The sequence below is a fragment of the Mesitornis unicolor genome, unplaced genomic scaffold, assembly GCF_000695765.1.
Source record: "Mesitornis unicolor isolate BGI_N332 unplaced genomic scaffold, ASM69576v1 scaffold34289, whole genome shotgun sequence".
NCBI lineage: Eukaryota > Metazoa > Chordata > Aves > Mesitornithiformes > Mesitornithidae > Mesitornis > Mesitornis unicolor.
Window position 1 is genome coordinate 1 of NW_010208494.1, and position 54,979 is coordinate 54,979.

At 37.9% G+C, this 54,979-nt stretch overlaps 1 protein-coding gene across 1 annotated transcript; it reads left to right on the plus strand.

Annotated features, from left to right (window-relative positions):
• Nucleotides 1-3,096: 3,096 nt before the first annotated feature.
• On the plus strand, nt 3,097-38,420 carry OPA1 (optic atrophy 1 (autosomal dominant); the record flags this gene model as incomplete). Its single annotated transcript, XM_010192538.1, has 27 exons — nt 3,097-3,415; nt 3,732-3,828; nt 4,994-5,101; nt 6,344-6,397; nt 7,049-7,116; nt 17,557-17,610; nt 19,748-19,852; nt 20,828-20,914; nt 21,771-21,884; nt 22,185-22,265; nt 22,675-22,749; nt 23,057-23,128; nt 23,282-23,381; nt 23,862-23,992; nt 24,530-24,602; nt 24,694-24,766; nt 25,529-25,644; nt 26,227-26,291; nt 26,876-26,952; nt 29,742-29,907; nt 30,419-30,571; nt 31,192-31,300; nt 31,925-32,004; nt 33,551-33,691; nt 34,789-34,905; nt 36,223-36,316; nt 38,269-38,420. Coding segments are annotated over 27 exons (2,881 nt in total), but the record flags the coding sequence as incomplete, so codon positions are not given.
• Nucleotides 38,421-54,979: the final 16,559 nt, after the last annotated feature.

A 54,979-nucleotide genomic window follows, 5' to 3' on the forward strand; every position in this document is an offset into this window, starting at 1 on the left:
GAGCCGCGACCCTCTCCCGCCTCCGCCGACCTCGGGGCCTGTGCCTCAGGCGCGGTGTCGATTGTAACACCCACCCCGGCCGAGCAGGCCTTGGGCACTTCTGGGAACGGGGCTGCCCGCGGTGGAGGCCGGAGCCTAGGGGTGCGCGGTGTGTGTGAATGGCGCAGGGATGAGCCTGAGGCCTCTGAGGTGGGGCTGCTCCTCCCAGGCGGGAAAATTCCCCACCCTCCAGCACCTCCGGACCTGGGGGTGCAATGTGGAAGGGAGCTGCATCTCCCACATTCCCTCCCTAGGGAGTTCCGGCTGCCTGCGCCCAGACGGTGGCTCTCCCCAGCAGCCACCCTGTGTTCCTCTTCTTTTTCATTCTCCCACTACACGATTCCAGACAGAAGTGCAATTGAATGGCCAGGCGTCTCACAATGTTCCTTGGCAGTTTTGGGAGTAGCAGTAGGAAAATAAGTGTTGTCCAGTGCTGAATGAGAAAGAAACCACCACAGTGCTTTTTGTTGGGTTGCACTTGAAAGACTGCTTTGCAGTTATAGCTGTTAAAAGTGTATATAACCTGTTTTTACAGAAGATTTGTCCTAGCTGAGCTCGGGATTTTTTGAACATTTAACTGGAGCAGTATGCATAAAGTGTTAGATACAGTTTCCAAGTGGAATGCTTGGCTATTAACAGTAACAGGCCACTTTTTCTTGTTTTGAAGGTATCAGTAATCTCAGTGCAATACAGGAGTAGTCAGGTTGCAGGCCTGTAATCAGGCACTTTCTAATAACAGAGCTTTCTAATAACAGGCTAATTTTTGTTGTTGTTGTTGAAAACAACTTTCCAGAGGCTTTAAATTTGGAACTCATGAAATAATGCATGTAGCAGCATTGTTTTGGCACCCTTTTCAGCCTAACTGCACTTCTCAGTGACGATCTTACGTTGATATTTTTGTCATTCATTTGTACTTTTTAGCAGTGGGAGGAGAGAAGGAAGGAGAAAATTGAAGTTTTGATGTAGTGGTGGAACAGATTGGGGTTTTAATGAAATACAAGATTTTATATGTACAGTGAAAGCAAGTAGGGTTTGAAATATGCAGTAACACTTGAAAGGCAGTTGTTGAGCACGTGTTTGGCATAAACTCAATGGAACTCAATTTTTCTTAAGTCTAATCATACAGAATGAATGCTATAAAAACCAGTGTATTTTAAAAGAACAATCATAGAGAAGAAAATGATGTACTGTTTTAAAATGCCTATAACCTAGGTAAAGAATAATAATTTGAAGTGCCAGCCATGTTATGTTCTGCCACCACTTGGTCTCTGCTGAAAAAGATGAAATATCTGTGTAATGGTATTGAACACAAAACAATGCAGGTAATGGCCCAGTCGTCAGCTTGCTTCCTACAGGCCTACCACACCCTGATTAAAAAACTGTTCTCAGAAGCAACAATTGAAACATTTCTAGTGTGGAGGCACTTCCATTTTTTTTTAATTGTTATGTAGCTGCTTTTGTGTTGGTACCATCTGTAGTTAATTTCTGAGCCTCTTGTAATTCCGTGTCAAAGAGAAGAAACTTACACTGCTTTAGGGGTTATTCTGCCTGCTTGTTATGCTCTTCCTAGATGCTAAGTTTGTTATTGCAAAGGCACGGCCTTCTACATAGTGTGAAGAAGTATAGGAGCAAGTGGATACCCTTCAACATCATGGTGACTTTTATAAACAAGGACTCTCATAACAGTCAGTGGAGTTCCCTTTCTTTTAGGGCTTTCTGTTATCCAAAAGGAAATTTCTACGCATAGATTGTTAGTAGAATTGGTCTTTTAAGAGAGAAAAATGTCTCAATTCACATAATCCTGATTTATAATTTCTCTTCCAAAAGCTCTATTTCTGGGTCACAAGTACTCATATAACAAAGTCTTCCACTTCTTTGGACGTTAAGAATAGGGAACATGTTATTAGAAAATGCTGTCATATTTTCCATTTTATAATATTCACTTATTCTCTTTAAGATCTGTTAATTTTAAATAATTTGGGGTTACAGGGTGAAGAATTTGCCTTCTCAATAGTGTGAAACACTTTTTTCTTTTGTATTCATCCCCAGTACACTTGATAAAATTAAGACCCTGAAAAAAGCATCAAGGAACAAGCATTTATTTCAAGAACTGTAACTTCACTCATGTTTTGCATCTAGTAAATGATTTAATATGAACCATTCTGATATGATGGCGAGACTAAAATATTACAGAAGAAATTGCTTTTTCCAGAGCTGTTGTCTTTTCCCTAAATTAGCAAAGCTACCTCAAAATGTTGAAGTATGCAGACAGTGTAATGGAAGGTATGCAAGGAGCTTTTCTCCAACCTATGCATGTGCTTTAATATAGAGAAGATTTATAAGGTCCTGTGTTTTAACATGTGCTTTTCATGGTTGAGCTCTGTTTTCAGAGTCAAATCTTTCAGACTTAAATTTTCCCTCTTGCTTAAATCTGGATTACTGTATTGAAGCCTTCGACAAACATGGTGCAGCCATGTCTGGAAGTAATCTTGTCTGTGCAGGACCTAGGACAGAACAGTAATTCTGTAAGCCTAGAGCTGCAGAATATTCACAGAATCACAGACTGGTTTGGGTTGGACAGGACCTTAAGGATCATCAGGTTCCAGCCCCCCTGCCATGAAGAGACGTAATCTTCTCTAAAAGTTTGTTGTGAATAACAAGATAGGCCAAACTTTTAAGTTTTCTTTTTATATTGCAAGTTGATCGTGGTCTTCTGTGGACTTTTAGTTCCTGTTTGCCCAAACTGTGTTTTACCACAGGCATGTTACTTGCCTTAATCCAGCGTGGAAGTTAAATTTAATTTGTAACAGACTTTATAAATGGTATTTAAGGTTTTATTTCTATAATCACTAGAAATGCTGTACCCATTAACACTGTTTACAGCTTTTTATTTTCTTGGTAGCGTAGCAATGATAGCTGGAAATTGTACATTCAGACTGATGCTCTGATTTATCTGTAACTAGGTATAATGTAATGTGGACTGCTTCTGCAGAGGTTATTGAGTTAATGGTGTGTTGAGGAAATCTGTTACTTAGAGTTTTTATTTCTTTCTTTCAGTGTCATCTGCCGGAGCCTAGCAAGTAGCAGCTATGGAATAAAAAGAAAATCACCACTTCAAAACTTGCATCTTGTTTCCCGGAGTATACATCATCCTTACTACCTGAGTTCAAAATTTCAAAGACCTCCACTAAGGACATCCATTCAGCTATTCTCTTCTCTTAATCATCTTCCCCTACGTAAAACAAAACTTTTAGGTGTAAAATATGGATACCAGTCCCGCAGGAACTTTTGGCTAGCTAGGCTAGCATCAAGGCTTCTCAAACTTCGCTATCTTATATTAGGATCTGCTGTAGGTGGTGGTTATACAGCTAAGAAGGTATTTATCTGTGGAAGTTATTTTATGCATTTTGTCTTTGTTGTTGTTACATATTTCAGAACAATATTTACTTGAATATCCACAAAAATAACAAGATGCCATTAGAGGATGACAATAAAGATGGGTGAAAATGGAAAGCAGATTGTTTAGAGAACTAGTATAGATTTTAAAAGATAGAAGTAGCAGTATTCGTGTTAAAAGGTGGTGGGTTATTATGTATTATATATAGGTATTACTTTTCAATAGATTGCTCATATACTTCTCTCCATACATCTCTTTTTCTATTTCTACTGTATTTTTTTCCTTTTTGTATTAGACATATGATCAGTGGAAGGACATGATGCCAGATCTCGATGAATATAAGTGGATTGTTCCTGACTTCATTTGGGAGCTTGATGAGCATATTGACTTCGGTATCACAAAAGCTTAAATGCTACTCTGTCTAAAGACTAGAATATGTGCAACTTAAACATAAAGGTGTAGGTCCTCAGTGCCTCTCCACAGTGCAGTAGTATCTTTACGGCTGTAACTTGAGTGAACTTGTATTGTTAGAGTTTTGAGTGTATAACCAAGATATTTCTATCAGTGTGTTTGTAGAAAAAAATTAAGCCTCATTTAGCATTGCTGTTGCATAATTCATCCTTTCCTTTGAGAATGCTTGGTCCTTTCATATGGCTATGTAATCCCATTGTTGAAAGGAGACTTGCAACACGGTCAAGGGGACTTACAAAGGTTTTCATAATATTATGCACAAAGGTCTTTATATGACTGCCACTTAGAAGTAAGAAATATAAATAGATAAGTAAAAGATTATATGATTAAAAGACCAGTTGAAAATGCAGAATGGTGAACCTCCCTAGCTACAAAATTATCTTGAAGATACAGAAAGAAGAAAGTGAAAAATAGAGACTTCTGGTTACAGTAGGCATATTTTCAGATGAAATCTAGAAATTTAAAAATAAAACCAAGCAGTGAGTTACTTCTTATATATGCAGGGTAGTAAGGTGGTGGGGTTTTTAAAAGAATATGAAGATTTTACTACATGTATGAATGTTGCATAGATGAATGCAGAGATTGAATAACTGAGACGAAGATTTTCTTGGTTTTACTAGTGGACACTACATTTCTATAGTACTTTAAAGCTAGTAAGTTTGGTTTTTTTAAAGAATTGCAAAATAGGCTTATGAAATTGAAAAATAATCTTTCATAATGTACAAGAGGTGGGCATAGTTAGTGTTGTGTAGTTTTAAAACATCCTCTGCAAAGTACGTGAGAGAATAGTGTTTGAGATGTGGTGACCTGCAGCAATAAGTTGTAGAGTATTTTGAAGTACCTGAGGTAACCAACTTATCAGGAAGTTCAAAGTCTAAAGTGCAATTGGTTTTTCAGATCTGATCATCTTTCCCAGCACTAACGGGGGGAGGTGCATGTGAAGAGAAACTTTTTAATTCTTTGTTAAAAAAAAATTAAAAAGCCATGTTCTGAAACAGTTGCTGTGTTTTACAGCCTAAGCCGTTTTTGTTCATGAAAAGAATAGGCAAGGAAAAATACTCATTAGCTCTTGTACTGTTTTCCTAGAAAAACTTATCAAAGCCCTTCCTGATGCAGATGAACTTGCCAAACTTCTGCCTGACTTTGACAAGATTGGAGAGAGCTTCACTTCGCTGAAAGGATTTTTTTCTCCTGGTGAGAACAATTTTTCAGCTTAGTTTTAATTTTGAAAACATAGGCTATTACAAAATGAGGTTACAGATAATGTCCTTAGACATTAGAAGAAAGCGGATCCTGCAAATGCATGGCTTTTCATTAAATATCTCATCTGAAAGAGTTATGGACACAGGTAAGTGTAATGTGTTTTTTGAAGCAAGAATTCTGTTAGCAAGTAGTGAGAACCAAAATGTGAAATTGAGTAGAAAACTAGAATTCTTGTACAAATCTAAACAAACAGATTGAAAGCAGATTCCTTCAGTGAGTCATAAAAGCTGGATGTATCCAGCTGGAATTTGGAGAAAGTGGGAGTGACACTGGACAGTAACAGTACCACAGCTGTTACAAGAGAAAAAGAGCTGAATTATTAAGAATTGATGATTCTTAACGTTGCACGCATGTGAGAGAAGGGATTTGTGTCTGCTGTATTCTTTTGTGTAGAGTGATGTTTTCCATCTGGACGTAGTTCCAGAAGGACTTGCTTGAAGCATCAGTTTAGGGAGAGGCTGCGTTTCAAAAGAGTAGGTGGGAGTTCTAAATGCTTCACAGGAAACAGGGGGATGGTTTCTCGATTCAGTATGCTTAGACAGTAGTAGGCTTTGTAATTTTCAGGTTTTGGGAGATTTAAATAAGTCATTTGTGGTTGGTGGCCTTTTTAAAGCTAAAAGATGTTTGACTTGATCATCATATCTGACTTGCTCTTCAGCACAGCTCAAAACTTCACCCAGTCATTCTTGTAATGGAGTGAAAAATTCTTCTGATTGTATACCTCAATAGTTATCAAACTGCATGCATTTGTATTTATGAAAGATTATATCTATGAGGTGTCATAATTATTGCTCCAAGTGTGTTTGAAAATATTTCCATGTCGGTGTGCAGAAGCAGCATATTTTCATTTTCTTAAAATACTTGTAACGGTGGAATGAGTTTATTCATTGTATAAACTGAGCAAGCAACTAAGTAGGGATGAAGTTCAACAGAGTGACAAGTAGATGACAACTTCCTGTATATTTTGATTAAGATTTTTGGTTGTTTAAAATTGTGGTGCTATTGACTGGTGGTGTGAGTTGTCACCTATTATTTGTTATTGTGCTCACATGAACATAGGTGACATTTATGGCTGTGTGGTCCTCCAAACGAGACAAAGATCCCTCATCTTTGTTTTGCATTTTGTTTTGTGTTTATAATTTTTATTTCCCCTCTTCTGCTGATTTTTCACAGGTTACAATTTGGTTAGTGAAGTCATAGGAGCTTCTGATCTACTTCTGTTGTTAGGTGTGTAAAAGCCCTTTTTACTGCCCTTAACCTGCCTTTTTAAAGCAAACTCTTAAAACACTACTAAACTAAGAGGAGTGCATATCAGTATAAACACAATTATTTACAGCAACTTAATATTGAATTACAAATACCTTCCAATTCTTTTAAAAATACTTAGATCCTCTGCAGTGCAAATGAATAGATGAATAGTTGGTATTTCTCTGCCAGAGTCCTGAGCAGATGCCTTTTGTTTCGGGCATTTTCCAGAAGCTTGAAAATCTGTGTCATTACAATAGGAAAGAGTATAATTCTTTTTCTTATTACAATAATACCAATAGAATTTGCATTACCCTTTCATGTCTATCAGAAATAATTAATCTTTAAAAAAATTCCAGGTCTTTAATAGTGTAATTGAAGCTACTTATTCCCTTACAATATAACTAATTTGAGTCACAAACTAGATATAAAATTTCCAGATGACTTTTAAACTGAGTTCCTTTTTCAGTTTTCTGTGGTGAACCTTTTTTTGATTGCTAGCAGCTTCAGAGATTATTGAATTAATTTTTCATAGGCATTGAAACTTTAATGTTATTTAATTTCAGGTGCAGTTTGAGATTTTTTTCAATTGGTTTTTACATGTTATAATGAGTTTCTGTAATTATGTCTTAGGTTCTCCAGGTGAAACAGCATTCAGAGCTACTGACCAGGGATATGACAATGACAAACAGTACAAGAAGGTAATTACTCTCTTGCAAAGCTAACAATGTCTTGACAACAGGTGATTTTGTTTGAAGTGTTTCATAGCTAGTTGTAGAAGTTTATTTGAAGCAGCTTGTAAATGACTTGAGTATGCACCGTTGTTAATACATACGCAGTGCAATGATAATAAACATTTTGGTGTGAGGAAAATACAAGGCACTTATAAAAATCTTTAGGAATTGCATTCTTAAGAAACTTGGTCTATAATAAGAATGGAATTTTAGTTATTTTTGTGCATTTGCCATTTTTCTGGGCATGTTGTCAGTGGCACGAGCTTATAGCTTATTACTGAAGTTGGTTTAGGCTTTTATAGTTATTTTCAACTATTTCCACTTGCAGCCTTCTTTCTGTTACATTTTCACAGTCGTGATAATTACTTAAGGATCTCTGCCTTAATAAAGCAATTCCATTTCTAAAACCAGTCTTTTTACTCTATTTAGAAAACGTACATCACATTTCTATTACTATCTTCTGGGACAAAAGAGTTACTGTGTTTTGATAACTAAAAGTTCTAGCACTTTTCCTTGAAGTAAAGAAGATGAAGTTTAATTTTTTGCTTTCATGAATAGTAGATCTGATTTCTATTAAATTCCGAAATTGTGATGTTGCTCATTCTTTAAAAGCTTTTCATTTTTCCTGTGTATATTTTAAAAATTTCTTTAAAAAACGAGAGGAAAACAATAAGCATCGAGAGTGTGTAAATTTGAAAATATTTCTTTTTGCAACTGAAAATTTCTTAGTGTCTCAGCTATAACTGGGTCTTTTACACAAGACATTTCTGTATATGCAGGCATGTATACATTTATTCCAGAGTTCTGCATGGCAATTCATAGTGAAACCTGTAAAAAGCTCACTTTTTAGAAATAGTTTCTTCCTTTTGCAACAGTGATGGATTTTTACATGAGAAAAAAATTTACCTCTTTGTTTTCCCTTTGTCAGTAAACTGTCTATTTGATATTGTTTTACTCTCTCGAGTGATTGCTTAGCACAGGTTTCACTGTTTCAAAACATAAAAACCACTTTACTCTTGGTTTGTGGGGAAATGGCCGTCTTAATTTATTGTCTTTGATAACTGAATTTACTGGAATTTTTACCGAGTGCCAGTAATATCACTGATACTTATTCTGCTGTTTCAGATGCAGTGATGACTGCATTTTAATGTTACCAACAAAACTTTGGCTGTGGTACAGAAAATATCAGCCCATGTTAAACAAGTATGATTTATAAAATTTAGTCTGGTGTGCTGATTTTTGTTACTCCAGTTATATCTGATATGTTACACTTAGAAACCTTTGTTTTGCTAATTTATATGATCAATTTTGGTCATAGTATTTCAAACACGGCACGTATGAATAGCTAACAGAATAATCACTTGGTTTATTGGCAAAGCAGAATCATTGTTTTCTAGACAACAAGTTAGATGGCCTTTTTTCATTCAAGGCTTTCCACTGCTAATCAAAACTAGATTAAGAATTGTGATTGTATGGAGGCATAAAGTGCTGTAGCATGGTATTAAATGTGTCTGATGGCTGATGAGCTGGCTTGCTTTGTTTCACTGGGAAAAGATGAGTAACTGGTAAAGATCCAGGGATTCCTCATTTGGAGGAAAGTTCTGTAGAAGCCACGTTGGGCATGGTCTTCAGATGGGTCTCTCAAAACCTCTGTAGAATGAGTGAGAAATGAGTTAGTTTACAAGATAACTTTGCTAGAGTGAATTTTGTCCCAAACACCAAATCAGGCTGTACTGCTTCTTGCCAGCTAATGTGGTGTTCATCTCATCATCTCTCATTTAATACAAAAGGTGCGGCTTTTGAAAAAGAAAACAAAATTACTCGAATGTTCAGATAAGTAGTTTAAATAAATTAAGTTTAAAACTGTTTCTTCTTGTATTAAATGAGACATTTTGTTCTTGGAGAAAGAGAAGACAGTTATAAAAGCTCTAGTGTAGTAACATACTTAATTGTATTGTGTATGTGGGACAAGTTCAGGCTTGTTCTTCAAATGACAGTGTTACCATGTTAGAAAATTATATTGCACTATTGTCTCTCTCCAAAAAAAATTCCTAAGGAGTTTCAGCTTCCTATTAAAGCAAGCAAATTCCAAAGCTCAGGCCAATTCCTAAAGAAAATTTATAGTAGTTGCAGCTGTGATGAAGTAGGTGTGGAAAATGTGGCTGAAGTATTGAGTTGGGTCTCAGCAGGCACGGGGTCGCCTTCTGCTGATGGTTGCTGTAGGAAGCAGCATAGCTCTTCACTACGGCTACTGCTGGAGAGTGAGAAAGAAAGGAGCCTTTAGTAAGGAGTATTGCTTGACTCTGTTTTGGGTTTGGGTTTTTTTTAACATTCTTGTTGGTTTCGTTCTTTCTTGCAAGTTATGCAGTAAAGGTTCCATAATCACAGAATCCCAGAACGTTAGGGATTGGAAGGGACCTCAAAAGCTCATCCAGTCCAATCCCCCTGCCGGAGCAGGAACATCCAGATGAGGTTGCACAGGAAGGCATCCAGGCGGGTTTTGAATGTCTCCAGAGAAGGAGACTCCACAACCTCTCTGGACAGCCTGGTCCAGGGCTCTGTCACCCTCACTGAGAAGAAGTTTCTTCTCCAATTTCAGTGGAACCTCCTGTGTTCCAGTTTGTGTCCATTACCTCTTGTCCTATCATTGTTTGTCACCGAGAAGAGCCTGGCTCCATCCTCGTGACACTCACCCTTTAAATATTGATAAACATGAATGAGGTCTCCCCTCAGTCTCCTCTTCTGCAAACTAAAGAATCCCAGCTTCCTCAGCCGCTCCTCAGAAGGGAGATGCTCCACTCCCTTGATCATCTTTGTAGCCCTACGCTGGACTCTCTCCAGCAGTTCCTGTCCTTCTTGAACTGAGGGGCCCAGAACTGGACGCAATATTCCAGATGCGGTCTCACCAGGGCAGAGTAGAGGGGGAGGAGAACCTCTCTCGACCTAAATAATTTTCCCTTTTTGTTCATGACACTATTGTCTTCTCAACTTAGTTCCCAGTTTCGTCTTATAGGTACTCTGGATAAAACACTGCCATTTATGAAAATTCTTAGAAATTGATCTCTCTACCTTTTTCGTCATTTTCACCCCTTTACGTCCTTCAGCATTTAATTGTTTCTCCTGCAAGGTCTTACTGTAGATCAGCTTTTCTCATGAACAGTCCCACTGAATCAGTGGGAAATAGTGAAAGGAGTCGAGACATGCGAGAAAACAGGGCTTCGGTTGCTCACAAAAATGGGGCACAAATACTTGAGTCATGAAGAACTTTTCAATTAAATGAGGTCATCATACACAACTGAAGTACATTGTATTAGCTTTTAATATAAAATAATGTATTTCTTTAAAGTATGTGCAGTGACAATGTCAGCACTTCTTTTGCCTTATTTTATTTATTGTGCACCCAGGTGCTCATGATGACTTTGCAGGGCTTTTGCCACTGTTTGTCAACTACTGTTATTCCCCTTTCTGTTTTTTCTTTGATAATGAAATATAATATAATATATATCACATAATGATTGTAAACAGTTTGGGTTTTGAAATCCCATCAAAGTTGATTGTTTTTTTTTATAAAGTTCTTTAAAATAAATTCAGTTTTATACTTGAATGATAGGTTTATTTATTTTTTTGGCGGGGGGTGGGTAATAGTGATATCGTTCAGTGACAGAGAGATGTAGACGTTTTTGTTTATGTCCTGGTTTGTACCAGCCTGGGTGTTGTCTGTATAGCTCTGTGCTGTTTAAGGTTCTTGATTGTCTCTATTTATTAAATCCTATAAAGTAAGAAATAGGAAATAAAGGAAATAAGATTATTGACTGATGTATACAAAGAAGAAAGTGTTCTTGAGAAGCTTTTTAAATCATGGTATTTTTTTACCTGAATATTTTATTAAATGGGGTAAGAGTAGTTGAAAAGGGCTTTTCATACTTTCCTGTGGAGTTAAGAGTCACATGGACCAGATGCTTTAGAAAGTAATTGTGTATTAAATAGTTAGGTTGGGTGACTTCAAACTTCTGTTCCAGTGGCTGTTTAAATGCTAGTGGTTCATGGCAGGTTTTGTTCAGTGTTTTTTCTTGTATCTTCTTGATCCATAGCGTAGTTTTCAAAGGGACTGTGTCAGGTGGTATTGAGAGTTTCCTTGTTTGTGAAATGGGAAAACATTGTTATTGTTCCTCTCATACTAAGTGTAACCATGAGGGTATCTCTCCTTGCTGCTGTATAAAAATCATATGAAATAATTGGTTTTGCTTCACTTCTTGGCACAGTTCTAACGCATTTTCTAGTCTGGCAACATGGAAATGTATGAAAACTTAACACAGTTCAGTAAAATACAAATGTGAAGATTTTTCTATTCTTGAAATGTTATACAAATCACTATTTAACAAATGTTTATATTGGGTCATTTGATTGTCTCTCCTTTTATCCATTCTCTCCTGTGTTGCTTATCCTTATGTGTACATGCCTGTGTGTGTATTTCATGCCACAAATGTGTAACTTGATGGTAGATGTCTTAAGTTCTTACACCAAAGTTGTATTTCAGGATTTGTTTTAATACGTGGAGTGTGTTTTTGAAACCTTTATTTCAGTGAATGTTACTTAAATAGTTTGTTAATAATTGTGTCTACGTTCTCTGAAATAAATTGTACTTAAAGTGCCAGTAGGCACTAGCATAGTATCTCTCAACTGAGTTTGAAAGACAGCTTAGCATTGCAAGAATATTTGGTGTGGAGAGAGAAGAAAGTTAAGCTTCATGGAAATGCTGAATAAATAAAGGAATAAGCATCAAGGTGCAGGGATTTTTCAAGTGATCAGGAAGGATAAAGACAAGGTGAACTTAAACTGCAGTGTGTTACAGAAGTGGAGAGGAGGCTTTTTCTTTCTTTATGCTCTCGAAATTCATTTGCTTTTCCTAGTTTGAAAGTTAAGTAGCAGGCAAAATCATCTTTCTGTAAACTGTTTGCACTGTTGAGAATGAGAACAAAATGAGAATTTTCATGTTACTGACAAAGTTGAGCCTATTGGCTGCTTTGCACAACTTTGTGTGGAATATCCAAGACACCCTTTAAATACACTCTCTTTAACTGCATGCATGATTAAGTTGTGAAAAATTGCTGGTACTTAAAAACTTCTGGGATGAATCATTGAAATGAAATCCTGAAACTTTTGAGAACATTTCAAAGTCAGGGTAGTTGATTTTTTTTAATTTTTTTTAAATATTTAGATGCTTAAAGTTGAAAATAATTATAAAATGTAGCTAAATGTTTATTGTTTTGTTCTACCTGGATTTGCAAAATGCATGGTTTTGCTGGCTATATCCACTCCCAGCTAGCTAGCAAGAGATCTTGCTAATGAAATTTCACTTTTGTTTGAACTGACCCATTCATACCTGTTTTTCATCTGTCTTTGTCACGTCCTTTGGTTTAACTTTGTTCTCCTTACACCCCAAATTTTTCCTCTCCTTTTTATTATAAACTCATGGCAGGGCCTGCTTGGCGAACTCATTCTGTTACAACAACAAATCCAGCAACACGAAGAGGAAGCACGCAGAGCTGCTGGCCAATATAACATGGGCTCTTCCCAGCAGAAGCGAAAGGTGATGGCTTAAGGGACAATATGTATTGTATTCACACTAATCAAATACTTCAGCCTTCTGTATTAGAGCTAGAAAAATCTAACTAATTAAGTAATGAGCCCAAATAATTATTACAGACAACTTTGCTACAGGTGTATAGTCTTGTTTCAGTTTAACCAATTTGCATTTAAAGCATGGTGTTAAAAGCAAAGCAAGTACTTTGTGTCACTTTGAAATTGTATGTTCTCTGCCTCTATAAATACTGTTATTTAAAGTTCATACATTAAAAATGCATTTAAGGCAAGTATGTGAATAAATGTCAAGTCTTTTTTCTCTACTGTTGCTTGCTCACTGTAGCTTTATCTCATAAGAGTTTAGCTATTTACAGGCAATGAATCTCTGGGAACACTTTTTTCCTGCTTTATACTGTTCCCAATCTGAGAATGAGAGCAGCTCTTAAGAAACAGTTTTACACAGGCAATTAAATACTGCTGTTAACAGCAGTCTCTGCTGTATATGTGTCAAAGGTATTCCTTTGTCTGTTTCCCCTCTTAAATCACAGTTTATACTGATATGCTCTGGTTCCTGAACATCTGCACATCACGTTACTTACTTAATTTAAGCTCTGATTATTTTATTCATCGTTATATGGCTGAGATGAATTGGAAATGCTTCCTAAATTGGGATATTTTAGTTGTCTGATCTGTTAAAACACATTAATTCTTAGCCACATTACATTGTTGGCTGCTTCTGTGTCCTCAAAAAAAAAAATCTGATTACTCATATTTTTCAGCAGCTTTGGGATTGAGCACTGGATACAGAACTTAATCTGTACATCTGAAGATAACTCCCACAGAAAGAGGAACGCAGTAAATGTGAATTAAACTTTTAGATGTAGTTGCATAGCTGCAATTGTCATGCTTTTTAGTCCCTCAACAGAGTAAATAACTTTGTTCTCTGAAGCTAAAATAGTATTTTAAATTTAAATATTTAACTTTCTTGCTATGTTATTTATTATGGTTTAGAGTTACAACCCCTGGCCACTCTAAACTGTTAAAATTCCTTTAATATAAAAAAAAAGTGAAATGCAGTTTTTCCTTATACTTGATTTTTCAAATTTATTTAGTTAATATTCTCTCTGGATTTAAAATAATACTGATACATCCTGTCCTCAGTTAGGAATCTAGGTATTGTATAACAAAATATAATGGTAATGCAGTTATTTGGGATCATTTTACCTAAAAGGTGTCTTACAAGTGTCCTTGCATTCATTTCCTTCCAGATGTGTATTTTAGTAAGAGAGTTAAGAGCTCTTCAGTGGTCTGGACACTGAACGCTCTCTGTTCAGTGACTCTCTTTTTTAAAAAGAGAATTCCTTCAGCCTCTGTCGTGTGGTATACAGTTTATCAAGAGAGCTGAAGTACTGAATAGTAGCTTCAAGTTTATAACCAAGAATATGAAGATGTAATAATTACGGAAAGGCAATAAATAACTGATACATGAAAATGTATCATCCTAATAAACACAACTGGGGGGAAAAAAGAGCTTGATATTACTTTTGTTTCTGATTGAAATTCTACCTTGTCAGTACTTTCTTGCAACTAATGGTACAATTCCCAAGCTGTGAAACAGCTGTAAGGACTCTCTTTGTAAATGTTACCCTGACCTCCAAGGCAGATACTCTGTGTCTTTCGAGTGCTGAAGGTCTAACTGCCCTCGACTTCTTACAGAGTTTTAATTTAGCATTCAAGTGTCCTGTTTAGTGTACGTGCCTAAGGACAAGGAATGTGGCTTGTTTGTCACACTGATCTTTTTGCTTGAAACGAATTGGAAAGGATGGTAAATGATTTTCTTTAATATATTGAAATGAGAGGGCAACTTAAAGATTCCAGTAATTGATCCAAGTTCTTTGGAAGAAGAAATTGTTACTGTCGTTGAAATAAGTGATTGCGTGCCCTTTTGACAGGGCACAGACTAACCTTGTTTGGTTTTTAACTCAGTCGGCTCGCTTGCCTGTGCTACAGAATGCAATCGTTTCATTTCCATTCTTGGAGGCTCTGTTGCCCAATTTAATTGCACATTTCCCATTTTAATGTAATTTCTCAATACTAAATCTACTTCAGTTGTAAAATGAATAATAGTGAAACTCTCTCGCAGTCGGAAGAAGGTATTAAAAGCAAAAATGTAATTGTTTCCTGATGATTTTTTTTTTTTTGGTCAGACTTTTGATAAATATTTAACATTATAATTGATTAGTCATGTATAGCTGCACTGTGCATCCTGCTTCTTATATGCATTTTGTCTGGGCCTTGATATTTTCATTGATACTACTGGAAATCATTGTGTTTCTTCTGTAGATGATCAATATAGAGTTATTTGTAGCCTGTTTAGAGAATGCACAAAACCAATAACTGTGATTTCAAAGATACAGAATTTTCAGATGCACATACTTCATAAATGTTGCTGGAAAGCAACCACTGCACTAAATAAGTAACTATAAGGAGCTTCTGGTAGTCTTAGGAAGCAGATATCTGCATCTTTGTGTGCAGGAACCCTCAGTTAAAAATGGCCCTACAGTTTTCTTTTCTCATAACGTTTTTTGGTGGCAGTGGGGAGAGAAGGAGACATCTTCACAGAATCACAGAACGTTAGGGATTGGAAGGGACCTCCAAAGCTCATGCAGTCCAATCCCCCTGCCGGAGCAGGAACACCCAGATGAGGTTGCACAGGAAGGCGTCCAGGCGGGTTTTGAATGTCTGCAGAGAAGGAGACTCCACAACCTCTCTGGGCAGCCTGGGCCAGTGCTCTGTTAAATCTTGTACAAACCATGCTGAACTGGATTAAACAAATGCCTATATAGAGATGTTTTAATAGTTGATTTTTTTTTATTTAATGTAGAAATCATAGATCACAGATTAGTCATATGTGACTTAGTATTTCAGATTGTTACGACAGTTTTAGCTTTTATTGGCGACTTAAAAATTTTTAGCAATATGATGAATTACATGTTCAAAACACCATATGTGCTAACTGGAGCTGAATGTTCAGAGTGCACCTGAACCAAATGGTAGAGCTCCTACATCGTTCTAGAGCTGTTTATTTTTGACATAGCTTACCTAATTGTCCTTTTTAGAATTGATCATCTAGTGCTAGATATTCTTAGCCACGTTTTGCAAGATCAGAAGCAATGTGCGATATTTTTGCTTGCTGTGTTTAACATAAGTATACTGTACATAAAAGGCGGTGCTCACATGGTTAGAGGCAATCTGTGTGTAAGTCCGTCCTTCAAAGATGCACCAAGGCCCCAGAAGTACTTGCAGGAACTGCTTGCTTAAGAGCAGAGAGTGGGAAAGTGTTAACGGCTTTGAAAATCTGCACCGCATGGAAATGCTCAGCTTTCCTTTTCTTGACTTTTTCCTGCTGCTTCTGACTCTCCATACCATTCTCTTTGCCCTTCCTTTCTTTACTTTCCCCTTCTGTCTCTTAGGTGTTTAAAGTGCGTGTATATGTAAATGTTTTACATACATCAACCAGTGGTTGCATGCATCAAGTTGTCTGTGTGCTAAACTAGCCCTGTTTGTGATGCACTTTCGCTATCACTGAACTAACAGAAATGAAAAGGAATTCAATTTGTAGCACTTCCTCTTTGCTGTTTACGAATAAGAAAATAATTGGATATAATTGGATACTGATGGAAGTGTGAGCTTGGATTGCTTTTTGTAAAGTACAGACATGATCCTGCATATTACAGGTTTAATAGCTGAGTTATATCAGTCACTGTGAATAATTGTGGATTTCTTTTCTTGTTTAAGCTGTAACAACTGGTTTGAAATGCTAACTAATTTGATTTGTGTCTGAATGACAGCTGTCCTCTGTGTGTTGCATAATATACTCTTCCTGATATGAAGCTAACTTCAGTTCTAAATGTCACTTTATTATATGAGCTTTTTTAAATATTGAAACTTGAACTGTATCATTCTTTCAGTAATTGTTTCGATTATATTTTCCCTAAATTTTTCATCAGTTAACAATTAGATTTTGTTGTTTGTAAATATTTACATCATACGAATCTGTATTGCACTATTTATGCTTTTGTCTTGCTTTTGTGTTATTAAAAGGGGATTGTTTTGAGCAACTGTTTATTACATCTTGATGAACCTGTTTTAAGAATATATCACTAAGAATGGCTTTGATTGCCTGATCTTACTACATTTGTCTTGAACTTCAAAATGTTTTGTATTATAATAACCTAATTTTTCCAATTTTTCATGTAATTGAAATGATTTTAAAATAACCCTTCAAGACTGTCCTGCTTAACTACAATTTACAAAGTTGTGCATTCATGTTTAGGAGTATAATTCTGAAACAAACATGAAATAAGAATCTCCTTGAATTTTCAGAAATAGAGAATACTCAGCTGAACAGTTTCTGTAGCAAGCAGGGGTTTCAGTGATTGTATCCCATTAAGATCATGCTAGTTCAAGAAATGAACATTGAAAGTCATGAGAGTTCGACCACTAAAATTGCATTTAGGGCAGTGGCACCATATAGAGCTTTGCTTTTTCCTAAGCCCACTTTCCTAGTGTTAATTCTTGAAGGGTTATTTTTTGCATTTGCATGTACTGGAATTTAGACTTCTTTTTATGTGAGCCTCCTGTTGCAGATGGATCTTTCCATCAACATTAAATCTCAAACGCTAATTGAAGAATTTTACTTGCTTTAAAATGCATGTGAAGTCAGTCTTCTTGTGTGGAATGAAGCTTTCAGTTTGTGATTTTGTTATGTGCAGTGGATAAACTAAACAATGTGGTAGTAGCCATGATTATTTTTCTTCATAGGTTTCTGACAAAGAGAAGATTGATCAACTTCAAGAAGAACTTCTGCACACTCAGGTAGCTTTTTTGAATTACTGATGTCTTAAGTGGAGATTTAAGTGCAGCAGACTCAAATTTACCAGACAAAAGCATAGCTGAAGTACAAGATATTTGGGAAAATTGCAGTGCTTATTCAGTCGTGGAGTTTATCAATACAGAGTTGACTCTGCTGGCACAGACCAAAGGTCAGTCTAGTCTGCTCTTTCACTGCCAGTAACTGACAGAATGCAAAGGGGAGAGTAAGAACAGGGCAAATGTGTAATCATAGTTTCCCAAAATACCTTCCTTGCCTTCAGTGCTGTATATTCCTGAAATGTAAAGCTAGCTGGAGAGCGTTATTTAAATACAATGGTTATATTCCAGTTTTTAACTTGTTGTGCGTGCTAACGTTACTCCCAACATTCTGCAATTCTCTTTTATAACTTCAGTGCTACTAAATATATCTGTGTGATCTTGTGTGTTTACGTGGCTCATTTATTGCAGAAAGGAAATTAGTTTAATTAAGAAGTTACATTTTAATCTGTTAATCTAGGAAATATAATTTCTAGTAAAGAAGCTTTTAAGTGCATTTGCTGACCAAATATCAGGGGTCCAAGAGAAAAAAGACATTCAGATTATAGTGCAGTGGCATTCAGGAGAACTGAAATATCTTTTGTGGTTTCTTCCATCAAGAAAAATAATTGCAGTTACAATGCTAGAGATGTGTACAAGTCTACAACACAAAGCAGTGTTTATCAAAATCAAAGCAGTTCTTGCAATTAAAGTGTTCCTATGATGGAACTGTTTAGTATAAAAATGGCTATGGGCAGATTAAAAGCTTTTTCTCTGCCTTCTTTTTGGGATTTAAAAGAATATTTAATCCCTTTAAGAAACTGAAGAGCATGGTGCTGTTCAGAGTGATGTCCTTAAGGAAAAAACAATAAAACCAGTGAGAATTTGAACAATAATGGCAGCTGTTGGTAGGATTTCATTAGATATATTTCTGAAAAATACTGCCTCACACAACCTAAGCCACTTTCAATTTCTTCTGGATCTCTTCCATCTAGTTTAATTGTTGTAATTTAATATGGCCTAAGAGAAGATGTGCTTTGGCAAGTAACATCCTGTGTTCAGTATTTCCTCTGTTATTTCCATTAAAGAGAAGCTTGCTTTATTACCTGGCAGAAAAGATCTGCAGAAATCAGTTTTGGGATCACTGCTTTTCAAACTGGCCTCTTAACAAGTGCATGGCCTAACTTCAGAGGATCTAGGAGTTCAATAATAGACATTTGCAAAGCCCATTTTTTAATATTAATTTCTGTGTATAGTGAATGCATGCATGTTACTTTGTTCCCCTTATGTAAAGCTTGTGTTTACAATCTGACAAGGTTACAATAGTAACAAATCTATCAAGGATGCAGGTATATAGGAGCATTCATTATTTAAGAACAAAAATAAAACCATTTTCACCTTCTCTGAAATCTGGTGTTGCAGTCAGTACCTGATTTAGGAATTCCCTACATCTGCTCAACCAAGGAGCATTTCCAGCCCTTTGAGCGGAGGGGGCAGTTTTCATAATATTGGCCAATTCAGTGTGCAAGTGCAGATCTGGTTTACAAAGAAATATTTCATCCCTTAGGCAGTCCTTACAGAGCAGGAGCCATGATCCTCAGCTATGTACCTTCCAGTTCTTGCTTAGACAGCAGCACTTATTCCTCCAAGGTGTGTTGCCTTACGGCAAACTTAACGGTTTTGTGTGTGATACCTTCACAGGGCTTTTCAGTGCAGATGTGGGATCCCTTCCTGTCCCATTAATTGACTTGAACTTCACCAAATCTCATTCCAACAAAGTTTTAATCTCCTTAATTAGCAAAGCGGAACTAGTTTGTTTTGAGCTAGACTTTTTTGCAGCGTTGATGTGTATTAGTCATTACTTTGGTTTGCTTGCTTAGTTGTCTTCAGTTAATGTACAGTAAATCTTTTGTTCTACCTCTAGGTTTCTAAATTGATTGGCTCTTTAGCTCTTGTATTTTAATAAACTAGTGATTACAAAGGTTTCTGTATTTTTTTTCAATACTTGCCTCAAGGATAATATATTTTTCATGGGTAAAACTTTGCTCATGTGAGTGTGCTATTTCCATAATTTCACGAGTATATTTGTACCACTGTTTTGTAGCTCAAATACCAAAGAATGCTTGAGCGATTAGAGAAAGAGAACAAAGAACTAAGAAAATTGGTACTGCAAAGAGATGACAAAGGAATTCATCAGAGGAAGTTAAAGGTACTGACGTGTTCCAGATCATCATAGAAATATAATTATACCGTATTTTCTGTAATGCTATTCTAAATTGCATTTGTTAATTCATATATGAACTTTTAACATTTGTTATAGCTATGCTAATTTTTGACATGTTAAGGCTTTTATACATCTTTTGGGTTTTTAACTGTATAACTTCTGGAAATGGCTTCAGTTAAAGAGCACAGAGGGGTTACCAGGTCTAACTGAATAACTTACCTAAGTAAGGAGGAAACGTGGATTGGGTTTTTTGATGTGGCTTCACTCTATTTGCTAATAAATATGGTTCCAGCTCTTACACAGACAGTGCTTTGCCATGGGTCTTACGGAGTTCAGTAGGAAAATAGTTACGGGGTCAGCAAACATCCTTTAATGACCCTATATAAATCCCAGAGATTGAACTAAGTGTGGTTTTGCTTTTGTCTGCCAACATTCTGAACATTCTCAAATCAGACTTCTTGTGCCTGTCTGTGCTGGATCTTTCTCTTTCCTGTGGGAACTGGAAGATAAGGAGTTCTTATTTTTACAGAATGAGGTTGATAATTCTCAACCCTTCTTAATGCTTACTGTTCATCAAGCTGATAATGTAAGTCTAGATGTTTAGTGGAAGAAACTTAATTCAGCTTCGTAACTTGGAAACAGTTACGTCTGAGTACTGTTCTCTTGCACTGTATGTAAGAGCCCTCATTTTGCTCTTTCAGCAAGGTGCATCTGCAGCTGTAGTATTGTCATCCACAGAAGGCAAGGAATTACTTTACTCTTTGCTTGGTATTGTACTTCATAAAACAGATCTGTGCTGTTAGGGTTTCAAACCATCAGGTGGGAATAAACACATTTTTACAGATGAGTTTGCAGAATATACAGATGAAGTAGTCTGAAACCCAGTCTTTGTTCTGTTAATAGGCTGTTTTCTCTCTGTACTTGTTTTTTTGTTTGTTTGGTTGGTTTGGGTTTTTCTAGAAATCCTTGATTGATATGTATTCTGAAGTACTTGATATCCTGTCGGATTATGATGCCAGTTATAACACTCAAGATCACCTACCTCGAGTAAGTAAATAAAGAATTCAAGGCTTTTCACTGAATCACGGGTCTTATAATTGAATAGAACATGTAATTATATTGCAGAATAATCCAAAGCTAGTGCTAGGCTGTTTTCCTGTAACTGCAGGGGTTTTGCTTAAGACAAGTTCTCCATTTTAGATGCAACAAGAGAATTTTGAGAATAACCAATGCTAAGTCTGCCTTGGCTCATAGATAAAACCTTATCTGGATCTTATTGCTGCTCTGCTCAGCCTTTTATTTTAAATGGTTTCAGTGAGAGCACTCCAGCCTTCTCAGCAGTGTAAAATAACTTGTTACCCAGTGTGCACCAGTGGAACTGAGAAGGGTAAAGTGTCTCAGCTAACTCTCTGCAGTAGTGCTGCTGTTGGAAGGGGGAGTGTGAGAAGGGGTATGGGTGGCCCAACTACTGGCATAGGGGAGAGTCAGGAGTGCTTCCTGCCTACACAATCACTTGTGGCCTCTGTAGGAAGCCAGTAAGATGGGGGAAATGACAGTAACTACATCAGAGTTCAGCCTTCTCCAGGCAGAAGCAGCATCTACCACATTAGTCTTCAGTGTTTCACCTTGCTGAAAGGATTTTGCACAAGCAGAAAACTGCCTGCCATGAGAGTAGCAAGCCCTGTCTCTTCATTACATGGCCTGGCTGGTTAGGCCCATAGGATGCTTTGTGGGCTGTGCTTTCTTGAGCACAAGTCAGTTTTTTTGCATGACTAAAAGTTAGCATTTCTTCAAGGATTCCATATTTAAACAATGCAAATTGTCAAATCTTTTTAGTAGGCTTTTGTCTAAGTTTCTAAAATGCTCTGCTAAAAGCCAATGGATGTTTAAACTTTCACTTAAGGTTGTGGTGGTTGGAGATCAAAGCGCAGGAAAAACGAGTGTGCTAGAAATGATCGCCCAAGCCCGCATATTCCCTCGAGGGTCTGGGGAGATGATGACACGTTCCCCTGTTAAGGTAGGAAACATTATAATCTCTGAATCAGCATTTGCCATATTGTTCTACCTCTGATTATGCCATTAATGGAAGTATTTGTGAACATTTGTTTATAAAATGGTCTCTAAGCAAGTCATTTGTTGCAGTTAATGACGAAACATATGATTCATATATACTGTTAGAGTAGTAGTTGTTCTTACCATAAGTAGTCTTGTGCATATAGTTGTATATCTGTAATGAGAAGTATATGTATGCTATGTACTTCTCATGTTTCTCTGTTAGATTTACCATGCTTTCTCATATAAGGCTTTTACCATTTAGGTAACCCTTAGTGAAGGTCCCCACCATGTGGCTTTATTCAAGGACAGCTCTCGGGAGTTTGATCTGACCAAGGAAGAGGATGTAAGTATAAAGAATTGGCTGGAAGTCAACGTGACTTTTATTAATTCTCTGAAAAATTTTGCATCTCTGTGGGCTGTTAGCCCCTGTTGAAGTACAATGAAATATTTTTAGTGGCGCAAGGCATTATATCAGTTATTTAAATTACTCTTAGTATGGCTTTTGGCTGGCACTGAGCTGGGTAAAGTGTGGGATATCTTATGCCAAGATACTTTTTTGAGTAGCAGGGGTCTGCAGGTAATCTAATTTTTACAGTATTTACCATACTTGGTTATTCAACATGCACTTGCAACATTATTTATAAACAGAGATCTTAATCCCTCAGTAAACTTTTTAAACTGATGCTGGTGATTTTTCTTCTGTTGTAATTATAAGCAGTTTTATATTTGATCCTTTGTTTTTCTCAAAACAGCTTGCAGCTTTGAGAAATGAAATAGAAATCAGAATGAGAAATAGTGTGAAGGAAGGGTGCACTGTTAGCACTGAGGTAAGACTTGTTAAGCATTTAGTGGCAAATATTTGTACATCTATATCTTTTGTAATTATTCTTCAAATGGGAGACTGTGGTGAATGCAGTTAGTGTATACTTAATATTTTGCACTATACAAAGTGTATTCGGACTGTTAAAAATCGTATCACAATTACATGCACGTCAGATTGTACTTGCTGTTTAAAATTATAGGCTCTTGCTGGTTTAAAGCAATATGTATAATTTTATATATGCGTGTTTGTGTATGTAATTACATATAGACTATATGTATGCATAAACCTTTCATTTCAATTTTACTTCACAGACCATCTCCTTAAGTGTGAAAGGTCCTGGTTTGCAGAGAATGGTATTGGTTGATTTACCTGGAGTCATTAGTGTAAGTATGCTGTATGTAAAAGAAATCCTTAAGACATGTAAGGGAGGTGGTGTTATTGATGAGAACATTAGCTGTTGTTCTTCTTTTTCACATTTCTCTGTTTTCTTTTCTTTTTTTTCCCTTTAAACATATATCTCCATATACGTATTAAAGACTGTGACATCAGGTATGGCTCCAGATACAAAGGAAACTATCTTTAGCATCAGCAAGGCCTACATGCAGAATCCTAATGCCATCATCCTTTGTATTCAAGGTAATCAGAGTCTAGATGGTTATCTTACTGGGAGGACTTTTTAAATTTTAATTCTGATTCTTATGTTACTCTGGGGACTCTCCCGATTTATATATATTTTTTTTTTCATTTGTGGTAATTTGTATAGTGTGCAAAACAGCGTGCTGTGAATTGTCGGTGTATAAATTAAGACAGCTGTGGTATCCATGGCAAAAAGCAACTTTTTTATAAGAGCTTTTTATTATTAAAGAAAAATTTGAGATTTCTTTTGAAGTGTTTTTGGAGGCAACAGACAATAGTAGAGGTTAATATTTTGAGCAAGCTGGTACTTGTTCTAAACAACTACAACAAACTGATTTTGTATGATACTGGGAACTATAGGTGTAATTTTACTGTTTTTAAGTTGTAACGTGAAACTTATTTGTTGCCTACTATATCTTCAGTACTGCGTGTTTAGATTACACAATTCCTGAAATATAACTGTGGTTTTGTGTACTTCAGATGGATCAGTGGATGCAGAACGCAGTATTGTCACAGACTTAGTCAGCCAGATGGATCCCCAAGGAAAAAGGACAATTTTTGTGTTGACTAAAGTGGATCTTGCTGAGAAGAATGTGGCTAGCCCAAGCAGGGTGAGTTGAAACTATTTTTCTCATATTGGGATGGCTAAAGTCACACGTGGAAAAATACTTGAGATGCTGTCAGAAATACTGGACCTCATCTACCTATTCTAAATGTTTTGAGTGCTTATTTCTGTACTTGGTATGATTTTTTGGGGTGGTTGTTTTTTTTAATCTCTCTCAGGCTTTGCTTTTAGTTATCAGCTGCTTGACTTCCACCACAGCTTGGCTACAGCTTACTGTAACACTGGTTCCACTCATGCAGATGACCTGAGCAAGTTCTCTTTCCTGAGATGGCTTTAGGATATTCTGGGATAGGTTTTTTTTTCACTTTGTTTTGTGTTTTGCTGTGTTATGCCTTATTTGGTTTATGTCTTTATATATATTTTTTTCTTTTAAATATCAGTAGAACTGATAATCCTGTGACAAACTGCTTTTTTATGGTGGTCTATGCGTAGATACAGCTAGATCTGGCTTTAAAACCGCGCTGAAGGAAAGAATATATCTATGCAAAGTTAACCACTTCTTTGAAATCCTTTCTTTTCCTAGATCCAGCAAATAATTGAAGGCAAACTCTTCCCAATGAAGGCTTTGGGTTATTTTGCAGTTGTTACTGGAAAAGGTAAAGAGAGCTCTGGCTCTGCTTATTTTCTCATTGATAGCAGAGAAGAGTGTCTAAATTGAACTGTTGCAGCACTCTTTTCTTTCTCCAGGAAACAGCAGTGAAAGCATTGAATCTATTAAAGAATACGAAGAGGAATTTTTTCAAAATTCAAAGCTCTTAAAGTATGTTGCTCTTTATTCCTTTTACTAAAATGAGCCTGTGTTTGTAAATGCTAGCATCAGTTTTTCTTGTTATCTTGAAAAAATTACTGCTGTTATAAACACTATTGGAGATGTAATCTGCCTGAATCAAGTATCTTGTTGGGGTGACCAGGTTAGCCTGATTTCCTAATCCTTACTGTAATTCAATGGAGGGAGATGGACATCTTCAGGCAGCAGTTGATTCCACTGCAGTTCTGAGCCTCTCTTCAGAGGTTTCCATATCTCTCCATTGACTCTAGAACGAAGTCCCCAGCCTGTGTCTAGGTGCTTGATAAAGACAGACAGGGAGAGTGTATGCAGCCCAGATGACAGCTGTAGTGCCTTTAGTTGTAGTGTCAGTCATCTTAGTGTGACAAGTGTTGTATTCAAAGGGTTAGCATGTGTGTTCTGCTGGAAGTTCGTTGATCAGAATTTTGATTTCACAGGTTTGTATTTCCCAGGAAAGCAATCTGTAGTCTCTGGGACTGCAGTACTTGTACTGCAACCTCTAGAATAAAAAATTATTTGTGGTGAACAACTTTTGTTGTTCTCTGCTCACCCCCCCTGCTTCCATTGGTGATTATCCGTATTGAATATTTTGGAGGGAGAGATTGGAGTTTGGATTAGGTGCACATTGACATGTTATTCTCTGCTATAAAAAGCAAAGCTTTATTCTTATGAGGAGAAAATGGAAGCCTGAAGGCACAACATAGAAGCATTTCCTCTAGCTTTCTTCCTTTACAGGACAAGTATGCTGAAGGCACACCAGGTAACAACAAAGAACTTAAGTCTTGCTGTGTCAGATTGCTTCTGGAAAATGGTGAGAGAGTCTGTGGAGCAGCAAGCAGATGCTTTTAAAGGTAAATATCTTTTTAAAAAACCAAGCAAAATAGCAACTTGCTGTTAAACAGTTAGTTATTCCACATTCATATAACGCTGTTTTGCCAGCATGTTTGGGCAATTGTGTTTTGTATGATGACAATTTCTCGTGATTTGATAATCTTTCCAGTTAATCTTTACAAATACACATTTTTAAAAACTCATGGTATGAAGGACTCACTTGCTCTAAAAGCCAAAGGAGTAAATAAATATGAAGACAAAAAATAGGGTTTTTTTCTAGGCAAAAAAACTTGGTGCTTCCACTGAATTTGGTTGCTACTTGAATTGGTTTCCTATATAATTAAGCCATCTGATCAGCCAGGGCAGGGCCGACTTGTACAGAGCTGGAAGCTGAACATCTCTCTTTCCACTACTTTTTTTTCAATGCATGAAGCATAGAGAGCAAAAAAACTTTGCTCATTTGCAGAGGCACTTGAAGTTCTTGGAGGGTTTTTCATAAGCAAGATTTGTGACAATTTTAAGAGCTGCTGAACTTTTAAGACAGTAATGAAATGCGTATAGACAATTATAAAAACCTAAGGCCTTGTTTCTGATTTTTGCAGCCACACGTTTCAATCTTGAGACTGAATGGAAGAACAATTACCCCCGGTTGCGAGAGCTTGACAGGGTAAATTACACCACCGCTTCAATTTGTGTGCTACCAACTGTTAAAGATTATGGATTAAAATTTATGCCGTTTAATCTCATCTGTAAAGGTTTCTTAAAGTTAAAGTACTGACATTTTAAAATATGAGGACAGTATAATGTTTCCTAGGGGAAGGAAATACATCATAATTGTGATCCTTCGATGCTTAGCAAGCCCTTCACTGTTCTGGTGTACAGTTAACTGTCCTAACTTGCCTACAGGAATAGGTCAGTGTTTCTATGTGACAGAAATGGCAAAGAGAAGTTATATTCCCTGGTCTTTCAGACAGACAGAGTAACAAAACAAAACATTCTCTTAATTCCTTGATAGAGAGCCTGAATACTGAAATGCTATGCCTGGCCAGAGGCATGCAAGATATGGGTGGGAGGATGTGTGGTAAACCAGGGTAGGTTACGACAAGTACATACATTGTCCAGAACGTGACCAGGAGGTACCATTTGAGGCTGAAAAGCCATAAGACAAAGGTTTTGGTTATTTACTCTTTATAGGAAATATGATCAAGCTATACTGACATCATACTATTTCATATTTTTCCTTTTGCATAGAATGAACTGTTTGAAAAAGCGAAGAATGAGATTCTTGATGAAGTCATAAGTTTGACTCAGGTCACACCAAAGCACTGGTACGGTACTTTTTTTAATTAACTAGCAAAAGTTTGCCTTTAAAATAGAAATGCTTTAGTAAGCAAAATTCTCAAATATAAATAAGGAACTGCTTTTCTTAGGACAAGGTATTATTATGTCCTTTATCCCTGCGGAAGAAATCTGTTTATTATTCTGAATCAGCAGATACTTGTATAATCCCCCAAGAAACTGTGATGTCACTTTGTGTTTTGTTCTGGTTTTATACAGTATAATGAACAACAGATACTATTCAAAAATGAAGAGGGACAGTAATAATAAATAAGTTTTCAGATGTTCATTTGAAGTATGAATCAGTAATTCCTCTTGATGTTTGGGGATTATCGTTGTGCATATCAAATTTATGACCTTGGAAATATATATGAATAAAACATATGACCAAAATATACCAAAAACATGTGACCAAAATATATGACCTTGGAAAAAAGAAGTTTTGTGTCTCTGTCAATCAGAGATTTGGAAGTTGAAAGATGATGGAATTTCTGGCTGTAAAAACAAATTATCTGGATGTTTGAGAACTTCATCCTACACGTGGATCTCCTTGGTAGCCTCATTCAAGTAGCACCATACTGCGCTGCCCTGCTTCTTTGTAAGGCAGACATAGGTATAAGACATAGTCCATAGTACATAGGTGTACTTAGAGCTCAGCCTAAGTATTTTCAAAGTGTGGCCACTGTAAATGCAGGCTGAGAGAACAGCCAATGTAACAGATTACTTTGACAGCAGCCTGTACCACGACTGAGAAGCACAGAAACGGATTTCTTTACTGCCTTTGCCTTCAGCAAGCTGAATTGAACCGTTCCTTGGTCATAGATTAACAACTGAGATAAAATGTCTGACTCTTAGTGGCATCAGAATCATTTTGGGCATGTGGATGCTTTCAGAGAAGGTGTTGTAGGCAGTGTATTAGTGTGGAGTGTTGTTCTAGTCCAAATGCAATGCAGGTTGGCCAGTTTGGTGTTTGCTGTGTAATAGATGCTGAAGTACCCTGCCCTGTGCCTAGTCTGCTTCATTTTATGTTGTAGATCAGATGGGTGCTTAACGTGCATGTTTCTGTGTATTTCTCTTAAAAGTTAGTGTGTAGTGATTCTAGTTTGTAGGACTTGATGAGCTCTAAAGTAGAACTGGAAACCTAAGTAATGGAAAAATGCTGCTGTTGGTCATTATACGCAGCCTGAAAACAGCAGAGCATTTGATGAATGCAAATGTTTCGATCCTGTTAATGGTTTCATTCCTTCCCATTACATTTGATCGGATGAAGCAAAGCAAAAGCATATTTTTATTGACATGTCAGTAAAGGAGGAATGAAATTGCATTTGTTCTAAATCAGAGGGCTGCCCTTCTATGGTGCCTTTGTAAGTGGTAAAATCCGTAAGTTTCCAGCACATCCTGTAAGTGAAATTAATTTGTAGCATCCCCAGTTCCTCTGATGGTCATCAAGCATGATCAGTAATTGGTCTTTGAACACTATCCAAATCATCCTATTTTCAACAAAGCGTTTTAAGGAAAACATTTTTTTTTACTGATGGCAATATTAATTTTTATTTATAGTGAATTCTTTCAACATTTAAATGCCTGAGTTCCTTTTAATTTTGTATAAATACTTTCACTGCCTTAAATATGCCAAAGATAGGTTCCATCAGTAGTAAAACTAATGGCTTTGATTCCTGTTTGTACTGGGTTGTCAGAAGGACATCTTACAAAATTTTGAAATCTCAGAAGGATGCTTTAAAGAGCAATTTTTAATTATGCCGTTGTTGAAATGTTGGAAGGAGGGATGTTTGTGAGAAGTTCTTCAGTCTTTATCTGCAGATGGCCTAGTAAAGGCATTATCAGGGATGAGGTTGGTGTCCTGAACTTCAACCCATTTGGAAGAAAAGAGCTTGAGTGAATCTTGTACCACCAAAAAAAGGCAATTTTTATCCTTAGCTTTCAGCATTCCTAGCTCTCACCATTCTACCAACTCTGGCATTCACATGAACTGATTTAGCATGCTGAGCTAGCATACAGTCAACCTGTAAGAAACCCTCAACCTGTACTGGAGACTGAGACAGGAGCAGGAGGAGCATGACTGCCTCTGTGAGTCATGGCTGCATGTTACACAGGCTCAGCTGAGTTTGCAGCTACAAAGCTTCCTAAGTAAGTTTACTGTCATTTAAAAAGCTTAAAGCTATATTGTTTTGATTGTTACTTCTTGAAACGTATCATAAATAGGAAAGTGGTGCTTAGTTTTATAGTGACCCAAGGCACGTCTATAAATTAATGTCAATATATGCTTTGGTAAAAGGTTGGACTTTTCAACTTGCTTCATTGTTTATCAGATCTGGGAATAATCAATGAAAATCCCAGATGGAAAACTCCAGAAACAAAACCCACATAACTTTTTGGGAGTGTGGAGAAATCCTTTCAATACTTTCCAGTCTGCCCCCTTGTGGTTTCCCCACCTGCCTTGCATATGCGGGCACAGCTCTGTATGGCTACATTGATACAATTAAAGGCTGCAAGGAACTGTTGTGCAGTGCAGTGGCAGTCATAAGGGTCGGAGAGGCCAACTTCTGAAGCTGTCTTTGCTGCTGAAAATCTTGTGTATTTGTGTCTTTAGTTCCAAGTAAATTTTGGTTGAGATTGTGCCCTGATGTTAGGGAGTATTACCTATACTCTGAAGTCTTGTTTTCTCAGTGTTTCTAACGAATTCAGTGGAATTGAATGCATGCCTGTTAGACACTTTTGTCTTGGAAGCCATCATATGTGTTGCAACTTTCCATTTTAGGGAGGAGATTCTTCAGAAAACTTTATGGGAGAGGGTATCTACTCATGTGATTGAGAATATCTACCTTCCAGCAGCACAGACTACGAACTCAGGGACTTTTAACACTACTGTGGATATCAAACTGAAGCAGTGGACTGACAAGCAGCTGCCTAATAAAGCAGTAGAGGTAAGAGTGTAGTTACTAAAAAAATCCTGTGCGCACTGTTGAAATGAAAGCATAGTTCCAGAGAAGTAAATTGATGGTTTGAAGGGCTGGCTGCAGTTCTTCTAACCAGTTCACATGTCGTAAAAGGCTGGCAAGATCTTGATGTTGAGAAGCATATACAGCAGGAACGTTGTGTTTTGCTCTTCTGCTGAATTTATCCTATTAAAGATAGGAAAAAACCCTCATTTTCAAAGGTTAAACAAACCCTTCAGGTGAAGTATATTCGTATTTAATAGATTTATACAAGTTTAACAGGACTCCACTTGCTACAACATAGCAAAGCAAAGTTTAGTGTTGACTTTATTAGTCATGGATAGGGCAGCAAAGTCAGTTACTCGCTCTTACGCTTCTATGTTGTTTTCAGAACGTAGGTAAGTTGTCATATGTGCGAGAATTGTCATAAATGTTCCTTTACCAGCTGGTGCATGGTATAATGGTCCATTTCAGTAGGTACTGTTTGCTTACTTTCTAGGTGGCGTGGGAGACTTTGCAAGAAGAATTTTCCCGTTTCATGACAGAACAAAAAGGAAAGGAGCATGATGATATCTTCGATAAACTGAAACAAGCTGTCAAGGAAGAAAGTATTAAACGACATAAGTGGAATGAGAGAGCAGAGGATAGCCTGGTACAATGTAGTGGGTTTACCAAGTGCTGTTGAAATATTTTTGCTGAAGTTGCAGTATTTTGGCATTCTTTTAATGTAGTCATAAAATGACAGGGCAATGTGTCCATCTTTCCTTTTTCTCTATAATGTGTTAATTCAGTGTTTCTCAATTCGTTTTGTTATTATCTTTTGTTAATTAGTTCCCTAAATTAACACCTAGTAAAATTGTTTTGGTTGGTTCAGGAAAAAGTACTTCATAATCCACTGACTGCCCAAGGACAGCCTTCTAAGAATTGTTTAGCATCAGCTCATTTGTGCCATTCAGTATAGTCACAAGAAATAACAGCATTTCATTAACCTCCTCATAGATTCTGTAGTCCAGAGGGATTTCATATTGTTTGCAGTATTTTTTACATTATTTATACTAAGCTATAGAGGAGAGTCAAATTAAAGGCACAATAAATTCTTTCTGGCAGTACTTCGAAAAGGTGCCTCTCGAAGAAATCCTTTGTGCCCAATAAATGCTGTTCTTACAGACATCAAAAAAATGAAGAGAATGTCAGAAATCTTTTTATTTTTTTATTTTTTTACTAAATCCTACATAAATTATTTATTATGTTAAAAGCTGTTTTGTATTGCAGCGAGTGATCCAGCACAATGCCTTAGAAGATCGGTCAATATCTGATAAACAGCAGTGGGATGCAGCTATTCATTTTATGGAAGAGACGCTCCAAAGTCGTCTCAAAGACAGTGAGTTGTGTGATGTATTCCAATCTTGTGTGCTTTTTAATCGAGGCCAATTTCCGGATCAAGTTCACCTCACCTGCAGTGCAAGTTTTTTATCAGCACAACTGAGATAGTGGTGATGGTTTAAGTTGATACCAATACTGATAGAAATGGTTAGCAAAATAAAGCCTCAAAAGCCAGTGCTCTTGCAATGAGGCAGCTGACAGGTAAGTAAAAGAGATCTGCAGGGTCAAAGAAAATGGTATAGACACACATGTAGAAGAATAGGACAAATTCAGAGAAAGTAGTTGGTCCATTTAAGGTTATTGAGCATAGTTTGTTTTGATGCAAGTTGCAGCAAGGTACAGTTTTTAAATGCCTGACTTGGAACCTGGAGGGGCTGTCTCAGTGAAGGGATGCTGTGCTTTTTATATACTTCCTTGAAGTATCTACCAGGTGGCAGTCATTTTTAAATTTTAGTAAAAGACATCAACAGTTGCTTTAAGTAAAAGTTGTGTGACTTAACCCCGTGTGGCATTTCTTCTGTTCTTAGGCACAAAATGTCAATTCTTGATCTTGTAAATCATTTTAAGTTTGGCTGTTTACCTGTATTTTTAGTGATACTTAATATCATGTTTCCTCTTTTAGCTGAGTCTGTTATTGAAGATATGGTGGGTCCAGATTGGAAAAAAAGGTGGTTATACTGGATAGGCCGCACCAAAGAACAGGTAAAAGGGAAAAAAAATAAATACAAGAAATCTACAGCTTACAGCCATTAGGAAACTTGATTATTACTCAGTAAATTTTCAAAAATACCAATCATCTTCACACTATTTAGATGATTGCAAAAAAAAATATTACTTTTAAATACTTTACAGTTGCTTTTACTATTCAATATTTTAAATATTACACCACAGATCATTCCATATGCTTTTTGCATATTGCAGATACTTAGTGGTTTGTAAACTGGTTTCCACTCCTGAGCTGAATTACATCTTTACTATTATATCATTGACCTGAGTATTAAAGTTCTTCCAGTAGAGAGAAATTTATGAAATCATGGTGGAAACTGAGCTATTCTCTTCTGTGCCTTCCACGCGTGCCTTTTACGCAGGAGCTGCGTGCAGTTTCCTGTCGTGCTCAGCCTGGATTTGATTAGTAAGTGGTAGCATTGTCACTAGCATTCTAGTCACAGTTGTATCTTATGGATGACTGTTGTCATCATAAGCTCTCTTCATGTTTGCTCATAGCTTTTGGAAATTTCTTTTGAATTTAAATGGCGCCTTCCATTCAATGCCCAGAGACGATGGGCTTTTTATGTTACTTTTTCTAGATATTTCTCAAACTGAATCATACTTTAAAGAAGTAAGTAGAGTTTAAATGAATACATTAGAAAGTAATCTCCAGGGACAGATCTAGGAAAACAAACTGAAGAGACGTTTCCAAGTCTTGCTAGAAAGAGTCCAGCAGGGCCACAAGGATGATGGAGGCAGTGGAGCATCTCCCTTATGAGGAGCGGCTGAGGGAGCTGGGGCTCTTTAGCTTGGAGCAGAGGAGACTGAGGGGTGACCTCATTCATGTTTATAAATTTGTAAAGGGCAGTGTCAGGAGGAAGGAGCCAGGCTCTGCTCTGGGATGTCCAGTGACAGGACAAGGGGCAATGGTCCCAAGCTGGAGCACAGGAGGTTCAATCTGAGGATGAGGAAAAACTTTGTCAGTGTGAGGGTGGCAGAGCATGGCCCAGGCTGCCCAGAGAGGTTGTGGGGTCTCCTTCTCTGGAGACATCCAAACCCCTGGCTGTGTTCCTGTGTGACCTGGTCTGGTGATCCTGCTCTGGCAGGGGTTGCACTGGATGAGCTTTCGAGGTCCCTTCCAACTCCTGAGATTCTGTGATTCTGTAATTGTTTGAGAGGATTTTTACAGTCAACTGTGTGCAGCCAGGTATGGGAGAAAGGCAGTGATTTCAACCTATCTTACTTGAATTTAATGAACAGCAACTGAAAGGTATGAATCCATGGAGAGTTCTTGCTAGCTGTTAGGTAAAAATTACAGTTCTTCTCAGTATCACACGTGAGTGTGAACCCTGCTAGCAGATGTTCATGGAGGGGAAAGGAGACTAATACCTGTGATTTTTATGGTTTTTTCCCATTCTTCTCTTCCTCTTCTGTATTTCTGCCTAATGAAAAGAAAAAAAAATAAAAATTGGCAGTAAAGTATCAATTTAAAAACACTATGTGAGTCTATAATAATTCTAAGTCATTATTCTTATCCTAGAATATTCGTAATGAAACGAAAAATGAACTTGAGAAATTAATCAAATGCAATGAAGAACATGCAGCTTATCTGGCAAACGATGAAGTGACGACTGTCAGAAAGAATCTTGAAGCAAGAGGAATAACAGTGGACCCATGTCTGGTAAGATGCAGAATTGTAACAAAACATATGGAAGTCCCCTGTGAACATCTGAATGTTCTTTCTCGATAGCATACAAAGACTCCATCTAAATATTGACTTTGTGATCCAGATGTTTCCAAATGAATGACTAAATGACTGCTTGCACGCAAGTCGCATCCTTCTGTTGGTTGTCAGGCAAATGCAGTACAATGTTTTGGAATCTCTTAGTTTTCATGTTCTAAAATATTATTTATCTCACTACAGTGTAAGGCTCTTAACCATAATTAGACCTTTTATCTAATTAAATGTAATATTTTAGATAAATGAGAATTCGAGCCTTAATAAGTAATAGACGTGGATATCCTTTAACAGCAATTTATTTTCTGCAGTAACTTTGGCTACCTTTTCAACATCAATACATGTACTTCTTCGAGGTAGAAGACTTATTTAAATACCTGCTTCCCCTTTTCTATACTGCACTTCCCATGCTTTTTGTAAAGATCAGAGTAGTGATCCACATCCTCCTCATGAGGAGACAGTGAAAATTGGGTTTCCTTTCTAGTTAAGCAACTGGTTTCCTTAATATTATTTTTGTGAGTTTTTTGAAGAGCCGTGTCTATAGAGATGTTTAATTTTGAAGAACTGGAACATAAAGAAGCCTAATCAAAAAAAGTACAAATGTTTGTTTACATAAAATCCATTAAATGTTCATCTGTGGTTTAACCTGGTTTAATGGATAAATTAATGGCTACCGCTCAAAACTGTATTTTTAATGTTAATGTGAAGATTGCATCGTGCCGAGAGCAGAACAGTTTGTCCTGTTTCGTTATATATAAATTAAATGTATTTTGGCTGCAGACTGTTTTTTAAGCGTTCAGTTATGTTACAAGCATGGAAGAGTAGATATTTAAATGGACAATAATCTGTAATGTTTGCCAAATGTAACTAACACGTTCATCATGTCCCAGTTGCAGACAAATTGCTGAGAAATACTTCACCAGATGTTACATGACGGCGATAGTGGAATTTGGAGTTCTATTTTAAAATTAAATGTGATCATTACGCATGGTAGTGAATGTATGTATTTATTTAGTCAAATTTAAGTCCTGTTTTCCTAGATTAAAGACACGTGGCACCAAATTTATAGAAGATATTTCCTGAAGACTGCTTTGAACCACTGCAATCTATGTCGAAGAGGCTTCTATTATTATCAGAGGCATTTTGTGGACTCAGAGGTAAACTGAAGAACAGATACACACTGGTGTTCTACCTTAATATTTCCATCTGAGTTGGAAAAAAAAATTCTACAAGTATTTTAAAGTAGCCTAACCTTCCTTTTATATCCTTTACCTTGAGACAGCTGATGACCTTAGATGTTTTACATGAGGTTTGTAGTTGATAAAATGCCATCCTGGTGGTAATTATATAAAATGACCACTAGGTACCAACCATGATCTCAACTTCTGTTGCTTATCAATGTGTATTGAAAATACACTGTTAAAAGCAGTATTGTGCAGCTACTGATATCTTGGTGGTACCTACTTCTCCCACTTTCCTTGATATTTATTTACATTACTGACATGAAAAAATCAGAAAGCCTTATCTAAGGGGTTTTTATGGAATAAGTGTGATAAATAAGTGTTTAAAGTTAATGCTTGGAACCATATGGGATCAACAGGAGAAGAGAAAAACAAACAAAAAACCTATAGAGCTTGCAAACAGATCTTTTAAATGACTTTCCAGTTTCATAAGCTCAAGCCTGTGCAACAAATGACAGCATGCACAAAGTTGCACAAAGAAAAGAATATATCGCTTTCTCACCACTATATTTTATATCAAAAGGAAATTACTGGAAAGGTAGAGCTCCTTACTTTATGTGGAGTTTTATTTATTCTTTTTGATGAGAAACAATGAACCCCATGGAGCCAGAAATCTTTACTACTGCAGAAATACTTGTCTGTAAGAGATGAGCAAATGCGATCATGGAGTGGAGAGCTGTCTGTCTGTGACACTTAAGCCCCTATTCCTGTTACTGTCTTTTTAAAGAGTCTTAATATGAAGTTAGTGCTCCCTCCTGCCATCCTTGCAGGTGTAGAAACTGTCTCTTCTGTTGGTAACAAATACAGCCCTTGGCTCAACACACTCTCCAGAAGCTTTTGTCAAACAGGGAATCACAACGTGGAGTTCAGCTGTTGTCTTTCAATGTGTTTGCTATGAACAAGTGTGGTGTTTCAGTGGGCATTAGGTTATACTTACCAGCCCGCTTAGAGTGTGTGAAAACTGTTTTCCTGTGATATTCGTTGCTATCACTCTTACTGTTGAAAACAGTAGATGTAAAGGGAATGCAGTGCATTAAACAGGGCTGACACAGTTCTTGAGAAGTGTGTTTGGTGCGTTTCCTTATACTGACAGCAGTTACTCTGTGGGACTTTGTGCAAGATCAAGATGTGTAGACATGACTTTACAGTTGCTGCTAAAGGTGTCAAGAGATTCTTGTCAGTGTAGAATGTTCACTGGGCATCAGAGGTCTGACACAACTTCCCTTGTTTCAGCTCGAATGTAACGATGTTGTCCTTTTCTGGCGAATACAGCGAATGCTGGCGATTACAGCAAATACGCTGAGGCAGCAGCTGACTAACACTGAAGGTAAGGCTCGTCGTGAATTGAGAGATTTGGAACAAAGAATTGTTCAGAAATTTTCTCGTGTTCCTCTATTTATGTGTTCCTTTCGAGCGTATCATGACTGGCTGATTTTTGTGTCCTCGTTAGGTAATTTCAAGATGTAGAATAAATAGAATTTGACATTCTCGTTACATTAAACGATTTAGCGTAAATAGAAAGTCAAATAATGAAAACACGTTCCAGTTTAAAATATTTTCAGCTTATGTGATGCCAGTTTTCAAGACTTTTTTCCAAGCAGAAATAATTTCAATAAATAGTGACTATATTCTTTTTTCTGAGATCAATTTGGCTGTAGATTTTAATTTTAAAATGGTTGATACAAAAAATCAATTCAAATGGATTTTTTTAAAGCCGTGTAAAATGTGCCGTATAATATCTAGACAAGGTTATGCAGTAGCAGCTCCCTTATGAAGCATCATTTACATAGCAGTCAGCTAGTGCCAGGGTAAAACTGCTGAGCCAGCAGTGTGCCCTTATGGCCAAGAAGACCAGTGCCATCCTGGGGTGTATGAGAAGGGGTGGTTGTAGGGCAGAGAGGTTCTCCTTCCCCTCTACTCTGCCCTGGTGAGACTGCATCTGGAATACTGTGTTCAGTTTTGTGCCCCTCAGTTCAAGAAGGACAGGAACTGCTTGAAAGAGTCCAGCAGAGCCACAAAGATGATGGAGGGAGTGGAGCATCTCCCTTATGAGCAGTAGCTGAGGGAGCTGGGGCTCTTGAGCTTGGAGCAGAGGAGACTGAGGGGTGACCTCCTTAGTGTTTATAAATTTGTAAAGGGCGAGTGTCAGGAGGAAGGAGCCAGGCTCTGCTCTGGGATGTCCAATGCCAGGACAAGGGGCAATGGTCCCAAGCTGGAGCATAGGAGGCTCAACCTGAACATGAGGACAAATTTTGTCAGTGTGAGGGTGGCAGAGCATGGCCCAGGCTGCCCAGAGAGGTTGTGGAGTCTCCTCCTCTGCAGACATCCAAAACCCGCCTGGCCGTGTTCCTGTGTGACCTGGTCTAGGTGATCCTGCTCTGGCAGGGGTTGGACTGGATGAGCTTTCGAGGTCCCTTCCCACTCCTGATATTCTGTGATTCTGTGAACTACTAATAATGACCTTTGATCTGTAAAATGGTTCTCAACCTGGTTCTTGAAGGAAGGTGTAAATAAAAGGATTGAGCCTTGTCATGCGATGCAAGCTACCCTTCACAGAGAAGAAATAGCCCCTAAATGTAGAAACCTAGGTCCTGTCTCCTCAAACCTCCTACCTCATTAACAACCACTGAGCTGAAAATTTGGAATTTTCATTAGGAGGTACTCCTAAGTCTGAAGGGCAAGGATATGGCTGTTTAAGATGGACATAATTGTACTTTAAAGAGCTTTTGATTCCTCTTAGCCTTAAATATACAGCAACACCCCTTTGTGTGTTGTAAGTTCTGCAATACCACGCTCCGCTGTCGTCATTAACTTTTTTCCATCTTTCACCTTTAATTGACTTCTTGATTCATCTGATGAGGGTGATGTTGGTAGCAAAAGTGTAACTGTTAAGGAGGAGGAAGCAAGGATGCTTAAAATAAAAGATTTGTTGGACACTCAGTCTTGAAGAAGAAAGTGTTGAATTGAATAGACAGCAAAGCAATCTACAAATACTTTTATCTCCTCTTAAAAAAGCAATCTGACAATAACTTAATTCAGAGAGAAAATATCCTTTGAAATTTAAACGTCTCTCTCGAAGAATTTCCTGTCTTAATGGCCCGAACAAGAGGCTTATGTGTTCAGAAGTTTGCCTTTTCTCCAACCAGGTTAGTTAGTCTGGTAACATACACTGTGTCTCCCACAGACCTTCCCAAAACTTTCTCCCTAGGTCATTACAGGTGCAAAAGTGTCACTACTCACTTTTTTTGGTTTGTTATTTTGGGTTTTTTTTTTTTACAGTAAGGCGCTTGGAAAAGAATGTAAAGGAAGTGCTTGAAGATTTTGCGGAGGACAATGAAAAAAAAGTGAAGCTCCTGACTGGGAAGAGGGTCCAGCTTGCAGAGGATCTCAGTGAGTACCGTCTATCGTTTTTTGGAACTGCCTTGAAATGAAGGTTAGCGGTCAGAATTTGCTTGAGTACATCAAATGCAATATAGGTTGTTCATGTGCTAGCATTCAATATCACAAATGGAGTTTTTCTTAAATGCAGTCAGTTCTTACTGATTCAAAGGTGGACATGGGTAGTGCAGTGTGATAAAACATCATTTACACTAGCTTTAAATTCACTGATATAAATATATTGCATTAGTATATTGAAAAAATGTAGTTAAAACAGAGTGATACTTTTAAAGGGAGTTTCTTATTTTTCGAGTGCGACACGGTTCATCCATGCCTCAGAGACCTGTCTCTGGGTGATTCGGTTTAACTGTATAAGGTGGTTTTGATCTCATCTTTTTTAATTATTGGGTGAAATCATAATTGTTTAATGAAATACGCAGCCTTCTCACAGATAATACTGACTTTCAAAACAATGCCTGAGACTTACTGGCAAGCCCATTTTATGCCATATATACAGGAAGAAAACCTGGCAGACATGAAGATCTGATGGGTTGTGTTTGTTAAGCTGAGATTTAACAAGGAAGAAAATTTAGCAGATTTAACCTTCCAGAAGTTTAATGCTTTGAGTCACTCAAAGTTTTAAGGGGTTTTGTGGTTACTATATTAAGATTTTAAACAGTGAAAGTTTTTAAGGGAACAATCCAGGCAGGGGTGATATTCCTGTTGTCTACCTGTGCATCCAGTAAGGTTTAGACTAACTTTTAGCTGATGGGGCTTGCTCTTGCACATGTATCGGAGGGTTTTTGGGCTCATTCTGCTGTTATTCTGTGAGACTTCCACTTAAACCTCAGCTGTACACCTGAACTGGTAGTGGGGGAAAAAGAACCATTGCTGTGCAAAAGGGAAAAGAAAAAAGCTCATGATAAAGTCCATGCAGATACATAGATACATATCAGATCACAGATGACCTTTCTTCTTCTACCTTTATTTTGTGTTTGATGTATCAACTAATTTTCTCTTAAAATATTACTTTGGCTATTTAATTCAGAATAAATGAATGCTGTTGTCAGTGTTTATTATGTTAATAAATAATATAATATGTTTATAAATTATGTTTATAAATATTTAAAGGGTGAGTGTCACGAGGATGGAGCCAGGCTCTTCTCGGTGACAAACAATGATAGGACAAGGGGTAATGGACACAAACTGGAACACAGGAGGTTCCACTTCAATTGGAGAAGAAACTTCTTCTCAGTGAGGGTGACAGAGCACTGGCCCAGGCTGCCCAGAGAGGTTGTGGAGTCTCCTTCTCTGCAGACATTCAAAACCCGCCTGGACGCCTTCCTGTGTAACCTCATCTGGGTGTTCCTGCTCCGGCAGGGGATTGGACTGGGGGAGCTTTTGAGGTCCCTTCCAATCCCTAACGTTCTGGGATTCTGTTTCTTCTTTTATTTGTGTTCTGATATCCAGGGTTTAGTGGGACAGAGAAGCCTTCTCATGTGGTTAGAGTTTACCAAGTATGAATTATGTCTTCCATTTCTTACATCCAAAACATCATGTAAAACAAATGCTTTGCTTACAATAAACTCAAAATCTAAGGATTTATTTTGGATAGTGCTGGTTTGGTTATACTGGAAGTGTTATCTTATATTTGGAAGTACTGTTATTTAAATGCCAGTCAGTTATGTACTTGTTTGCCTTTAGAAAGTGTTGCTGTTATATTCTGGAGTTGTGAGTGGGACTTTTAGTGCATCTAGGGCAAATTGTCTGGGTTTTTTGACTCGTCTCTGAAACAGGTGATGTGGCTCTGTGATTTTTATTACAGATTCATAATTCTCTCCAAACATCCTGTGTTGCTTTTGAAAACCTGCATCGGCCTTCATGTAGCCACTCTTTTATAGTGGGTGGAATGCGTTTTACAAAATAAGGCGTTTCTCCTCTCTGTGTGTATATGTTAAGGTAAAACTAGTGGTAGCCTACACAGCGGGACACGGATATGTAATGAGGGTATCTCCTGAGCTGCCATAGAGTGAAACTTGGTGGTTTTGATTTATCCTTAAATATTCCGTGTTTCAAAACAAAGAAGCGCTAGGATGTTTAATGCACATCATGTTTAGGTTAATCCATCTTTATTTTGCGCTGAAATCAACTCGGATTTTTTGCATTGTCAATATTTACTTCTCGCCAGCTTTGGAAATAACCTCCTATTTCAAAACGGTAACAGCTGGGGTCGTTATTTTGTAAACTAAGCCTAAACCTGTAAGAGCAGCCTGCCTGTGTGTTTATAATCCTAGAGGTCTGTGTAGTAGTATATGTGCTTGAAGTTTGTAGTATGCATTTCATAAATTACTGTGGAGCTAGAACGCCATCACTGTACTGTATTTCTTTAGATTCAGGAGGGCACAGATCTCACACACACTTTTCTAAGGAAATAATCATTATTCAATACAAAACGATGTACGATGACATGTTCTGTTTCATTGTACCTGTGGGAAGATTTTAAAGCTACCACTGCTTAGCTCTGCATTCAAATCAGCAATGTTCTCTCAACTTTCTGCATGCTTTTATTGCTAAGTGGTTATAATTTTTATGGGCAAATGACAGGAAAAGGGGATTTCTTTCCTTTTCCCTTAGTGAACAGGGTGATTTTCTGTGGTGCAGCGTTTTTCTTAATACTCCTGAGACAAACTTTGATAGCACAGAGCACTGAACTTTCAGGTGCTTATACAAGTAGTTTTCTTTTCACAGCATTTAGTGATAACCAGGATTCTGCTTAAGAAAAGAAAATCTTGACTCCTACAACAGACAGTCATAAAGTATTTGTATCTTGATTAGGAATAATGGGAGGGATCTCCTGAATCGAGCGGTCCTGTCTCTCTCTGTTCCAGGCAGCTGTGTTTATATAACCCAGCTCATTCACATCTCTTGAGCTCCACCGGTTGCCTTGGTGGGGCTCACTCATGAAAGCATGTTCCAGGATGGCATTCCTCTGATGGATACAGTCTTGTAACTTCCAGTCTAAATTTGTAAATACGAGGCTGGGGTTCACTTCCTGATTGGAAGCTGTGCTTGCAAACCTAAATTATTTATGTACCTGAGGTTCAGATGCCTCCTCTTGATGCTGATGATACAACACTGTCTCACTTCTGTTGTATCAGCCCTTTAATGCTGAAGCAGTGGAGGTGTTTTACTGTTCAGTATACTGGTTAATGTCAAACTCTCTGTAACATGGGTGACCCAGTCTTGTAATGAGAGCTCATGTCAGACTCAAAACTTGATCAGGTTTTGTTATCTGTGTTCTACAGCCTTGAAGGGTATCTTCACCCTTTATATGGATGCACCTTGATGACCTTGAGGCCCTGAGTCTTGCTGATTCTCAGTGTTTACTTCTCAGGTTTTATTCCAGATATTTTGGAGAGCCTATACAGATCTTTTGAACAGTTTCTAACAAATTACATATTTTATACTGTACTGAAGTTTACTTTTTTCTCCAAAAAAAGGCTTTAAATATAATGTAAACGTACTCCTTATCATAAGTCTCATCATTACACTTATACCAGTGAACAATTAGTATGTTTATGGAAATAAAGAAACCCCAGTACTAGTGACTATGTGGAAGAAAGGATCCTAAGATACAAAGAAGGGCAAAGCAGAAGATGGATAGCTGAACTGGAAAAAGTTACTTGAAAAATGTCCTACAATCCAATCAATCTTAAGAATACATGTATTGAAAGAGTCCTGTGGTTGGTGTATCTGTGTCCTGTCCCTAGCAATGAGCAGTTATGGGTGCTTGGGGAACAGCATGAGAACAGTTTCAGCATCCAGCAGTACTTGCCTGGTATGTGCTCTCAGCGTCGTAACAGTCTGTGGTTCCAGGATTTCCTAATCCTGAGGTAATATCTTTGTGACTAATCGCCAGTCATGGAATTTCTGTTTTTTCTTCCTGTGAATTTCTCTAATTGCTTTTTGAACTCATGTAAACTTTGGCATCTGCAACATCCTGTGGCAATTAGTTCCAGAGTGTAACTACACATTGTGTGAAAAAGTACTTCCTTTTGTTGTTTTTGAGCCACCTGCTGGTTTCATTTGGTTCTCCTTAATTCTTGCGCTGTGAAAAACATTCAGTAATCCTTCTCTATTCATTTTTTTGTACCATCTGTGACTTCATAGATGTTTATTCTACCTGCACTTGCTCTTCTATTTCCTGGCTTCAAAAATTTCATCTGTGGAGTTGCTCCTTGCATGGATGTTCTTTCATGGCTTCAGTCAGCCTTGCCACTCTTTTCCCCTTCTCAGTTCTACTTGGAGAGAGAGCAGAACTGCACACAGTAGTCAAAATGTATCTGCATTATGGATTTGTGCAGTTGCATTATGATGTTTTCTGGGTTTTCAGCTGGTCTTTTTACAGTAATTCCTTGTAGTCCATTTCCTTTTTTGCCTGCTGCTAAGCAATGAGCTGATGGCGGTACAGGGCTGTCTGCTATTAAGCTAAGCAAGCTCATCTGTGAGGAGTAACAGCCAGTTCAGAGCCCATCAGCCTCCCTCGGCATCCTCCATGTCATGGTTTTAAACTGTAGGTAGTTAAGAGATGTTTGTTGTTCTGCTGGGGATGTCTCTTACGTGTCTCACTGGGTGCTTTAGGCATATTCACCTGTTTTAATGCAGTTGTTCACAACCTCTCTCACAGCTCTGGTGCATTACCTATTAGAAGTTCTTCACCAAAGTCGTCTGTCAGTTGAAGAACGTACCCAGGTCTTTCACTCTATCTTGGACAGCCTCATCAGCAACAGGAAGAATTACATTTACTTTCCAGTTGGCACATGCATATTTATTGTGCTCGCTGCTGAAGGACAAAATATTTTTTATTTGAAACTTATGTTCCACACAACTTAGTAATTTACTGTATGCTTCGTTAAATCAGGATCTTAAATATACGATGTGCTAGGTTCTGTAAGAAGTAAAAATGGGGTAGAGGGAGCTAAAAGTACGATGGTAAACATTAATCTTTTAAAAGGAGAATTTGTACTCATAAAAATGCCTCTTGTCAGGATTGCCCTGCTTGTATTGCAGGCACTGGAGGGAAAAATCTGGTCAGTCCTTCAGATGCTTACGGCTGTGTTCTGCACAAGCTTTTCCATTTTCTGGGGTTTTTTAATATTATTTTTACCCTTTGTTAATAGAAAACATAAATTACCTGTAATTACCCTTTGTTTCTCCACCACCTTAGAAAATGAATCAGTCAGTAGATATCCTTTGCTTTGTCAGTGTTCTTATATTGTTGTTCGTACTGGTTTATCCTGTATTTGTGTTGAACTGACATTGAATGTTCATGAAACATCCTCTGAACTTACTGAAAGTTTATAAATTTTAAATGTATTTTAAAATGTTGGCAGGTTTTTTTCCTGCAACATTTGTTAAATGGCAATTTTCTGAGTTTCAGGCTCTTTGGCAATGCTAAAGTGAGTTGATTCTTTACCAAAGGCAATCCTTTGAAGTCACACTTTCCCTTGAACTATTATCTTTTCAATTATGGTTTTTAGTATTGGATAAAACTTTTTTTTCCTGAAAAATAAATAAAAATAAAGGTGAAAGAATTTGATTTCAAGATGAATAATGTCTTCTGCTGCTTTGTCTTTAACGCTAATGGTAGAGTAGTAATTTTGGCAGAAATACCCTATGCAAAAGTGATAGCATGTGGATAAATCTTGACCTTCCGTAGACTACTTTTTCACATGGCGATTTTTTTTTAATGTGAAGCTCCCAGTGAAAGGATCCCCAGAAGCAGCCAACTGGTTCCAGAATTCCACTCTACTGGACTTGCTCTTTTTATACCAAGGGCCAAAGCTGACTTCCTCAGTCGAGTGAACTTTGTAGTCATTAAGTTGCTGTGCAGCTTTGCAACGCAAGATGGCAATGAGTGGCCGTTAGAGGAGTGTGGAGGATGAGCCTGCGGCAGAGCTGCTCATCTCTGGTTACTTTCTGCTCCTTTTTGATGCCTGAGCATGGCTTAGGCAGTGGGCACTGGTTCCCTGAATGTTAGCATTTTCCTCTGGGAGGAAGATGCACTTGCCTAGCCTTGTCCCTCTTGTTTTCTGCTGTTTTGGTTTCTTGTTTGTATGACCTATAATTTATGAATATTGTAAGGGATGGTCATATTTGCTGTTGTACATTACTCATTAGCAACCGCATGGAAAGTATTAGCTTATTAAGCTTTGTTACTAAAAAACTGCTGTGAACTGAATGCTTTAATCATTTCAGAAAGAAAATTGTATCTCCCAGTGCCTTATCCTAAACCTGAGCTACACGTATTCATGTTGCAGTAGCATTTGAAGTGTGCTAGATGGTGCACATGTACACTGAATAGTTACGGCGAATCCTGGCTTCAGGCAGGCAGCAGGAGCTTTGCCACTGACTCCACTAGAAATGAAATCTCACACACCCCAAAGAAATACACGTGCCCTATCTTCTTTCATCTCTTCTCCTTTACTCCTTTGAAACAGCTAAACTATGACTGTTGCAAAGGCATCTTTTAAGCACATATCAGGATAGTACGTGCAAAGCCTATTTCCTAGGTCAGCGCACTGTTCATCCAATATCCTCTTTCCTCACAAGTTAAAGAAGGAAAAGAAGACCCAGAACTTCACCAAATTACACATAAAGCCACGTGCATTTATGCAGGGAGGGTCATTGGCAGGAGGTGGGAAGGGACTTGTGGAATGAATGCCTGTGGAAACTTGATCCTGAAATTACTAGGTATGAATGTGAAGGGGTCGGCCTCCAAGTTCATTTGTCAGTAATCCTGACACCTGGGCAGGTGTCATGGGCTAGCTCAGACTGCGTTCTGCACAAAAGCTTTCTGAAAATTTTGAGGAGTGAGCCCTCACATGAAGAAAATACGGCTATGGGGCATTTGTTTAAATTCTGTCGTACGTTTGTAAGGCATGAAATACAACAGTTTGCAGAACTTAATCATTTTCTTGTACAGACTGAAACATAAAACCTAAATAAACCGGCGTTACAGTAAAATAGTTTCAAGTTTTATATCTAAAGCCACTGCTCGAAGGTCACTGCATTAAATTCTTAACTTTCTTTTTCTCGTGTTGAATCCGTTAGTATCGAATGTAAATGTTTTGCAGTCCTTGCACGTGAGTGATTTAGTATCATCTATGAATATAATAAACTTTCCGTTTTGATGGAGTTAGAGAGCCAATGTTAGCTGAGGTTGGTACTTCATACTGCAAGTCGCTGACTCAGGATCTGGAATTCGTCTGATGTATTTGGCTAAGCTCAGTGGGCTCTCTCGTGTCTGTCGTATGTCACAAACTGATTTAAATCCAAGCAAGTCTCCTCTTTTTGTTCTGCATTTATGCAAAGTTGGGGATAAAGTCTGTGAGCAGTGCTTTGCTGATAATTACTTGCTCTGTGGTTACACTTATTTTCCTTTCGTGTCCATTAGCTGCAGAATACAATGGTTGTGTGAAGCTAATCCTATATTGTGGTCGTCACTGTAGCTTAATTGAATTGTAGTCCCTTGAGATGACAGTCAACGCTATTTTGATTGGACCTCTGTTCTACGTGACGTTGTTGATTACATGTGGTCGTTAAAATCATGCTTTGGCTTGGCTTTCTAAAGCCTTTGCTTCTATTTTCTGTCAAAAGCTTCAACTTTTTTAAAAGGTCACATTGTTTTGTAGGGGGCAAAGCTCAGCTGTAGGGGGAAAGATCTTCTTTAAATAAGCAGATCCTAGGTAATTTTCTCCTCGAAACTAGAGGCAGACAAAACAGCTCAAACAGCAGTGGTTAGTCCTTAAATCAATGCTTAAGGTGCTTGTTCAGTACCAACATAGTTTTGGTGTTTACAAGCCACAGAAAAAAGGGTGTAATTTTGAAGATAATTTGAATGTAGAGCCCAGACGTGCCCCTGCTGCTCAAAGACATTCATGGGAAAAAGGAAAACGCTCTAGGAAATCCAAATGGAGTCGTAATTTTATTGGAATCTGAAGAATTACGGTTATTTTGTGATCTCATTTCTTCCACAATGCCTAAATATTGGAGTGTTAGAAGCTATGTAAGTAAAAAATGTGGCCACTTCATAGTTGTGAGACAATTCACAGAAGTGGCAGCAGTCTTGCTTTGCTCCTCCCAGGTGGTTGTAGCAGCGAGGAGCACTCCGTTATGGTCTGATCCTGAGTTGGCAAAAGGTTTCACCAGGAGATGTTGTGGCCTTCTAACCAGAGGAAAACAGAGTGGCCATTTCCCTCTGGGAATCAGCAAACAGATCTCCAGCTCCTGAGAAGCATGTGCAGGGCAGCCGCTGCCTTCACAGTCCCCTGCCAGCAGCTTCCCCCGGGGCATTGATGTGGCCTGCGTCTTATCCGAGGCTGGTTGTTCAGAGCACATTGATTTCTGCCCAAATCTCAATCAGTCAAATAAAGTGCTCGTGTGGGCTGTTGGTGTCTAAGGAGTTCAAGCTTGTGCTGGTGGCAGTATGAGCCCTGTGTACCTTGTGAGCTCTCCAGAGGTCCTGGTGCTCCGTGGGGGACACCGCACTTGGGATCAGTCTGTGCAGTCGTGTCTTCAACTTCCCCTGCCTGTGAACATGAGCGAGTCAGTAACAATGCACCCCATTATTTTTAGTAGATTTGCAAACTTTCTGCTACTCTGTTAGAATGCAAACTCAATGGTTTTGCATGATTATCATGTTTTTTAAGTCCATGTAGATAATTTATGAAAGTAACCCAACCAAGTGTGCTTTGACGTGAAAGACGCTGGTTGAATGTTTAAGTTAGTTTGTTGGTGGGGTTTTTTTTCCTCTTTGAGTTTTGGGGCAGCTGCATGAAACTAATGAATTAAACCCTGAAGAATGTGTAGGACGGCCTATGTCAAAGTGCAGATAAGGTGGTTCCTGCTTTGTGTCATGGCAGAAAGTGCTTTACCAAGCTGTGTCTTCTCAGAGAGGGAAGTAATCCTCAAGGGAGAACATACATCACTTGTAAACCTCCTGTGATGGAGTGATGGTTTACTTAACTTAAGAATCCCACATGACCAAAGTCTGTCTGCTGAGATTTCTTAAAGTTATTGATGACGAGTTAGGCACTGATGTCCAGATTCTAAAACGGATCCTTACAAAGTTCAGCACATTTGTCACTGACGAAGCAAAGCCCATCACTTAAAGTTGGTATTGAAAAATAATGATAAACTGCTACATGAGTAATGACGTATTTAAGGCCTGTTAGTCTTACCCTAGACCCATGTCTCTTGTACTTGAGGGTCATTCTGGTGGTGTCTCCCAAATTGATTCTTTTCCTAAAATTTTGTTCATGATGCAAGGATCAAAACATCCAACTGGATTCTATTTTATTTTTTAGTATCGGTCATTTATGGGGATACCATATTAACCAAAATTGAAACAAGTGCTTATCTGGAGAGATTACTGTTTGTATAAATACAAACTGTTAAACTGACCTGTGTACGTATTTGTTTTGAACTAGTGTGGCACTGTGCAGTGCAGCAGTCACATTTCCATTCCCTGACTGGCAGTGTTGCACGTTGTTAATGATGTAGTGGAGTTCACTTCGCTTCTCATTTCAAAGCCTGTAGAAAAACGAAAGACAAGGAAGTGTTTGCAGCTAGGAATTATAACAAGAAGAAAATAATACAACAACCTGTTTTTCTTTAGGGCGTGATGACGTTAAAAATGAAGCTTATTATTACTATGATCTAAAACCTTATCACCAGTTCATTTTCTGACATCATATTGTAGAAAGACTTTCACGTAAATAGTCCTGATAGTAAAATAACATGCTATCTAGCTAACTACTGAGTATGCTTTATTTTGGGTGGAGAGCCAGCATGTATCAGCTATTACTTATATTAAAGTCTCTTTACAGTTCATAGCCTTAAGGTTACAGTAGCCTTTACGTAAATATTTTACCTTTATAGCTATATGTGTCCTTTCTGCATCAGAAAAAGGTTTTGGCTTTTTTTACATCCCTGCATGAGTCATTGGGTAATTTTTCTGGTTTGCCTATGTACTTTTCACTATTTCCACCCAAAATATTAAGCATCATTATGTTCTGATTCATTCTAGCTTAACAGTTTTGATTTTGAAATTAAATCTTTCAATGTCTGTAAGTGATCCAGGATGTGAGTCTGTTTTATAAGGTTGCCTTGTCATTCTGCTACTAAGCTCCTTCCAGCTGTCCAGTAAGCGGCACAGCTAAATTCTGTTGAAAGACTGAGTTATTAGAACAGTTTTAATTACAAATCTAAGGTAGAGACAGAGAACTGAAAGGTGCCCAAGTCCTACCTTGCTATTGCAGCCATCGTGACTCTCATAAACAGCAGTTTAATATAGATTAATAATCATTTGTACATAAAGCTAACCTTAATTAAACCCCCTTCCTGGAAGTGTTCAAGGCCAGGTTGAATGGGGCTTTGGGCAACCTGGTTTGGTGGGAGGTGTCCCTATGGCAGGGGTTGGACTGGATGAGCTTTAAGGTCCCTTCCAACCCAAACCATTCGATGGTTCTGTGATTAATGACAGTATAGAAATGCGTACTAGATTGTGACCTCACATTGTGATTTGCTAAAATTTAGGTTTTTTTCTGTACAAAAGCAGGACTGATGTGTAATGGCCATAGAAACCTATCTTGTATAAAGTCAGTAGTTGTCAGTTTTGCTTCAGCCCTGTGCCACAGCTCTCGGGCTCTGTCTGGGACAGAAGGACCTGGTGCTCGCCAGCCTGAGGAGCCCCGGGGACCACCCCAAGAAATACAACACAGGCAACTTCTGTTCCCTTGAAATGTGTTGCTGAAGCAGATTCATTAAGCTGCAGAGGTCTTGCTTGTGAATCTGAGGCAGCTATAGGTCAAGACATCAATTAATTAGTAATCTACAGTTTCATCAGCCCAATGCACAGTTCTTGTTTCTGGTGCTAAAAAGCATGATTAGTAATGCAGCAATAATGTTCCAGTGCTCAATACCTTGTAAAAATAGCTGAAGAGTTTTCAGACTGCTGCCTGGTTATCTTTATTCGGATGTAAAGGTGATGCTGTTTTGTACAGGCAGCTGATAGCTTGACTCAAATATGATATGCAGGAATTAATCATTAATCTGATATTAATACTTGCAACAAAAGTGACTTCAGTGATGGCAGCAGTGATTTATTTTTGTTTGTTTGTTTCCTAAAATGACTTTTTAAGACCAGGATTTTAGGTTTCCACAGCAGGTTAAATATACAATCTAGAGATAATACTTTCCTGTTTTAAAGGTGAATTCACCTGCAACAGGGAAAAGAAAACATGTATGCTATACGTACACTGTGTCTGTGTAGGAACCAGGCTTCTTGGTGTTTTCTTTCGTTAATGCCATGCAAAAGGAGATTTTTCAACAGGGTCACTAGCAGGTAGTTGTTGATGAACTCTCATCCATGAAATTGTTACGTTGACTGACCTTTGGAGATTTTAACAGTGATGTTAAAATAATATGTTTAGCACCTTGTCTTGTTCTAGGGTTTAAAATAAGTATTTCTGAGAGGACATGAAATACTGTCTTTGTCTGTTTAATAATGAAAGCATCTCAGGTGATACACTTGGATCATTAGAGCACGTCCCTGTCCTCCTCATTATCTTTCTGGAACTGATAACTGGAGTACCAGTATTCTAGGTGTTTCTCACATTAAAATACCTTTTATCTCAGGATAGCGAAGGGATTTAAGGCAAGTAGAAAAGTTGTCAGTAACTCTGGTGAACATGATGGTGGATTTCTAACTTTATATCTCTGAGAGGAGAAGCCTGATTGAGAAATGTATTTACATTTTTGTATCGTAATTATCGCGTTCCAGTGAGCATACTTGGAAGTCACAATTTATAGAAAGAACTCAAGTAAACTGGCCGCAAATTCAAATCTCACTGCAGATTGCAGTACATCTAACAAACATTTTGTAACTACGAGGTAGCATCAGTTAGCATCTTCATTCAGTCCAGCTACTAGTAACTAAAGAGCATGCTAGCTATTTTCTGCAAGCTTGCATTTTAAAGGCTGTATATTTTTAATGATTCATGGATTTACAATATGAACTATTATAAATTCCATTTAAACTTCTCAGGGTTCTGCAGTGCTTTTATTACACTAATGAGCCAATTGTTTAAGAATCACTCTCTTGATTCATTCTCCCGCTCAGCCTTTTTTAAAAAACTTTTAGCTGCTGAAACTGTCTTGACAGACCAATATTTATAGCACTTTGACAGCAGGATGAGGAACAGCGTTTGTCTTTGTAACAGCTTGAAGAAAAGGCCTTTCCAGCACCCAGCCATGCAGTTACAATCTTGACCTCTTTCTTATGCTGGGAACATACATACAGCAGACAAGCAGCACCTCCCATGTGTTTTCTTGACCCTTTGGCTGTCCATTCACTTCCCATCTGTTTTGCAGCCTTAAAGGAACAGAGGGGGCCCTTTACTTATAAATCTGTCTTTGCAGCTGATAGATGATGTTCTGTCTCTTTAAGGGCAGCCTGGGTGGTTTTGCCTTTTTTCTTCCTTCTGAAGACTTTAGCTTTCCTATTGGCCGCATCCAGAGGAAAAGATGGTATGTGAACAAGAGGAAACCAGCAAAAAATGTGATGGTCGTTTCAAAGGATTTTCTAAAAATCAGCAGGACGTGACCCTGCAATGATAAGTAAATTACAGTAGCTGTTAGGCTGTGGTTGTGCGAGACATGAGAAAGCATGTCGATGCAGGTCTTGTAGCTGTGGGTGGAAAGTCTGCTTTCTGGGATGTTATTTGGAGTGGCTGCGAGCGTGCTGCTCCGTACTGTCCACCGAGAAGTAAAGCTTGTGCATGGTCCTTAAAAAAACCCAGCAATGTGGTAGAAAAGGCCGAACTCCGGAGGTTCTTTCCTCAGACACTCACACACACACACAGACACACGCTTCTCCACTTGACTGTTCATAGGGGGTTGTATACAACTCTGGGGTTTGTGCCTTAGCTAGCCCTAAGCTAAAATCTGACTTTCAGTAGGAAACTGTGGATCGACATGGGCAGTTTTAATGCTGTGCTTCAGGGCGTTGTGATGAATCCCGACTACAGACTGGGCTTTACTTCTTACTAGTGGGAAGATGATGCATTCACAGCAGTAAATTCAACATTTCTGCCTCTGTGGTTAATTAACCATAACATAGAAGTGGCACAACAAGCAGTGAGAAAGTTTATAGGCAAGGAAGAGATTAAGAAAGGAAGGGGGAAAAAAAGAAACAGAAAACGTTGCAAAAAGCCACGTAACCATTAGTTGGAGGGAGAAATCACTTTAATGTAGGAGGATTTATAACGAGCGCGTTTTTATTGAGGTTGTTTGATGCCATAAGTTTCATCAAAGTACAAAATAAAGATGGGTCTGTGTCCAGAAAGATTTTACCATTTTTCTTGATGCTGTAGCAGAAAATTGATGTCATATGGGCAGACTTGTAAACAGGGGAAGGGAAAGCTTTTTTATTTTCCCAGAATACTCACACAGTTTTCTCTTTCATGAGCATCTTTAAAATTCTGTGCTAAAACCATTGGCTTTTTACAGGTGTGCATGTATGATTTGAGTTTCTCAACACTAATTTATCTTCAGAAGCGTAAGCAAGGCAGGTTTTGTGGGCAGAGGCCACATCTTTTATTAAACCAATTAATGCAGTCGAAAAATATCTAGAAAAAATTCCTCTTGCTACTTTGATCGTGGTTGAAATAAACCAGTAAGGTTCTTTTCTTTTGTAATTTGTGTTTAATATTGTTTTGAGATTATTTGACCTTACTCAGAGATTCATTAGATAACTTAATTTAGCTGTTTTGTTTCAGCAGTGATGCCCCAGCTTCTACACTGTTAATCAGTAGAACAGCTCGGCTATCTAAAGCAGCAATCAGTAAGCCAGCAGTATTTGTAAAGCTGAATGTTTCAAGCGTTTCCCTTCTGACCAGCTTATGATATCAGGAAAAGCAAACTTTATCTGTGCCTGTGTCTTTCTGTGTTCACAGTGTATCCAAATCCTCATTACAGATCAATTAGTCTGGTTTTGAGCCTTTTAGATTTAGGATCACAGGATTAATGAGAAGAAAATGAGTGGGTAGCAGTGTCATTTCATATGGAGATAAGGAGAGACGGAGCATGAATGAGGATCTCCAGACATCTGAATAAAGAATTTCCTCATTCTGTCAGTAAAGTTCTGTGGGATATGGAGGGAGGATTATGGGAATATTCATGACCAGATCAAGAGGCATAATGAGTTGATGTATGAACCAGTTTATCTTTTAGGTAAACACAGGGTAAATGGGAAGTAGAATGGCCATTCATTGCTCCCAGGCCTCTGAATTTTACTGTTCTAAAGATTGAAGCGAGGGTTTAGTTACAGTTGTCCTTCATTGATTTCATTTGATTTTTTTCATCACTGTTTAACAGGTGCTGGAAGAATTATGTATTTGTAACTTCGGATCTGCATTAAAACTACCAAAGACCATCTTGTCTTTCTAGAATCCAGTGTAAGCAGTAGTATATATTTGAACTTCTGCAGTGCCATATAATGAGAGTGTAGTTCTTGAACAGCCTTCTGTGATCCTGGAGCATTGTATAACAGTGCTGAGGTACTTCAACCTGTTACAACAATAATTTGGTGGCAAGCTGAGTGCTTTTAATCTGTGGCTGGCTTCTATATGGAACAACACAGTATCACAAACCTAGAAGAAGCAACGGGTCGTCTTTGTCTCTCTTAATTTACTGTTGTAGTAAGTATTCTAGTGAAACCTAAATGATGTTCTGGGTTTGGCACGTCGATAAACCTTCCTCAAAACGAAATGTACTCTTAATTTACAAGTGTGAGTCAGTAATGTTTTGATTTAGGTGTCCATCAAAACCCTGTGGATACACACCTTGTGCATTTCACAGAGGAGAGAATTTCCCGCAATGAAGATGGGTAACATCTGACTCTTGAATTGTAGCAGTTCATTGTTCCCAGTGCAGTGTCGCAGGGTGCTGCTCAGCCCATGGACAGTTATCCCAGAGCTGCAGACCTGCACTTACACCCATTGGAAGAGTTCTGCCTGAGCATTTCTATTTACAGGTTTATTAAGATGTGTGTTGTGGAAATGCGTAACTGTGCCATCAGCCCGTTTAAAAAGTAAACTACATCAGCAGACTGCTGCTCTCTGCTACAGAGGGGACTTGTGGGAAAATGTTACGGGTTGGCTGGGGTCTGCTGCTGCAAAAGACTTCGCTACGGCTAAGAATACAGGGCATGGCATGAATAATGGCAGCTATTTGGCAGTCACTGTAACTGTTCTTTTTTAAGAATAGCCAGCGTGTTTTTTCAAGGTATTAAATTACCTCAAGACCTCAGAATTATTACAGTTAAGCAATCATTTCAATTCAGTCCAAGTATAAAAACTAATAAAGTGCTCATAATATGGAGGCAATTTTAGTGTGTCTGTTCTCTGTGCAAACACAGCTGATTCAGTACATTCTGATGGAATACATATTTGCTATCCTGTTATTTTAATGTGCCCTAATCAGAAAATTAAAATAGATTTTGTTGGCACAAACTATTTTTTTTTTTTAAGGGTGAAATAATAATTACAGATTTTTGCTGATGCTGTTAATTTTCAGGACTGGAATATTTCATTAGCAAGAGGTTGAGAAGGGAAAATATTTGCATTTAATACTGCTAAACCTGCCTGCTTTCACTGAGCCTAATGGCTTGATCAATACAAAGAACGTACTTGGGGATAGGGGGTAGCAATTAAAAAGGAAAAAATCCACATCAAAAATAAAGCCATTGAAAGCATAACATGGAGAGATCTTCTGGTTCCTGACATCTGATCTCCAGCTCTCACTGGCAACTGCTGCTCGTTTTGGAGAGTGAGGTCCAGGTTTAATAATTACCAGAAATATGGCAACTCTGTCCAAGATAATAGGACATTATTTCAAAGGCTGATTTTGTAAACATACACCGAGCATCACTATTGGAAGCTGAGCTAAGCAGTTGCCTAAATAAGTGCCTTAGACTTGTTTTCATTACACAAGAGGTTTATATACTGACATGCAAACAGTACGTATTCTTTTTTATTTAAAAAGATAGTAATGAAAACGTGTTGAATGTGCTCAGCAAGGAGGAGTCATCACGGGATTACTTTTTGTTTCACTGGCAGCTTTCAAAGATTCTCTCTGCTGAACTGAATCAAGGAATGAATTCGTTCATTTCTTTTCCCTGGTAAAAATCAGCTGCTGTCGTTTCTTCACTTCCATGATACAGCTTTTGCCCTCACCCTGACTGTAATCTTCACTTAATATCAACATACTTTAAAAAAAAAACCACAGCAGAAATTCAGGGAAGTTCTTTGGTGCTTTCTTTAGGACCCTGGGTGATTCCACCGCACCATACATCTGTGTTTGTAGTAAGCACCACTGGGAAGGGGATGCTGAAGTGTTGACAGTCCAAGTGTTTCTGCCCTTTGTCACCTGAGAATTGCATGGTAAAGATATAGGTTTGAGATTTCTTCGTCCTCATGCAGGCTGTTTAATTAAATTTAACTAAATTTAATTAAATTTAACTTCCTGTGCAACCTCATCTGGGTGTTCC